This window comes from Lycium ferocissimum, chromosome 4 (genome assembly GCF_029784015.1).
Source record: "Lycium ferocissimum isolate CSIRO_LF1 chromosome 4, AGI_CSIRO_Lferr_CH_V1, whole genome shotgun sequence".
NCBI classification, from domain to species: Eukaryota; Viridiplantae; Streptophyta; class Magnoliopsida; order Solanales; family Solanaceae; genus Lycium; species Lycium ferocissimum.
This window is the reverse complement of record NC_081345.1, coordinates 21,712,680-21,784,768: the sequence shown is the minus strand read 5'-3', so window position 1 is coordinate 21,784,768 and position 72,089 is coordinate 21,712,680. Positions and strand designations below refer to the sequence as shown.

At 35.1% G+C, this 72,089-nt stretch overlaps 3 protein-coding genes across 4 annotated transcripts; 1 reads left to right on the top strand and 2 right to left on the bottom strand.

Annotated features, from left to right (window-relative positions):
- Window positions 1–37,362: 37,362 nt before the first annotated feature.
- Window positions 37,363–45,415, bottom strand: LOC132051821 (DUF21 domain-containing protein At4g14240-like). 2 transcript variants are annotated; one of them, XM_059443051.1, is made up of 12 exons: window positions 45,084–45,415; window positions 42,907–43,067; window positions 42,706–42,819; window positions 42,045–42,128; window positions 41,900–41,971; window positions 41,041–41,108; window positions 39,991–40,078; window positions 39,839–39,912; window positions 39,383–39,749; window positions 38,691–38,737; window positions 38,518–38,599; window positions 37,363–37,760 (listed from the first exon to the last, which is right to left on the bottom strand). In XM_059443051.1, the coding sequence occupies exons 1-12, from the start codon at window positions 45,328–45,330 to the stop codon at window positions 37,638–37,640; spliced, it is 1,527 nt and encodes a 508-aa protein (XP_059299034.1). In that variant the 5' UTR covers window positions 45,331–45,415; the 3' UTR covers window positions 37,363–37,637. The 2 variants fall into 2 exon arrangements, with proteins under 2 accessions (XP_059299034.1, XP_059299035.1); XM_059443052.1 differs by lacking the exon at window positions 42,045–42,128.
- Window positions 45,416–46,413: 998 nt separating this feature from the next.
- Window positions 46,414–48,603, bottom strand: LOC132051820 (organelle RRM domain-containing protein 6, chloroplastic-like). Its single transcript, XM_059443050.1, has 4 exons — window positions 48,297–48,603; window positions 47,264–47,332; window positions 46,881–46,987; window positions 46,414–46,804 (listed from the first exon to the last, which is right to left on the bottom strand). The coding sequence occupies exons 1-4, from the start codon at window positions 48,553–48,555 to the stop codon at window positions 46,718–46,720; spliced, it is 522 nt and encodes a 173-aa protein (XP_059299033.1). The 5' UTR covers window positions 48,556–48,603; the 3' UTR covers window positions 46,414–46,717.
- Window positions 48,604–53,111: 4,508 nt separating this feature from the next.
- Window positions 53,112–69,938, top strand: LOC132051819 (stem-specific protein TSJT1). Its single transcript, XM_059443049.1, has 5 exons — window positions 53,112–53,364; window positions 55,057–55,297; window positions 55,992–56,112; window positions 57,585–57,694; window positions 69,675–69,938. Exons 1-5 carry the CDS (start codon window positions 53,162–53,164, stop codon window positions 69,708–69,710), a joined length of 711 nt encoding a protein of 236 aa, XP_059299032.1. The 5' UTR covers window positions 53,112–53,161; the 3' UTR covers window positions 69,711–69,938.
- The last annotated feature ends 2,151 nt before the right edge of the window (window positions 69,939–72,089 follow it).

The following is a 72,089-nucleotide window of genomic DNA, read 5'->3' as shown; positions in this document are numbered from 1 at the left end:
TTTTGATTTGATGATTCAAATCAATCCTAAAATATGTTTAGGATATAAATCAGTGATTTAATTGAAGAAAAATTGCCGAACAACTTGGTTTTGGCCGGAAATTTAATCCGACTCATCGGAGAAGGAAAAAAAAGAATCATGATTTTCAAATTTTGGCACCATTCTTGATGATTTTTTGAGCAATTGATGCTTGGAATTAATCCCAAAACACATTTGGGACAAAACTTAGTGTTTTGATTTGATTAAAGTTGCCAAAAAGTGAAGAAAATCAAGCAAAAACCCGTTTTGTTGCACCTGACCCATGAATTGGGGAAGAAGGTTGGTTGCCTAGCCTAGACAAAGCCCACTCTCAGCTGAAACACCTTTCTAGAGAGTGTGGTTCACCCCCATATTGGAATTCAATGATTCTTTTTTGGTTTTGCTCGAAATTAAATTTCTCATTTTTAAATAATTTTTAGACACTGAAAATATTTTTCCCTTTATCTAATACCTTTATGAAATTTTTAATTTCATATTAATTAATTTATGTGATATTTTTCAAATATAAAAATATGGAAAATCTATATATGATGCATAGAACATGTCTATGTTACTCACTCTCCCTAAAGGTTTATGGAAAATAAAAACCTATTTTCTAAGTGAAATTAGGTATAAATATTGGTTTTCTCCTCGATTTGTTCTTGGAAAAGTATGAAAGTTAATTTTTCAGATCTAATTAAATTATTCTATTGACATACAAGTGTATTAGAATAAGATCTGATATATTTTTTTTTCTATTTAGAGTATATATTTATGAGTATATACCAATTGTTTAATCAAGAAATAAAAATATTTGTTGAAATATTTGGTGACTTAGCTTGAGTTGATATGGTTATTTTACATTTGACATTTATCCTTAGACGATGATTGGGATCGTAGTGAACTTTCGACGATGGAAGGCTATGGAAAAATTGAACCGCAAATATGGAAATGGAGAAACACAAATTTATAGTGGTTATGCTCATTCATAGGGCGATTTATGAGATATCTCAAAATATCTACTTACTAGCACATCATGGCTTAGATAATAGATTATTTTGAGGCTACAAACGTGAAGTCTAAAGAAAATTCAAGAGATTTGGCTAAAGTTGCAACATTTAATGGTCCTTGTTTAGTGGCATTTTGCATTAGGAATGATAATGAATGCAACATATGGAAAAAAATAAACAATCCACCATTTTGTATGGATTATCTTTTATGCTAGTTGTGAAACTTTGTGTGTTTTCAAATATGTAGAACTTGTTTTCCATAAATACCATGTCTACTGCTTTAAAGAATATTGTTGTAGAGCTTATCAAAAGTGAAAAGTTCAATGGTAATAATTATAAAATATTAAACTGTAATATGTGCTAGAAGAACTTTTTTTTTTTAATTGTAAATAATGTCATGGATAAAGCCTATAATGCTTGAAAAAAAATTCCTGGCTCGCATTGTGTTGCTGAGCTGTGAAGATGTCACAAGGAATTTTACTCATGAGATTACCAAAACTCTGTAGGATGCTCTCGAATATAAGTGTGGTAGCACTGCAGTTACCAAACTTAAGGTCATAAGTTGACTAATGAGCACCAAGTTCAAGCGATTATCCGTTTCTTGCCTCAAATTTAGGAGCATATGAAGATGCAATAAAAATCGACTCATTTAATAAATGTAATAGTACATTTTATGGTATGAGCAACACCTAGAGTTAGAAGAGGAGCGGCATGAGGCTGCCAAATAAGGTGCAAAAGTGCAGAAAATAATTTCTATCTCAATAAATGGATTTAGATAGAAAATCAGAGGAAACTGAAAAATTAAGGCTCAACCATATAAGAATCCACTATAGTTAGATAACATGAGGTTGCCAAACAAGACCAAAGTTTTTTTTAATCAACCAAAAAAATAAAGAAAGTGAAAAAAAATTGTGACTAAAGTGAAATGCTTCAATTATGTTCAAAAGGGTCACCATGCTAATGATTGCACTAATCCTAATAAAGCACTTCATAATGAGTGTAAAAAGGTACTTTGTGTTCCTTACGCTAGTAATATATGTGTTGCTAGTTGTGTTTTCTTCCTAAGGGTAATCTTTCATCGTAATTGACGTAGGAGTTGTGTACCACATTATGAGGCAAATTAAACCTTTGTGGACTTTCAATGGGTCCCACATATATAAAGTGGGTATATGTAGGAAACGACATTAAGGTTGTTAAAAGGATCGTATCATGTGAATTAGTTTTACGTGAAAATCGAGACTTTATCCTACATAATGCTTTAATTACTCCTTAAACTTTCAAGGATATTGCATTCTGTTGGTTTATTATATTTAGGTTTCAATTGTAATTTTCATGACATTAAGGCATAGAAAAACTTATTTTGGTTCTGATTTTATCAAAAATGATTTTATCTTTAATATATTTTGGATATTAGTTCCTTAATCCAATTGTAAGCTTCCCTAATTGCCTTATCATATAATCACAAGGATGATGTGAAATTTAGCGTGCTAGACTTGGTCATATGGGCCTATGACTTGTGGATAAGTCCACTTGTAAATATTAGCTAGTTCGAAAAGCTAATAGAAAATCATTTAATAACACCACCAAGACTAATTTTTCATTGCATAGATTCATTCTGAAGTTGTATTTCCATGAATGTGAAAATGTGGCAAAGAGCTTCTGATTTCATCATATTAATTGATAAAATTACTCTTTGCTGATGTTCATTTGATGTCATATACTCTAAGGCAACAAGCTGTTTTAAGAAGCATGTGAAAAAAGATGGGAAATATATTGGACAAATCAATAAAAGTATTGAGAACCAGTTGATCAAGGCCATGAATACGTCTTGGACCCATTAAGCGAGTTTTTGATGATGAAAGTGGAACATTTAATAAGTTGACTATTCCAATATTTCACAATAAAAGGTATTGTGGAAAACATAAATAGAATGCTCCTTGAAACGATTAGATCAATAATTGCGCAAGTAAGTTACATGTTTCCTATTGGATATGTTTTGCACTAATTTGTTGCCTACGTTCTTAATCGTGTGCTAGCGTAATCAGGTACATCTACACCATATGAGTTATGGAGTAAGTGTTTTGTGAGACCTCTGTGATGCATAACTTATGTTTATAATTTTTTCTCATGGCATATTGGGCCAAGAGGAAGCAAAAGTGTCTATATGAGATACTGTAAATTACATATTTATGGAGCTACATCACAGTGGGAGCGTAACTGAATTCGACTAAAGAAATTTCACATCTTTAGAGAATGAATAACCCAGAAGGGCGAGATAAGTTAAAGACTTGTCTCCTTATGAACCTAAGGACCAAGATCAAATAGGATGCCTTCATTCGAGTGGGAGATTTTTAAGTGATGAAGGATTAATTTCTCATCAAGATCAACTTTCATCATCGAATGCGAATGACATTGATCCTTCTCCGAGTGGGAGCGACAATAATCTTCTTATTCCAAATGGGAGTGAGATGAATCTTGTTCCAAGTGGGAGTGAGATGAATAGTTCTAGTCCAGGTAGGAGCAAAATTGATCCAAATGGGATCAATATGAGATTATATGAATCTCAGCGAATATATAGTGCTCCTACGAGATGGAAATGAGCCAAGAATTAACTCTTCTATGCCCTTCAAAGAATAAAATGAATAAATGCAATGGAAGAATAAATGGAATCTAGTAGAATCAACTTAGTTTAAGAACTAGAAAAGAACACAAAACTATAGAAACCAAATGGGTTTCCAAAGTTAAGCATAAGGTTTGTAACACAGTTGAGATATATTGCCCGACTTGTTGCTAAGGTGTATACGTAACAGGAGTGATTGACTATGAAGAGACTGTGTATATGTAAAAGGAGTGATTGACTATGAAGAGACTTTCTCACCTGTTATGCGGAATCACCTCTACTTGTCTAATTTTTGCTATAGTTGCTAGCTTGGATTTATAATTGCATCAAAAAGATGTAAAGATTGTCTTTCTCGATGGAGAACTAAGTGAAGAACTGATATGAAAATACTTGAAAATTTCATCCAAAGGGCCACAAACATGTGGTTTGTAGACTTTTGTAGTCTTTTTATGGCCATGGACAATCTTCAAGGCAATGGTACATACATTTTTTTTAGTGTGGTCAACTCTACTGACTTCATAATGATGCACAAGGGATCATTGCATTTATACTGAAAGATCTAAGAGCAACTTTAACTTATGTCATTATATGTTCATGACATATTGATAGCCAAAAAAAAAAAATTGAAGTATATAAACAAGGTAAAGGCCTTGTTACGTCTCACTTGGAAATGAAAGATACGGGCAAAGATGCATATATTATCGAAATAAATTTTGAGAAAATATTTAAAGAAATTGTTCTTCAAATGATTAACCTTGCTAAATTGTGATCCTATCAAAACTCCAATGAACAAACACAGTGCCCTGTATGCTAGACTGTGTTCTAAGAAGTCCAAAATAAGATGAACAAATAAGTAAAGTTCCTTATGCTATGTACAGTTGAGATTCTTATGCAAGATACGTTTGCTAGACGATATCTATTTCACAATTGGCTTGTAAACAAATATAAAAAACCAACTTAAATACAACACATTAAAAATATAGTTAAAACGAATCATGAGGTACCATATGGGAACTTCTGATTATGCGCTATGCCATAAAGGCATGACATGGAACTGAGGAAACACACTGATGCTGATTGTCGAAGAGATATGGACATGAGTATGTCCACCTCAGAATATGTTCTATGCTCTATAATAATGACATATCATAGACAATGAAAAACAATCGCGTGTAGCTTTATTCATGATGAGAGTTGAGCTTGTTGCTCTCACCTCAGTAGCGCAATAGGTTGTTTGGTTAAAAAGGTTCTTGGATCATGTGTTGATCTTTTTTGCAATTAGTACTGAACTAATGAGTCTTTGTGATTGTGAAGCTGCTATTTTGAGCACCAAGAATCCTAAATACCATCGTAAAACCAAACACATTGACATTAAATTTAATTTTGTGATGACATGATTGCACGCAAAGAACTGAAAGTAAAAGTATATCTGTACAAATGGTAGCAAATTCATTGACTCAGCCGGATCCTAGAGATGTGTGTTTTTGTTCATACAAGATCTCAAGGACTGCGTGGGCTTTAAAATAGAGTCATTGTTTCTTGATTTATTTTTCCTGACGTCATGTTTATTGTTTTCTTAAAAATCAAAATAAGTTTGATTTGTATACATTTATTATTTGAATGTTTGTGTACATTCTTATTGTGAATGTTTGTGTACATTCTTATTATGAATGTTTACTGTACATTCATATTATGGAATGCTTTTGGTGCATTCTTTGATATTATTGAAAAGTATGTTGGGTAGACAGAGGTCAACCTTCTCAGGCAGGTGACCGCCTCCATCAATTTAGTGTTGATGGGAGATGAGATGAGATCTTAAGCAAATCATCATATGGATAATTTGAGAGCATATGGCTTAAAGATCTTTAGCGTCACACAAGTAATGACAAAAGATTATTATAGTGTTTTGATGGTGGAAATGAGTTTCACCCAGTCTATTTCGGGAGGCCAGATGTGAGTTCGTGTTTTGTTGAGTAGATCAAGGAACTCAGTTCAGATGCATATGGTGTCTGAATATCATCTGTACAACATTATCTTATGAGATAGAGACATACGCTCCATGGGAAAGGAGAAAATGCTGTAGCACATGTTTCATACCATGTGTGTAAATGTCGACCAAAAAGGGTTAACATAAGTTTTATCTCGACTTATTGTTGTGTGAGACTCTAAATTGAGTACCCGTATTACTCCCATCAGTGGCTCAAAGCTTGGTTCGATGTTCGTTATCTTAGCATGCTACCAAATGACCATGAGAGATTCAATTTGGCGGAGCATGACTAAATGAGCGGGTTGGATACAAGTTGAGAGACTCGTGAGAAGAGGAAGATCATTAACAAAATCTCATTTAGTTTGTGTTTGCTGGTGCCAGTCATGACTTATGGGTCATAATTGTGAACATAAGAAACTGTGATACATGAGATCAAATTATGATGTATCAATGTGATTCAGATAATCTAGGGCACTGACCATATTTCTTATGATCTACTTGATGATTTTATGACGACGACAAGAGGCTATATATTCCTAACAGATGTATAGCAAAGCGCTCTCATAGTATGCCGGTCGCACGGCCTATTTATCTAGTATGAATGATGCAAGAGAGATAACAAGGAAGAATATGTTTTTCCTTAACTCGAAGGAGCTTGAGCACTCCCTTATGTGTGAGTGGGAGATGTTGGAAATTATTATTGGGTCGGGTCCACCCATATGGGGTGCTAGATGATCCATGAGCCCATTAAATATTCCTCCACATTAAACCCTAGAGCTAGCCCATATAAACACTATTATGATTGAAGCTAATCCATCTTATAGATACGGCTAGGGTTTACACATAATATCTATCCCTGCATTAGAAAGGATATCTAGGCTGTGGAAACATGGGGATTCATCCGCTTTATGAGGATTCCCGACGACCGGTGACACAAGTCGTGGTTGCTCAAGATCCGCTTCCGCTATGGAGAAACCCGTAAGTCTCCTAACTAGTATTTACGCATTAAAAATCATCAAAGCCAACGCTTGACAATTTGAATTCAAACAATCTCCAGACAACTTTATAGAGTTCACACAAGATCACAACTAAATCATTAGACACGATATAAATCTAGAAGATTAGTAAGGGGACTTACCTTGAACCATTGTAAGAATCGATTGAACGAAGTCATGATCTTATAAGTCTTGTTATTTTCTTTATGATACTTCTCTTAATGGGACATAGAGCAAAATAATTGATAACAGACTTAGGGATCACAACCAATACATATAAAAATGAGATAACTCTTCAGAGGTAGCCTTTCAGAAGAGGCATTACCCCTTGTTATTTTCTTTATGATACTTCTCTTAATGGGACAGAGAGGAAAATAATCGGTAACAAACTTAGGGATTACAACCAATATATATAAAAGTAAGATAACTCTTCAGAGGTAACCAATTCAGAAGAGGTGTAACTTCTCAGTTATGAACCCATAAATTATAATTGAAAAGCTAATTAGGTTTCTGCGCATATAAAATCGATACCTTATAAAACAAGATTTATATATAGCCCATAAAAACAACAATTTATTAGATCAGAAAAAATGGACTTCTTTAATTGATAGCAAATCTATATACAATTATATTAAATATGTGCGTCCACTATATAAAAAAAATTCCATATGTGTTCTTAATCCTTTTTTAGTTGAATAACATGCCTGCTTTTGTGGAGTATGATGTGTTTTTGGCCATTTTTATATTGAATTTTGAAAGTATTGTTGTTTCCGGCATAACTAGTGAAATATTATGATACGAAAATACAAATTTTATAACACGCGAAATATAAACTTATGTAGCACGAAAAGTGCCGAAGAATAAAAACTAAAAATTAGAAATTTGATGGACAAAAAGTAAAGACCGCCCAAAATAGGGACAGTTGTGCGAATGACCCGCCAAAACATAAACCCAACTCATAGTGTATCCATACAAAGAAGTAGCCGGCATCATGTGGCAATTCGGCCCTTCACCGTGGTGTCTTTAAATTTTGCCCCTCATATTCAAAATCTTTAAATTTTGCCCTTCGGCTAAACCCCATAGGTTCCGGTTCGAACCCTCGCTCCACCAAATTTGCAAAGTGAAGTTTAAATTTCGCTATGTTCTCCTGAAAACATAGACTACATATATACATATATTTTTTTAATTTTTCAAGATAAACTTTTCGTAATGCCTTAACTAAAAGTGTGCCCCTATAAACATAACTAAAAGTATGCCCCATAAGGCATAAGTTTTCCTTAAGCGTATAACTAAAAGTTTGCCTTATAAGACAAAGTTTAAATTTTGTTTGTCCTCCGTTGCATTTTTAATTGTGTTAACTAAAAAAACGGGAGTAATGGATTTTTATTGTGTTTAATAAAAGACCGCATATATATATATATATATATATATATATATATATATATATATATATATATATATATATATATATATATATATATTTATTTTTTACTTTTCAAGGTAAACTTTTAGTTATGCCTTAACTAAAAAGTATACCCCAAAGACATAATTAAAAGTATGTCCATAACGCGAAACTTTTCCTTAAGTGCATAACTTAAACTTTGTCTTATAAGGCAAAGTCTATGCCTTAAGGAAAGTTCTTGTTTGGGGCATAATTTTGTTATGCCTAACTAAAATTTCCGCCCCATAAGGCATAACTAAATTATATCTTAGGAAAATTTCGCCTATGGAGCGCACTTTTTAGTTATGCCGGGATCCGCATTACTTTAGCTTTTCCTTAAAGCTTGTATGCCGTGGATCCGCAGACACACTCTGTCACCCCGCTCGCGAAATTATTTTTTTATTTTATGCTTCGAGCGGTTCGAACCCAAAATCTTCATGTATTCGCCCACCTTTTCAAGCGAAGGGGGCACAACTTAAAGACCACCAATATGAGGGGCAAAATTTAAAGACCACAAATTTGAGGGGCAAAATTTAAAGACTACCCCAAAAGAAGGGCAATCCGCGCAAAAAAATGGGTAATTGCACGGTTTTCCCTTCAAATAGACTGGTCTTTAATTTTTGCCCTTTAAATGGGTTGGTCTTTAATTTTTGCTCTTCGATTTTTTCTTTTTTAATTATTTTTATTTTAATCTAGATTCACCTTATATATACATGAAGGTGCTTGGGGTGGGGGGGGGGGGGGGGCGGTGGGGTTGGCATAGACCCCTACCTTATATATAGGCTCTATATTAAGATCCAAAAGGTAAAAATATGGAGGGGAACATGACACCTTACCTCCTTGGGACCTAAGTTAGGATTTGCCAAGCAAACTCCTTTACAAAGGATTGGCTTATAAAATTCTAAGGGGTCGTTTGGTAGGTGGATAAGTTATCCCATGTAGATGGGATTGAGTGGGATAAGATGGGATTACTAATCCCACCCTTTATGTGGGATTACTAATCCCACCTTATCCCACCTTTTATCCCATCTACATGGGATTGGATGGGATATCAAAAAAGTTATCCCACCAACCAAACATAGGATTAATTCCAATCCCATTGGATTAATAATCCAGCACATCCTATCCCTCCTACCAAACGACCCCTTAAACTGTTTCATACTTACAGTTTTGAAGGTTAGGTCCTAAAGTTAAGTTAAATTTAAGACTACCTTATATACCAGAACATCATAGTAGGACTGATTATCCCAAAACCTCTGTTGAGTATTCATGATCAACCATTGGAAATGAAATTGTTGTTGCTTTTGACTTGCATGATTCTGAAACTTGGCATGCCATATAAGTATAAAATCGAATTTATGCTTAGTGGGGCATAATTTTTTTTAAGGGAGCAGGCATAATTTGTGAATATTATAATGCGTAACTTATGTCTCTAGGTATAAGTTCGATTTTGAAGGGAAAAAATTAAAGACCAACAAAATAAGGGCAAAAATACAAATGACCCTACAAATGACCCAAAGAAGTGCGAATTAGATGGCTAGTATTTCAAGCCATTGTCAGCACCCCTCCCGGAGAAAGTATCCATGTTTCACTAATCATAACTAGCAATTTAAGTTATATGTAAGGAAATTTACATTATCAGTATAATTTATCATGTAAGTTACTTATTATAAATCAGTAGTATCAGTAGTATAAGTTATCAATGAATATTTATAAATGAAATTACTTGTAATTACATTTTAAATAGTCTAGTCGTGCAAATATTTCTCACCATAGTACATAATCTTAATCGCTATAGTAGTGTATATTAAAACGCGCTACATTCCCTGCAGAGATGAGGTGTGGAGCTCCTTGATTGCTTTGACTTTAATCTGCCTATGCCTTTATTCATGGGTCTCTTTCTCTGGGAAGACGGTGGTTGTGATTGTAGATCTCAGTCAGTCGTCACATCAAGCATTACCACTTGACTTCTTCCATGCATTATTTAAAGTCGGCCTTATTTAAATGTTCACATCACCATATACATGCCAATTGCACACAATTCCCTACATTCTTGATTTTTTCTTTAAGTAACGAAGTATTCGAGTACAACATGACTAGAGTATTGAATTAGAACACGCAAGTTCTCCCTTATGACCTATCATCCTCCAGATGATTAGGAGTATATACTACGTACTACTCCCCCATTTCAATTTACTTTCCAAAATTTGACTGGATATGAAATTTTAAAAAGAAAATATGATTTTTAAAGTTTTGATTTTTTAACCATATATATATATATATATATATATATATATATATATACACACACAGAGAGACACATATTTGTGTGTACGTATGGTTACAAAAGCTTGTCTTTAATTAATTAGGTAAAATGAGGAGTTTAAGTTAAATTATTTTTAAAAATTAAAAAGTTGTTATGATTTTACAGTTTTTGGAACGGATTAAAAAAGAAATGCATAATATAAAGAGTAATGTTTACTACTCCTACTGTTTAATGTTTATCATCATATATATGCTCTTTGTGACTTTATCGCGTATATTGATCAAAACTCTAAACAACAGGGCGAGAATTTTGTCCCGCCACTCATCAGCTTTGAGCATGCAGCTGTAAATATTTAATTATAGATCCACATATATACGTCCCTCTTGGCCCCTTTTAGTGTTTAAAGATCTTATGATTGATTTCTCAGAGCCTGTTTGGATTGGCTTATTTTAGATGCTTTTCAGCTGAAATAACTTTTAAGTAATTTTTATAGTGTTTGTGTAAAATAATAAAATGCTTTTAAATATTTTTTTAAGCCTAAATAATAAAAACAAATCAAAAGTCATAAGTCCATCTAAAAGGCTCTTAGCCTGATCAGATAAGCAATGAATCCTCCCTAGCCATTCTTTAGCATGCAAGTTGGACGTCTATCTTTTCAATAATCAAGGATTTTGGGAGGCAATGAATGGAGAAGCTTATAGAGGGTATAAATTGCATATGGTATTGATTCCACCAGGAAACTTGATAAAGTAAAGGGCACGGAAAATAATGGGAATATGGAATAAAATGTGAAAGCGGAATACATCGAGACGATAGATAAATTTGGTCGGTAAATTTCATTTAAACACTTGAATTATGGTTGTACCAATTGAACAGTTCAATACATGATACAGTGTTCCTATATATTCGTCACTTTAAGCTCAAAATTTGAAAAGTTTTTGCGCGTGTTTTCAGATGCTCATCACGTTGATAAGTTAATCACATGAAATATATCACATTCTTTAGTTATACACATTAAACGCAATTGGAATAAGGCTAAGGTTATATGGCTTATTGAGGCTAATACATATAATCAAAGGAAGTAACATATTTTAAGTAACTAGCTTATTTAGGTAACGAGTGTTCGAGAGTACGTATTTTTTTTCCCACAATTTGAGTCGAAAAATCTAACAAAAATACTTTAATTCTTAACCGGAACGAGTTGTAATTTGAATATTTAAGTGAAATTTAAGGGGCGTCAACATAATCTGCCAAATGAGAATACGACCGGAGCACATGCAGTGGTGCAGGGACAAAGCTAAAAGGCATGCATGGAAATAATAATGGGAAAAACACGACACGCGTGAAGAGGTGCAGTCGTGTGGGGCTGTGGGGCTAGGATCCTATCTAGCTACCTCTCTTTCAAAGGAGGAGACATTGAAAAGATCCAAAAATAGTGTGCTTAAGCTTCCATTGAAGATAACCCGAAGGGTGGCTCAGTTGATTGAGCATGAGACTTTTATAATAGAGGTTTCAGGTTTGAAATTTTCTATCTATAATAGTAGGGGATTTGTTTTCGGGTCGGCTGAAATACTGCGCACAGACGACCTTGTCTTTGCATGCATTATCTCTCCGTCCGGCTTGGACTATTGCACAAAAGTGGAGTTTATCCTGTGTGCACCGGAAAGGTAGCAACTGCGGGTTTCCTTGTCATAAAAAAAAAAAAAGAGCTTCCATTGAAGATATATAAGGTTTCACAATACCGAACTTCACAATCTTTTAACATAAGGGCGGTGACTCAATAAAATTAGTGGCATGAAGTCAAACTTAAATAATGTTAACGTAATTGATTTCTTCTAATAAATTTTTTCAATTATAATAATTAATGAGGTAAATTCAATATATACTGGAGTATATAATTTCTTTGAGGAGGAGCACCGCTTGTGTGAAGTTTTGACAGATTAATTGAATAATTTTTAAAAAATTGAATATAACTTGAATTGCATGGTGGAAAGTACTGATGACTATTAAATTTAACGGCAAAGGGCCAGATCTGCCCTTCAACTATACGATATTGCGCACATATGCCCGTTATTTATACGTTGTCCCATGTATGCTATTAACGTTACTTTTTGGGTTACACGTGCCCTTGATTTAACGAAAACCCGAAAAAATATTGGAGGGCATATTTGTTCAGTTTCGCACAGTATAAGGGCACATTTGATCCATGAAAATTCCTGAACTACATATTGTACCAATAGTTCTTAGAATTATTTTTTTTTTGTGGTGCACTTTATGCCAGCCAATGATTTTTTGGTATTGCATTTTGAAACTTTACACTTATCGTGCAACCTCGCACTTTGCTCGCTTTTTCTTTCACTTGTTTATGAAATGTCAGAAGCTTCGAGTTCTTCGATAAATAGTCAGTAGGCGGTTTGTGGATGTAGAGTTGCTGCACTCCATCTCACTTCATGGACTCCAAATAATTCCACTAAATTTCTGTTATGCGTGGAATTCGCGAAAGGGCCAGACCACATTGAATTTTTTGTAAGAAACCATATAACTGCTTAAAATGTAATATTATCACTATTATTGTCATCAAAATTTCAACACTACGGTCTGCGGGAGATGTTTTTTCAGGTGTCATGAGTCTAAATGTAAGTTATCTCTTTTTCCTAGTGATTTTTTTTTTTTTGTGGAAGATCTGTAATGAATTTTTTTATGTTTATGTTTCATTGTGGTAGTTGTTGCATGCATTATCGTGTAGATATTGGGATTAGGAAGACGAAATATATCCAGAAGGAACTATCCAGGTCATCAACAAATTGAAAAATAAAAATGATATTATCACTAGTAAAAAAAATCTTTTGAAAAGAGAAAATGGTGCTGTTGTTTGTGAAAATAATCTTTAAAAGATGGTTGTAATTGCATTTGATCTTTTAGTTGTATAATTTAGATGTAATGTAATGGCGGATGGATTGTAATTGCAAATGTTTTTTATGTTTTGGAATGTAATAATATTTTGTTCCATGTTGTTGTTTTTGTGCCATAATATTCAGGAATTTCAATGGATCAAATATGCTCCTATACTATGCGAAACTGAACAAATATGTCCAATTTTTTTTCCCAATTTTCATTAAATCAAGGATATGAGTAACTCAAAAGTAATTTTAAAGGCATACATGGGATAATGTTTAGACAACGAGCATATGCGTGCAATATCGTATAGTTGACGGTAGATCCAGCCCTTTGTAAATTTAATGCAAAACTAACTACGTATAGCTTTCGGAGCCTGTCGCAAGATTTTATTGGGGCCCAAAGACGTTATTGGCTTGAGCCTTGAGCTACCACAGATACTCCTCCATGTTTAAAACGCCACATAATACAGAAAGAGCACGTGAGATATATGGATGTTGTCATGTCGTTTAAGTATGCATTATGGAGGCCCTACGTGACGTCCTTCAATTTCTTGCATAGTGGAACCTTCCATGTATTTAAAAGTCTTAAGAGCTAATTACTTCAGTATATATATGCATAAGGAACCTTTGAGTTCAGATAACTTAGCAGCAAATTAATACTCCATATACTTAGTGCAAGTGATCAATGAGGAAGGTGAGATTTGGAAAGTTGAAAAGAATGATGAAACAGCAGAAAGGAAAGCTCTACATTATGAGGATTTGCATAACTATGCTTTTGCGTTGGGACAACTACGCTTAGAATCTCTCTTTTCTCATCCAAAATAAAAATAGCTTTTTGTTACCTTTTTTTTTCTTTTTTCTTTTCCTTTTAAATCCTTGAAGAGGTAGAAGTCTCCTATTTGTTTTTCTTTTGTATATATTATGTTAATTGGTAATTCTATTTGGTCAGGAAAAGTTATGTATGTGTTGTTGGGTTTTTGGGCTTTTCCTCTTTCTTTTTATGTGGATAAATAATGTGAAACTTACATAAACAACTATCTTTTAATAGCTTCAAACAATTTATAGCTACTTTTTCTATATTTACAAACCGTAGTTAGTTTTAGTTGCATTCGGGTGTATTTAGTATTTTTTTTAAATACACGTAAATACAGCAGTAATCGGCTGCACTAAAATAGGGGCGAGAGATATTAGGCAAATATTTAGGAACTAAATATCCTATTAATGGCAACGGGAATTTTGTGATTCAACCAAATTATTTGCTAGGAGCTTCAGGAAAATATAGTTGAATATAAAAGAATACATGAATCTACTAAATACAGGTGAGTATGCATGTAAAATACAATAGAAATATAGTATATAGGAATTAGCTAAGGAAAATACATTGAAATACAATGAAATATATGAAAATACAAATGATCCAAATAAAAAACATATGAAAACTACAACTAAATACATCAAAAAATACACAACATACAGTCCAAAAACATGAACTTAGCAAAATAAAGTACATTTGAAAACAAAAAAAATACTTTATATAAAAAATATAGTTGAATATAAAAGAATACATGAACCTACTAAATACAGGTAAGTATGCATGTTAAATACAATAGAAATATAGTATATAGGAATTAACTAAGGAAAATACATTGAAATACAATGAAATATGTGAAAAATACAAATGAATCAAATAAAAAATATATGAATATACAACTAAATACATCAAAAAATCAAATGACCCAGATAATGAAATTGACGAGAATACATATAAAATATACACGAATACATCACGAAAAATAAAATATTACCTATTTTGCGGCTGAAGGATTATTATTGATGGGAATCGTTGAGATCCTGGAGAGAGATGGAATGGAGAGATTTTTGGTAGTGATTAAGAAGATGAGAGTGATTTTCAATAATGATTAAGAATATGAGAGTGATTTTCAATAGTGATTAAGGAGATGGGAGTGAATTTAGGGATGATGGGAGAGAGAATCATGTATTTAATAAAAGTAACTGAATGTTACTGCTATAGCTACTAGGTGTAATTAGCAACAAAAATATAGCTACGAATTATAAATTAAAAAAATAATAGTTGTTACATATAATTAGCTCTTAGACATAGCTATAGCATGTAAAAATTCCATAAATAAAACACATTTTGAACCTATCCCACTTTTCCCTAAAGCCCACTATATATATGACCAACTTAGGTCTTATTTTCATAACATAAGAGTGAATTCATAGCAGCCATATAGAGAGAAAAAGTGACAGAAAAGTACAGATTTTCATCCAAAAATTTTCTGCTACAACAGTTCGCTTCAAACAACGTTTTCTTATTCGTTAACCGTTGGATCGTTAATTCTCAAATTTGAACTGGGGGTTCTTAATAGCTGGTTCTTCGATTTCAACTGTGGAGATTGAATTTTGTGGTCTTAGCTCCAGTTTTCGAGCACGAACAATAGCTCGTTTTTGGAGGTGATTTCTCTCCTTTCTTCAATAGTTTTGGTGCTATCTTTTATGTATTGGTGCTCCGTGTTTGGCGTTGATGTTGTAGCCATTTGGAGAACATTGTTGTAACTCTTGTTGATTATAGTGGAGCTTTTTGCGCCGAAGGTCCTGTGGATGTTTCCTCTTCACCTTGAAAGGGTTTTACTATGTAAATTTGGTGTCTCTTGCATTCGATTTATTTTTGCTTGCTTTGTTATTTTATTGTTGGTATAGTTGCTGCCCGGATTTCCGTTTCTGCTAGTGTTTATTGCCTTCTCTTGGTTCAAATAGTGTGGGAAGTTTTGACTTGAGTATTTCTTCCGTTGTTACCTTGTCGTGCAATTTCGTTATTGCTTGTTTCTTCCCAACAAAGCGTTATCAAAGTTTGTGGTTATATTTGATTGTGTTGATTGTTTATTTGAATGATGGAGGCAAATATGAGCAAGATGGTTTGTTCAAATGGCAGCTTTTATCATATTTGTAAAAGCAAGATAAAAGATCTTCTATTTTTCAAGAAAATGCATTTACTTGCGTTTGCTTCTAAGAAACCCGAGTCTATGAATGATAAGGATTGGGAATTTAAGGACATACAAGTTTGGATATATTAGGAAATGGGTTGAAGATAATGTTCGAAATCATGTTGTGAAAGTTACGCCCTATTTTGAACGGGTCCAAGATAGTTTGCAACTTTCCGGTTCTTCTAACTGGTATAAAAGGGTTAGAGTCGCCACCTTATTTTTAAGGAAAAACAGGAAACCTATATGTATTTATGTGTCTACTCCATTTTTAGTCCACGAAACCACGAGATTCTAGATAAGGGTTTTATTTACCTCGAGGGGAAGGTATTAAGCATCCTCGTAGCCTCGTCACATACCCCCTTAAACTTAGTTTAATCGAACACTAGAGGGGTTATCTATCCATTTATCATTATTATTACATGTTTTCAAAATGTTATGACTTCATGAAAAGCTACACTAGGTGATAATATACTAAGTATATACAGTGTATAAAAATATATTTATATCAAGTATCAAGTGTTTATAAAGTATGAATATTAAAAAAGAATATATAAAAGAGAATGTACCTCGTAAGTATAAAAGTGTATAAAGATTCGATGAAGTCTTCGGGTTCCTTCCGAGTGTCGTCTTCGGGATGTGTCTCGTATTCGTATAAACACTTAGTAAAAGTGTTAGTAAGAGAATAAATAACTATCGAATGAATTAAAGAATAATGAATAAACTTAACATAAAAACCCGTCTTTTGTACACGGGAGGCCTTGGAAATCGATGGAAATTTCTTCATCGGCCAAGAGCGTAATATTTGTAATAAATTGTAAATGAAAGAAAAATATGTTAATTAAAGAAGTTTGAAAAAGTCAAAAAATAAGGGATGTGACATAAAACTTTTAAAAGGTGATTTGACATAAAGCCTTTGAAAAGTGATATGACATAAAGTCTTTGAAAAGTGATTTGACATAAAGCCTTTAAAAAAGCAATTTGACATAAAGTTTATTAAACTTGACAAAAGGGAGATAAAATTTGTTTTGACCCTAGAACTGGTGTAGTATACACGGTGTTAGAATGTATATGTAAAAAATATAAGAATAAAAAAAATGAAAATATATGTAAATGTAAAAATAATGTATAGACAATGTAGAGAAAATATAAAGAACAAAATGTGTAAAAAATAATAAAATAAAAATGGGCATGTAATGTGATGATATTGTCAAAAAGGTAAAAGAAAATGCTTGCAAGTGTATGAAAAATATTTATAGGGGAGTAAAAAAAATGTATGCAAATTTAAAGAAAAAGTAGAGAAAATGTATGAAGAAAATGTAGAGACAATGTATGAATAAATATAAACAAAATGCATGAACAAATATAAAGACAAATACATGAATAAATATAAAGACAATGCATGAATAAATGTAAAGATAAATGCATGAATAAATATAAAGACAATATATGTAATGCATATAAAAATATAAAGGCTATGCATATAATGAATGTAAAGACAAGGTATATAAAAGCGTAAAGACAATGTATGAAAAAAGAAGAGAAAAAAAATAAAATAAAAGAGAGGAGGAAGATGCTAGTCTTCCTATGAAAAGAAAATATGGAGAGTGTAGAGAGAAGAAAAATATATGTGAGGTAGTGTGAAGTGGTGGGTGGAGCCCGGCGGTGGATCGTCGGGGGTAGTTGGCGGCTCTTTTGGTGAGTAAGAAGAAGGAAGAAGATGTTTAGGGGGTTTTCTTGGGAGGAAGAGGGCAAAAATTTGAAATTAGAGTGTGTTGTGTGTGTGTAGAAGATGATGATAATAAAATTGAACCCTTCAACTTATTTTATAAAACGAAATGACCCATCTTATGGTCCAAAGAATAATGGTCTTCCCCCTCTTGTCCCCTTTACCCCTTTTAACTCATGTGTAAGAATTTATTAACCAATGGATGAAGAATCCAACCCATCACTTTAAATGTCATCTTTTAAAAAGTGACAAGACCTTGACTTGATCGAACTGTTGCTCTGCGTTGAAGAATTAATTGCTCCGATTTTCTCTACATCGATGGACTGTACTAAAATATAGTTAACTAATACATGTATAAATAATAATGTAAGTATAAAATATAAATATTAATGTATAAGATACAAAAATGTACTGCTATAAAATAAAGAAATAATTATTAATTGCACAAAATGATTGTATTACGCTATACATGGGCAAAAATAATGATTCTTGAAAAATGTCAATAAATTGATAAAACTCCTAAAATGAGGATAATTATCAATAAATCATCAAAAAATGTAAAAATGTGTAAAAAGCTATTTCGTGCTCTTTAACGAATCAGGACCACCCGAAACGTTAATTTCAAACATGGCGAGCCAAAATTGGGTGTCAACAGCTTGTCCCTCTTCGATCGGAGACGATGAAAGAATTTTCGGACGAAGACGTTGACGTGTAGCCTATTTTGGCTCGGCAAAGAATTACTAAAAGGATATGTACGGAGAAAGAAGCCAGACGTTGATAGAGCTTTGATAATACTCTCCGTCCGTCGGCAGGGTTGTGATAAAAAGAAAAATGATAAAAACGGAAGGATTGTTCAGGGCCAAAAAACATTCGATACTTAGGGAGTTATGAGAATTATGTTGTATTACATTTTGATGAATAATTATTTCTAACTAAAAATTACTTAAGAAATTAATTTCTTAACTAAAAATTTATATTAAACAGCTAATTTATTTAACGAAAAATTATGTTAACTAAGTAATCATTTATGGGGACACTATATTAACTAACTAATTACTAATTAACAATTGATAACTAATTATTCTTCTAACTACAATTAAAGTAATAACGAACTAATTCATGTAACGGGAAATTATATTAACTAACTAATTAAATAATCAACATATAAAATTAAACTAATTAGCACATTAACAATTAACATAAGATAAAAAAATTCACCAATAAATAAATTAAGAATTAGATAATTCACAAATAATAGGAGATTGCTATATATTTTTCAAATTAAATAATTAGTAAACAATCGGAAAGGGTCTATTGGAAACAAATTTCTCTGCCACAAGTAGAGGTAAGGTCATAGACACTCTACCTTCCCCAGACTCCACTTGACTGGGATTGCACTGGGTATGTCGTTGTTATTGTTGTTTTTTAACAAATAAATAAATTAACAAAAAAAATTAAACAAAACACTGGCAGTAGCGAACTGCCAGTGTCAAGTCCGGAAAAAATATAAATTAAGCAAAAACAAATGCGGAAAATGATTTTTTTCGAAATTCAAGACTATGAAATATTAATCATGCTTAAGATTATAATGTATTTAACAAAATAATTAGAAAGTTCATAGTAAAATACCTTGATTGAAACTTGTTGTAGGTTGTTTCAATTGAGTTGTATGTCGCTTTGTTCAGAAATTCAAGCTTCGTTTCTTGACTTGAATATACCGAAAATCTTTACTTTCGGGATGAAATTTGAATCCAAAACGGTGTTATTTTGAGGTGGGACTGGAGTTTTTTGGCATTTAATGGCGGTTTGAATTTTTTTTATGCAAAGTGGGGGATTAGTGGTAGGGAACCGAATGGTCATTTTAGTTCCACCTTTAACGTAACAATGTGTCGTGTTAAATGAGTTAACCGTGCCGTTACGCTTAGCTCCTTTAACACGACAATTTGTTGCGTAAAATGTACTTTTATACTTTTTTTTTTGTTGGGGCATTTTGTTTCCTTTGGTTTTTTCTTGGGTCATTTAGGTTCCAGACTTTCAATTTGGAACTTCTCAACTGGGTCATTTGCACTTTTTCTCTATTTTGTGTTGATCTTAATTTTTGGGGAAACTTACATAAGCAACTACCTTTTATAAGCTAACAATATATCACTATAAGTTTGCAATTTACAAACAATAGCTACATTTTATGTTATTTCGGCTGTATTTTCATATTTTTAAATACAGCGAAATACGTGTATCATAAAAACGGAGTGGAGTAAATTCTTTAAATACACGAAGGAGTTTCGGCTGTATTTTCGTGTTTTAAATACAACAAAATACATGTATTATAAAAATAAAGTGGAGTAAATCCTTTAAATAACGAAGGAGTTGTGTATTTCATTGTATTTATATACTGATAATCCTTTTGGTTTGACTGTATTTAAATATATTCGAGTTCAGATCAGTAACGTCGCCACTTGACGTCGCATCAGTGGAATGTATTCGACTGTATTTGAATGTATTTATACTCACAAAATGACGAAAATGAAGAATACAGTCAAATCTGATCATAACTCCGGCGAAAATGTAAAATACGCTGTATTTAAAAAGGAAGAATACAATAACACCGGTCGGATCTCTGATGAAATACAGAAATACAAGCGAATACGAAAAAGTACACTCTATTCAAAAAAATACAAGCGAAATACAAAATACCACTGTATTTACACCAAAAACAAAAAAAGATGAATACATTCAAATTCTTTTAAAAAATTCTCACTGTATTCGGGTGTATTTGACTATTCAAATACAGATATTCTCCTTCGAAATACAAGCGAATATAAGAAAATCACTCTATACAAAAAAAAAAAAAAAAAATACAAGCGAAATACATAAATACCAGTGTATTTACACAGAAAAAAGATGAATACATTCAAATGCTTTTAAAAGCTACGGATCTGACAATGAATGTAAAGGGGTAGCCTCATTATAGATCATATATACACTCGAGAAGCCATCGGAAAACTCAGATCTAAGATGAGGAGCCATCAGAAAACTCAGATCTGAGATGAGGGAGCCATCAGAAAACTCCATCTCCATCGGAACGATGCTCGGGATACGAAGGAGAAAGAGATGAAGTGAATACTTGATTTTGACAAGGAAAGGAAGGATGAGAAGCATCGAGGAGATGGCTGAAGAGGCAGATGCATATAGAAAACTTTTCTAGTGAAGAGGAGGCATACATGATCTAACATTTGGATTTCTTAAAAACTATGTGATAACATTCTGCTTTCCCAGGAAGGAATTCCCATATGAGAAGGGAAGTTTATTAATTAAAAAAAATGAAAAAAGAATCTCATCGAACACTCGTACGAGGAGCCACGAGCTCGTGGTGTTGGTGGTGGAAATGGAGGAGGGAGGGAGGGTTAGGGGAAACGAGATATGGGGTAAGAGAGGGAAACACAGAGAGAGAAGAGAGGGGTGAGGGAGAAGATAGATTTGGTAGGTGAGAGAACAAGTCATTTTGTGTGGTTTAACCGTCACCTTATAGACACTACTAAAAATCCCGATTTTACCGAGGGACGCCATCAAGACTAGGCTTGTGGGTAATTTGACCCTTGGTAAATAATACCGAGGGACACTCTCGGCAAATACCGATGGAGACCCTCACACATCCCCGGTACTTCCCTTCCCTCACATTCATGCAAAATTAAATATACTGAGGGACGACCCTCGGTACTTATGAAATATATATAATATTGATATATTATTTACTGAGGGACATACATCGGTATATTAATGTTAATTAAATTAAAATTTTAAATACACCGAGGGACAACCCTCGATAAATAAAATATTTAACAATTATATTTTTCATTTTACTGAGGAATGTCCATCGGTAAGCTAAATGAAAAGTACTTTGATATTTGAAAATAATGAGGACGTCCCTCGGCAACCCGAAAATCGATATTTGCAATTACACTTGTTACCGAGGGACTCTATCGGTAAGTCCCTCATTATTTCTAGTATTATTTTGGCAAGCAATGCCTATTTTTTCTACAACACCTGCTATATTCTTATTCAATAGAAACTGAAACACAACCAATAATAGCCATCAAAACAATAATAAAAATACTCCGAAATAATTCATACATTAAAATTAAGCCAACAAACATCGTACGAATCTAACCAACTTCGACGTTATGCAAAAATATATCACAAGCATCCCACTAAACTTCAAACAAGCCAAAGTAACATAAGTTGGAACAAAAATAATAATTTTTTTTTTTGGTGAACTAAGTTGTTATATTCATATTCAAAAGCATCAAGCAGATGCAAACTTTACAAAGAAAAGGCTAAAAACTCCAGACACTACAAAAGAAAACTAGTAAGAGCTGGGAGTTTAAAACCATGAGCAAAAGACTCAAGGCTACTAAGCCACTGAGTGGGAGCCAATGAAATCTAAAAGGGGGATAATATCATTCACAGGGGATAGATTGCTCCAACTAAAAAGGTTAACTAAACACTTTGATTTTAGAGAACAATTAGGAGTTGAAGTCCCATCAAAGATCTGTTGTTCCTTCTCTGTCCATAAACACCAAAAAACACATGCAGGTATCATTTACCAGATCTTGTTGATGGTTTTGTTCACTTTCCATAAGCTCCAACTTTCAACTGCTCCTTTTAAGCTATATGGGATTGTCCAACCGATTCCAAAAATTGTTGTAAACATGTGCTAGAGATCCGTCGCAACGGTGGCAATGCAAAAAAAATATGTCAACTGACTCTTGACTCTTTTTGGCACACATAGCATCTGTTCACCAAATGGACAAACAAAAATAAGAACTGACCTCTAATACTCCATTTCAGTCTCTCCATACTCTCTATTCTCCTGATCCTCATCATCTCCATGCTCCTGATCCTCCTCATCCTCTCCATCATCATGATCAGGGCTCGGGGGTGGAGAACGGGGCAACTTGATGAGGTTACACACTTGGGCCTTGAGTTCTTTGACGTCTGACTCAAGCACTATCCTACGTCGCTCCTCCTTCAATCTTTTAGCTCATATTTCCTAGCAAGTTATGTCTCGCATCTCCTCGAGCCGCTCATTTGACACTAAAAAACTCCCTATACCTTGCAATCCAACCGGATGCGGTGAAAGTTCTTCTCGGAGCAAGACATAGCTTTATTTACACCACCAACCACGTCTATGGGAGAGAGCTTGTTAAGGCGATGGCGTGATTGGATTGCCTTGATAAGGCAATTCCTAATGAGATCCTCCAATGCATAGACTTTGATTATACCGATTCTACATTAAAAGTAAAATTTAGTATATAAACAAACGATATAAAATAAATTCGAAAAGTTATGTCTTTGGGGCATACTTTTTAGTTAAGGTGTGCATAACTAAAAGTTTACCTTGCACTGTGGAGGGGAACACAAAAAAAAAATATATATATATATATATATATATATATATATATATGTTTATGGGGAATTCCCTTCTTTCAAAATTGAGTTACTTGATAAACCAACTAAATGTTTCCCGGCGGACATTTACTTAAAAACAACTAAAAGTACCGATCAAGTACACTAGAGTCGCTATTTCCGGTGTACTTTGAAAAACACGGGGCAATCCGGTACCGGTGTGTTTAGTGATAGTACACCATCATGCTCAACTCTTTAAATCACCGATCCAAGCATGGGAAATGAGATGGTTCAAATATACACATGAAGGAACATGAAAAAGACTATGGATAATTCTTTAAAAAATAAGTTGTTGAAAAAGAATTTCAAAGTGATGATCTTATTCTTTGGGAGAGCACAAATTGGGAAAACAAGAGGAAGAAGAGAAGAACAATTCTCATGCCTATGAAAAGCTTCTAATATACCATCATGAGACAAACATCGTTGCTTTTTGGGGTTTAAAAAGAAGGTTGGGGGTGTTTGAGCAAGGAATAAACACCACAAAAAATTGAATTTGTTCCTTTCAAATCTAAATTTGGACCTAGAGGACAAGAAAATAAACAACATTGCACAAATTTAAAGCATTTACCACGAGGCACAATTTGTGCTTATGCAGCACCGGAAAAACAATACATTGTTTGAAAAAGGGGTGAATGTGTTTGATCGGTTTTTATTTAAAAAATAACCAAACCAATTGAGTCGGTTATTCAAATTGTCAAACCAAACCAAACCAAACTATATCGGTTTTTACTATTCGGTTTTTGTCGGTTTTTATCGGTTTTTTCGGTTTTTGTCGGTTTTTTAAAATACATCGTAGTCACTATCTAAATTTAAACTCGTGTGAAATAGTATTGCCAAGAACACTCATGTTTCCGAAACTAAACTTGGCATACTTATTCTTAGCAATGGGTAGTATTGCCAAAAAAAGGGAGCAAGCACAAAACAAATTGGTAGTATTGCCAAGAACAAGAGAGCAATTAGTTTAATTCGTTTTTTTTGCGAAAAATCTTCTTTTGGGGTGGTCTTTAAATTTTGCCCTCAAATTTGTGGTGTTTAATTTTGTACCCTCATATTTGTGGTCTTTAAGTTGTGCCCTTCGCTTGAAAAGTGGGCAAATACATGAAGTTCGGGTTCGAACATCAAGCATAAAATAAAAAAATAATTTCGCAAGGCAGATCGGGGAATGTATGCCGGAATGAGAATATACAATCTTTAAGGAAAAGCTAAAGTTATGCCGGATGCATAACTGAAAAAGTCCGCCCCATAAGGGAATTTTTCCTAAGACATAGTTTAGTTATGCCTTATGGGGCAGAATTTTAGTTAAGGCATAACAAAATTATGCCCTATAAGGCAAGAACTTTTCTTTAATGCATAGACTTTGCCTTATAAGGCAAAGTTTAAGTTATGCCTTAAGGAAAACTTTCGCATTATGGGCATACTTTTAGTTATGTCTTTGGGGCATACTTTTTAGTTAAGGCATAACTAAAAGTTTACCTTGAAAAGTAAAAAAAAATAAAAAAATGATATATATATATATATATATATATATATATATATATATATATATATATATATATATAATAAATTGTTTGGTTACTTAAACACAACTAAAAGGCCCCCCCCCGTACTTTTACTTAAACACAACTAAAAGTCCGCCCTGTAGAGGACAACAAAAGGTTTTTTAACACACACAAAAGTACGCCCCTGAAGACTTTTAGTTGAACATAAAAAAGAGCACTTTCCCTTGAAGCATATATATATATTTTTTTAACTTTTTAAGGAAACTTTTAGTAATGCCTTAGCTAAAAGTGTGTCCCATAAAACATAACTAAAAGTATATAATAAGTTTTCCTTAAGGTATATAAAAGTTTGCCTTATAAGGCAAAATTTAATAGTCAAACTTTTATAGGGGTGCTCCGGCATAACTTTCGGTTTGGAATTATCAAAGTTTTTATCCCATACTTAAAAATAACCAAACCAATTGATAAGTATGCCGGTCCGACATAATTCAAATTGTCAAACCAAACCAAAGTATATCGGTCGGCATAAAAGTTTGCCTATTAAAAACAATCGAGAATTCGGTTTCTTTGTAAAATTGCTTCTAATAACATTATCCTTGGTTCCATGTACACTTTTAAAAAAAAATGTAAAAGACATCTAAATAGACGTCCGAAGTGTGAAAGAAGACATCTTCCAAGGAATTTGAAGTGCCAAAATCAATATCGAATAACTTCTTGTCATTCTATATTTAAGGTATCTTGAAGAAGCTAACAACTATTCTTATTATGCCCTTCTTTGTCAAAACGATCCATACAAGTCCAAAACAAATTGGTAGTATTGCCAATGGAGTACAAGTTCCAAAAGAAAAGCACCGATAATTTAAAGCCTCTATATCAAAAGGCCAATATTTATGATTTATTTGATAGGAAAATAAATTAACATGTAGTAATGGTCTAATAGCTAGTTAGCAAGACAAAAACAACCAACATATAAGAACCGTAGGCACTAACATATAAGATTTGTAGGCATATTTTTTCATTTAAGTTGTGACATTAGACAATAGACATAAAAGTGAAAACAAATAGAAAGGAGGATTAATAAACTTCAAGAAAAGAAGATAACTAGGCCTAGAACAAGAAGCATAAAATAGTAAAAAGAAGATAGCTAGAACAAAAAGATGGAAATAGTAATTAGTAAAAGAAGAAAGGTATTGAGACATGGAGAAAGAGATAACAGAGAGTTCCCACTATAGTACTTTAAGATATTTTAGAATTAGAGGAAAACGCATTTAATCCATTTTGTGATCCAAAGTATACATACCATAAACTCATTAAGGATTGCTTGTTGCGTATGACATGGAACTTCACCCCACGTCGCGAAGGCACCGCTATTTCCCGGAAGACATAGTTTAGATTAAGACAACAATTTTAAAACATTTAAAATTGTTAATTCAAGAATTAGAAATAATAAGGAATTAGAATGCAATAAAAGAATAAACATACCCTTCTCCATTAGCGATGATGTACACCCTCCGTAGATTTGCCTTATAAGGCAAAACCGAAGACGGCGTCGAAGTTATGGCTTAAGGAAAACTTTCGCATTCCAATGGGCATACTAGAAAGTTATGTCTTTGGTTGTTACTTTTTACATTAAGAGCATAATAACTAAAAGATTTGACTACTTTCACCAAAAAAAAAAAATGAAATATATATATATATATATATATATATATATATATATATATAGTCCCGTCCATAAAACCCTTACTACAAAGATCCCCCTAACATCCTCGGGTTTTAACCACTTTATACAACAACTGCACAAGGACACCTAATTGTCCCATCCTTTTGACAAAATAAATTTGCTCGATTAATAAACCCCTCAACGCCTTGCTTAAATTCATCCCTCAACCCCCGTCGATTAGGTAACACCCTATCATACATCCATCTACGATGTTCATTGTCCATCTACATGTACAAATAACAATCCACATGAATAGTTTAAGATGCACGAGTAATTCTACATCTAGTACACGTGACTTTAGTGATCTAGTAAATAAACCAAATTCGATGTACAATTTCATGCATAGTTAATATTTAAAAGATTACACGATGAAGAGTTGACATACTTGTTTTCAAAATAGATGATCCTTCCGTTTCAAAATAAATAGTGTTTTAGGCTTTTCATTTTGTTTAAAAATAAGTTGTTCTTTAGAATTTCAAAGAGGAAATTGATCTTATTCTTTCAAATTAAAAACAAGGGGCTTGGGGGAAGATCTCATAGAAAAGCTTCTAAATACCACATTACACAAACAACAACTGTGCTTCAATCAAAACTAGTCCGATAAATAATATGAATCCTTGCTATCCTTTTCCCTCTATTTGGACCTTCTAGAAAGAAAACTAAACCCTATGGCAATTTAAAGCTGAGCAAAAAAAAAAAAAAAAAAAAAAGATCCAGCAAACCTGAAAATACTCTCACAAAAAAACCCCAAATCAGAATTCATTTAGCATAAGCCTAAAATGTTTAAAAATTATATCTTTGCACATAAAAAAGAGGAAATTTAAGCAACAGATGCAATCAAGATTCTTCCTATTAAAATCTAGAAAGATGACAAATTTTGAGCTAAGAATACTTCAAATTCCTTCAAAATAATTGCGAGTTATTAATGACTTCAAATAATAAACCTTACCTCTTCAAGAATATAGAAAAAACCCTAACTTTGTCTCCACTTTGAAATTGCAAAGTCAATTTTTTTGCTTTGTGTTCATTGTTGCTTCCAATTCCACGAATTGGGTGTCTTCTCGCCCGTGCTCTCAAACTAATTCATGTCTCTTAGCTTTCCTCCGTTGGTGATTGAAGTGGCGCCATTTATTCTTATTCTCTCGTTCGTATATAGTCCTTATTCTCTGTCCTCCGAATGAATGACCATTCCATTTGGCTAGATTAAAGTGCTCCATTTTTCTTTTGGCTAAAATAAATGGCGCCTAAGTTTCCCGTTGTTTTTTTTCCCCAACTTTTTTCAGCTCTACTTATGTTCTAGCGCCTAAGTTTCTTTTATTCTAGCCTTAGTTTTTTAATTTTTTTTTTTAACACAAATGGGGATGGATAATGGGATGTATATACTCTCTCCGTTTCAATTTATGTGAACCCATTTGACTTTGTATGAAATTTTAAAAACTAGAGAAAGCTTTTAAACTTGTGATGTTAAATGAGTCACATATATTTTGTGTGGCTATAAATCATTGCATAAAGGTAAATTGTTTCCAATTATACAAAGAGATCATTCTTTTTGGCACGGACTAATAAAAAAATAAGTTCACATAAATTGAAACGGAGGGGGTATTAAACTATTTATAATCTTTGAGATAATAAGTAAATAAAAATATTAAATTTAGATAATAACCATCAAATTTTGTAGAAAACTTGGAAAACAATTTACTTTAAAAAAATTGATAACTCAAATTAGCCTATTTTAGATCGAATCACCAGTTGAATAAAATTTTAACTTAACAAAAGATATATTATATATTTGTGAAGACAAAATTGAGATTGTTTTAATAAAAGATGAATTTATTATAAAAGAGTGAAAATAAAATTTTGTTTGGGAATGCCAAACCAAATTATCTCCAAACAAATCTAAACGCATCTCTTAATATTTAAGATATGCATTAAGAATTACATGTCTGAATCTAAATACACATATGAATACTAAGATATTGTGTTAAGGTCTGAATACTACATTATTAAGAGTTAAGACGGTTTGCTTTACAATATCTGAATGTGTAAAATATGTCTTTATTTTAAAAAAATTAGTATGAAATTTAATACAATACAAAATGAATTCAATATGTTATCAATAAAATATTTTTTAAAATATTATATGAAGGCGGTGTGGTGGCAATACTAGAGGTGGTCTTGTAGGTGTCAATCGAAGATGGTGTCGGCTAATCTTGGTATTGTGGGTAGTAGCTAGTGGTAATGAATCTTGGTAGTAGTTGGTGGTGGTGATTGATAGTGATAGCTAATAATGTTGGTAAATGACGACGGTGATTGACGATACATAGTGGTGAAGGATGACGGTGATAGACGATATATAGTGGTGACCGATTGTGGTGATTGCGGTAGTCATGAACGATGGTGTGTTGTAAAAATGGTGGTTGGTGGTGATGATTGTAAATAGTGACTAGTGGCATTGTACGTTGATTATAGTAATTGATAATGGCAGTGGTTGTGAGTAGTGACAGTTAATAATGGTAGGCAGTGACAATAATTGATAATGATGGGAGATGTCGTAATGGTAGCGATAATTAAATGGAGGAAACGATGAGCTGCCATCTTTGTAGAATTTTTTTAATCGACATTTTAATGATATAAAGACTTTGTTACAGATCTTTAATAATCATTCGGACTCATTAAGTAGTTGTAACATAATAGATTAATATCACAAATACAATTTCACGTACTGTAATTATTGACGTATACGCTAATCAATCAATAATATTTCTTAAAGATACCACTCATGCACTATACATATACTACTTAGTGTAATTATCGATTTATAAGTTAATCAATCAGTATTACTTAAGAATACCACTAATATACTTCTACTTACTAGAATTATTATATAATAGACTTATCAATCACTAACATTACTAAACAATACTTCTAATACAACGCACTTTAACCATTGTCAATTTATAAGCTAAACAATCATTAACTTTTATTAAGGATGCCAATAAGAACACTTCTATTTATACTATCACTTTTTAAACTTATCACTTATAACATTCTTTAGAGTGCTATCACTATACACTTTTACTCGGTACAATAAATAAGTGGTACTACTTAATTTTCTTATGATAAGTCTAGAAATGTAATATAACTGAAAAAAGAAAAAAAAACTTTAAACAATTACCGAGGGACTTACCAATTGACACCATCGCTATTTTTTATTTAAAAAATATAAAATAATTATTTATTAAATACTCAATTTTACATATTTAATTTACCAAGAGACGTCCCTCGGTAATTTCAAAAAGAAAACTCAAAATAATTATATCTACTCTATTGAGAGACTCCCTCGGTATATTTTATTTAATTTTCATTTATTTTTTATTAACATACTGATGGTGTCCCTCGGTACAGAAAAAAAGAAATGCAAAATATTTATATTTATATTACCGAGGGTCTCTCTCGGAAATTTTAATTTGTTTTTTATTATGTACCGATAGAGTCCCTCGGTATAGTCAATTAAATGTTGACTTTAAAAAAGTCAAATAATTTACCGAGGGATGTCCCTCGGGATCTTTAAAAAATAATTAAAAATTAAAATATTTGACTTTTCCGAGGGCAAAGCCGAATAGTGACATTTAAAAGTACCCGCGTCGGAATAGTGTTTTTAATTTGTCATTCAAGATTTTCACATATATATTAGTATTAATTATCATGCCTCACCGATTTATGACGCAATTATTAGATTTTGTTTTTCAATTACAACACATTTAACTTTTTTTTTTTTTTTTTTTTTTTTTTTTGCATGTATACGCCACTTCGGACAACTTCAGACATATGGTGTCTAAAGTTTTTAGTCATTTTTGCATGACTTCAGCAATTTCTGTCCGAAGCTCATGCACCCATGCCCGAAGCAGAAATGCATGAACTCCACTTACATGTAACTTCACACATAGGGGCGGAGCTACCCTTGCCCGAGGAGTGTCAAGCGACACCCCTTCGCCGGAAAATTATACTGTATAGATAGGTGAAAGTTTGATTTTATCAATATGTATACCAGTGTTGACACCCTTTGACACAAGCTGAAGCTTCAGCACAACGGTTAAGGGGTTGCAAAAATTCCCTAAGGTCACGTGTTCAAACCTAGGTTGCAACATACCTATAATTTTTGACACCCCTTTATATCGACACCGCATATCCGAAATAGGTATATGTGCAAAGATTTTATAAAAAGGTGAATACAAATTAAATGATTGTGCCAAAGCAGACTATCCCATAAATTTTTACGAGTTTGAACTACCAAATATAACTTCATGCTTCAATTCATATAACTCTTTAATAAGTTCCGTTGCATTTTTCCTTTGAATAGCACGTAGCTAACCAGTTCAAAGACTTAAGGATTTTATCGTTCACACTTCCTTGGTTGGATGGATGAAATCATGAAATATGACGGATATCTTATAACTTCAACTGGAATTCCTTTTATTCCTAATCGGCCCAAGTCAAATAATTTGTGTAGTTTAGAGTTTAGACCAATATCAAAGCAGGTCACCTAGTAGAGGTACCAAAACATAAAGCCAAACTCCTAATAGATCCACACAAAGAAGTGCGTGATGGCTAGTATTTCATGCCATGGGCAATTGGCACTACTCCGGCGGAGAAAGTATCCATGTTTTGCAAATCATAACTAGCACTTTAAGACTTTAAGTTATATATACATTAAATTTATGCACTATAATTTAATTTACTTATATTTTAGTAATAGTATAAGTTATCAATGAATGTTTATTAAATAAACAAAATTACTTGTAATTACTTTTTAAATAATCTTATGGTGCAGATATTTCTCACCATAGCACTATATATTAAAACGTTCTACATTCCCTGCAGATGAGGCGGTGAACTACTTGATTGCTTTGTCTTTAATCTGCCTATGCCTTTCTTCTTGTATCTCTTTCTCTAAAAAGAGGATGTTGTGAATTGTGTGTTGTGATTGTAGAGTCTCAGTCAGTCACATCAAGCATTACCATTTCCACGCATCATTAAAAGGGAAAAGGGTAATTACCCCTCTACTTTGAAAAAAAGGTAAAAATATCCTCCATTATAAATTTGGGTAAAAAATATCTCTCCCGTCATTAAAGTTTTCATATATACCCCTATCTTAACCGAAATCCTCAAAGATCAATTTCATTTTAACCATTTCCATTTCCGACCCAACTAAATAAAAAACCATATGGGTTACTCGCTCATGTGCCTAGTGGCTCCAGATGTAGGACTCAGGAACAAGTTGGTCGCATATGAATTTTTTATGTAGTTGGATCGGGTTTAAATGGAGCGGGTTTAAAAATGAAATCAGATTATTTTACGGGATTTGGGGATTTCCGTTAAGATAGGGGTATATTTGAAAACTTTAATGACGGGAGGGATATTCTTGACCCAAAATTTATAATGGAAGATATTTTTTAGCTCTTTTCCCAAAATACAGGATATTTTTGACCTTTTTCCTGTATTAAAACATTCACACCACCGTACCTGACACTTTTCCCGTATTAAAACGTTCACACCGTACCTCTATTATTAGTCATGCCAATTTCACACTTGCCTGCATCATTCTTGATTTTTTCTCTAAGTCCAAAGAAGTAGTACAATTATGGAACATGCAAGTTGTCCCTGTGATCTATCCCCCTCCACAGGATTAGGTAGTATATATTAATACATTCTCCTGTTTTAATTCATATATATGACAAAGTTTGTTCTGTCTGGCATGCATGGAATTTTAATTGGAAATAAAAATCTTAATATTTTTATTTTATGATCTCAAACATATATATCATAATATGTGTGACTATAAAGTGTTTTCTTCAAGGTACGGTGAAAAGTTTGAGTTAAATTGTTTCTAAAATTAGAAAATTATCATTCTTTTTTTATTGGAGTAAAACGATGCACCACTTAAATTAAGACGGACTAACTTTTACTAGTACTAATTAGACTGTATATCGTATGCATATCTTTTATGGGGTATTGATCAAACTCTTAATAACATGGCTAAAATTTTGTTCCACTCATCAGCTTTGAGCGTGCATCTGTAAATATTTATAGGTTCACATACTATACGTCCAGCCTCTTGTGTGTGTAAAGATGTTATGATTGATTCCTTCGCCTGATGATCAACATAAGGAATTAATGAATCCTTCCTTGCCATTCTTTATCATGCTAGTTGGACGTCTATCTATTCAGCCAAGGAATTTTGGAAGGCAATGATAGAGGGAGGGTATATAAATTGCATATGTTATATATTGATTGCACCAGGAAACTTGACAAAGTGCAAGGCACGGAAATAATGGGAATATGGAATATTTGTGAAGGCGGAATACATCATGAATGTAACCCCGAAATTTGTCAGTAAATTTTACTTAGACATTCGAATTATAACTTGTTCCAATTAAGCAGTTGAACACATGATAAAGTGTTTAATTCTACTTGACCCTTTCGCCTCATTTTGAAGAAGTTTTTGATGATTTTCACTTCTCATGCGTTTATTAAGTAGATAAGTTCACCACATAAAATATTTTACCATCTTTTAATTATATATATGTGATATTTTCTAAGTGATTAACTTATTTACATAATGAGCGCCAACACTTGAGAACCCGCGCATAAAATTTTCCAAAATTTGATTCGAAAGGGTAAAATAGAAATACTTTATCATGTGTTCAAAGTGCTTAATCAAAACAAGTATACTTCATATGTTTAAGTAAACGTTACTACCAAACTTGAGATTCACACAACGGACTCGATCTGCCAAACGCGAATAAACCGAAGCACATGCAGGGACAAAAGGCATGCATGGAAATAATGGGAAAAATACATGTATGAATAGAAGTCGTCGTGTGGGGCTGTGAACCTGTCCGTGAGGTTGACGTAAGTTGCAGCAGAGGTGAACATTAATTCCTGGGATCCTATCTGTCGATCTTTCAAAGGAGGAAGCACTGAAAAGATACAAAATAGTGAGGTCAAGCTTCCATGGAAGATAAGGTTTCACCATATACATTGAACTTAACGCTCATTTTAACCCAAGGGCATGCAAAATTCAGGGGCGATTTTAGGCCTTATTTTTTGAGCGCGTGAACACATGGTCTCGCCGTAAAACTAGATATTTTATGTATATATTTTCTACAATTAGTATAATACTACCTATTGGAACACATACTGCAAAGACCAAATGGTGCACTTGGTTGAAAGTTGAGTTATTTACCTAGGGGACTAGGAATCATTTCCCGCTTAATACATTTTTTTTTAGTGGTGAATCCATGCTCCAGAAATCCTAAATTGGCCTCTGCATGCAATGGATCAGTAAAATTCGTACTAGCATAAAGGCAAACTTAAATACGTCCAAGTCATAGATATTTGTATAGTTATAAATAGTTGGGCTTTAAAGATGAGTGTAGTGTGAATTGAGAAATGGTGGGAAATAAAATGGATGAAAATGAAATTCAAACAAATTTTATCTGTGCAAAGACACTTTGCTCCACATTGGTGAGAGAAAACACTTCGTATGTGCTTATTTATAGAATCACTTCTTCTAACTATTAAAGAGTTGAGAAGAGAGTCTCCCCTCGCGCTATCGTGATCGCTTGGCTTAGCTTGGGATTATTTGGATTTGCATTTGGTAAGATGATCTAATTGATTGATAATCCTTTTGGACCAAATTTATTTTCTAATTCCGTTATTTTTTCTTCAAATTTTGATATTTTCCGCGTATAATTTTAGTTTAAAATTCGCAGACTTTATTTTCCAAACAGTATTATTACTGAACATACAGTGGCTGAAACAAACATTCACTAATATCAATCACATGAAATTTACTGAAAAGTTTTCAAAAGCAAAAATGTAAGTGTCCAGTGTGATTTGCTGCCGCCATTTGAGTTCGCTGAAGTTCTGCAATTTGCATTGCCACTATTACAGAATAGTTTTCCGTTCTATCCAGGGAGGAATTAATCCATTAACCTTGACAATTATGAGGAGATTAAATTCCTTAAGGACAGACAAGAAACTTGTGGGCTCGATTTTTTTTTTTGATTCTTCTACATTGCTGTTCTCAATTTTTTTCTTCTGTTTTTTGTGTTCATAAAACAGAAACTTGTTTTCTTAAATTACTGATTTAAATATAGGGACAACATAAATTACTCCTTCCGTCTCAATTTATGTGGCATCGCTTGATTTGGCACAAAGTTTAACAAAGAAAGAAATGCTTTTGAAATTTGTGATCTAAAACAAACCTTAGATATTTGTGTGGCTATAAATCATTTTATTGAGAGTAAAGGAATTTTAAAGTTAAGTTGTTTCTAATTATAAAAGGTGACTTTTTTTTTTTTGGGACAGACTAAAAAGTAAAGGGCGCCACATAAATTGGGACAGAGGGACTATCTTATTGAAATTAAAATGAGAAATTTAAAATTAAATTGTTACTAAATATAGAAATGTGTTACTCCTTCGTTCCAATATATATATATATATATATATATGACAATCTTTCTTTTTAGTCAGTCCAAAAAAGAATGACATCTTTCTATATTTAGCAACAATAATGACACCTTTCTATATTTAGCAACAATTTAACTCTAAAATTTTCATTTTACCCTTAATGAAATGATTTCTAGCCACAGAAGTTTCTTTGGCTTGTTTTAGACCACAAGATTCAAAAGTCTTTCTTTCTTTCTTAAACTTTATGTCCAGTCAAACACCCTCATATAAATTGGTACGGAGGGAGTATATTTTTTTCCGCACTGACTAAAAAAAAACGCCCTATAAATCAGGAAAGCGCTTGTTTGAAGTTTGTCAATGCTGACTACAGGTTAAATAATTTTTTTTAAAAATGAATATAACTTGTATAGTTGGGTGGAAAGTGGTGAGTTTATTAAATTTATACAAAACTAACTACATATGACTTTTGGAGCTGCGCAAGATTTTGGGGCTAAATCAAAGACTTTATTGACTTGATCACCCTTAAAATGTTCAAAACACCATTTATACAGAAAGGGCATGTGAGATATATGGATGCTGTCATGTTGTTTAAGTATGCATTATGGCGGCCCTACGTGACGTCCTACATGTCTTCTTGCATGGTGGTTTAACCCTCCATGTGTTTCAAAGTCTAAGAGCTAATTAATTTCTCGTTTATATATAAACATAAGGAACCTTTGAGTTCAGATAACTTATCCAGTAAATAGTAATCCACTATATAGTTAGTGCAATTGCGAGGAAGAATATAATGATGAGGAAGATGAGATTTGCAAAGTTGAGGAGAATGGTGAAACAGCAGAAAGGGAAGCTCTGCATTATGAGGATTTGCATAACTATGCTTTTATGTTGGGACAAAGAAGCTACAATATTCTAATGGCCGCTGAGTTATTTAGCTATTTGCCTTAAGATCCTTCTCTCTAATCTCTCTCTCTCTCGATCTCTCCCGTGCAAATGAAATTAGCATTTTGTTAGTATTAACTAGTGATTTTTAAGTCTTTATTTTTTGTTTTTGTACATATTAGTGTATATTAATCAATAATTCGATTTGATCAGGAAAAAGTCTTGCATATATATATATATATATATATATATATATATATATATATATATATATATACACGTGTACACTAATCATCTTTATACATTTAGAATAAAAATTCTTATGTCATAGCAGCAAGCAATGAGCAACACCAGATTCACTGTTCTGATATCTCTCAGCTTCTTTGAAATATATCTGTCCATTGGTGTTGATATAACCAAATATTACTCACACGTTAACTCATTAAACAAAAACTCCACTCTCATTGTTTTATTCTACCAATACAATATGGCAGTATGTATGTTAATACGTGATGGAGAATGATGAAAAACAATATCATGTCAATATTTTACATCTTCAAGTCCAGCAGCTCATTGTATGATTGCGTCCATCCGCTAACCATCCAGATTAAAATATGTGATAAAGATAGCCTTCCGCAGGAATTAGTTGAAATAACTACGTATGGTTGAGTCCTCCTACTCATAGAGTCATAGGGGAATTCAAGATCTAAAGTCAGTAGGATCAAAATTAATGAGTGTATTGGTCTATCATCAAATTATATGTATGCATAGTTCATAGCTGAAGCAAAAAGCAATCGGTTCAATTATCCACAGAACTTATCCTAAATTTGCTCTGCCTCCTATGTACTATATATGGAAGGGAAATAGCTTATGACTCAGCTTATTCATCTACTAAGATACCAGTCAATATTGAACGTTATATTAAATAAAGTTACCTGCAATTACCTTTTAACTGACCTAGTTGGGTATCTTTTCCCCAATGCGTAGAACTTAAACTCATATAGAATATAGATTATAGCAGATGTGCTCTAGGTACATCCAGGAGTAGAGAACGTGCCCTTACATTATCTGGAGGTCTTCGGTGATTCTTCTTGGGAATGAAGAAATGAATGAGCATTGGGGAGGAAAGTTGAGATGGTCAAACATTTTCTTCGTGGATTTAACTTAGATATACACTGAGAGTATAAATACTTTTAACACTATCAATGAAGTTTATCATAGTGTAGGATATTATTGGGACATATACAGAATATTCCGTCTTGTACAATGTTTAACCAACCTCGAACTGGGAAGAAAAACAGAAAAAAGAGGGCTTGCTTATGGTTCTAAATCGACATTATTGCACCAATTCATGATTTATACAGTATTCATGTCTTGGGCTCTTTCTACAAATCGATTAAAATTCTCTAGATATTTTCATGTTAACTACCAACGTACAACTCTCAAACAAAAACGAGCTATAGCCTATAAATATAGTTCTCCTGTTCGAACTGCAAAACACTCTGGCATTTATCAACAAGAGGCGAAAGTTTTATATTAAAAGAATATGCACTCACAAAACTATACATGAGGTTGCGGTAAGACTTGTTCCTTTTCCTCTCAACATAACTGACCCTCTGAGGTTACCGAACTACGGCTCTTTATCTCTTGTTACCACAAGAAGAGGCTCTCCGAGATTCCCTTGTGTCCTTCTTGACATGGAAATGTCCTCGCTCGACTTTTTTGGGTTTTGTCCTTGCTTGCTTTGCACCCCCTGCGGAATCCAATTAGAAACATCAGTAATTTATTCCGCAACAGCTTTTTGTGAACAATAAAACAGAAAATTCCGTTCACAAATGAAGCATCATAGGACTCCCCTCTCTCATTAGTACACTCTAACTATCTGGAGTATTAGGAAAAGCAATAATCAAGGGCAGCAAATACTTATGGATATATCATCAAAATGAATTTTTAAGGAATTATTTAAAAGATATTCAGACAGAGTGTGCCACAGCTTTTAGTAGGTACTAATCTGCAATGCAAGACTCTATTGCATGTTGATGATTTCAAGCTTCCACTCTACTCCAATCTTCATTTGTTTCCCTTTCTGGGCGAGAAGCTGTCCTTGTAAAAAGCAAGGGATGGCGTGAATGGTGGGAGGTCACAGCATTGACCTATTCATAGAGTGATTCCATGATCGGTACTGTTGTTTGTGTTAGTTCTTTAATTTCAGGAAACCTTTTTCATTGACAATAGCAAAACAGATCTATAATGTTTTTCAAAAGAAGGATATACCTGTTATAAAACTATTAGACTAGCTTTAGTAATAATTTTGTGATGAATCAGGTACATATGAAAAGCTCTGACCATGCACTTGAAATCACTGTGTACAGTTTACCATCTGATGATGCCACACAATGGATCTATTTTCTTGCAACTAGGTGTATCTAGAAATAATTATGTTGAGTTCCAAAAAATTTCAGCATATATCAATGTATATCGAATAAAATGTGTACACAATGTGCACTTACGCTTCCCTTTTGGGCTGTTAACCTCCGGGTTGATGGAGCACGTGCCACTGATGAAGCTGCTGCTGCTGCCGCCACACGTATCCTGTAAGAATTTGGAGAAAGTTACAAACTGCTCTTTCAACAACTGTTATTATATTGAGTGCGAGAAATTAAGATGTCCAGCTCTCATACACCTCTTATGTACGTCAACATATTCATCAGTCTCGTCTACTATTTCCTCCTGCAACAATGACGACAAATTTTTTGAATTGTAATTTCCATCTGTTACATTCAGATGTGTAAAAGAGGTAGTAACAAGAAGCTAGAAGAGAAAATGACAAAAAAAGGTACCTTATATTTGAAAGTAGGTTCAAAATAGTCCCTTAAGTATGCACTTAATAGTTTTGGTCCTTAAAGTTTGCTAAAAGTTAACACTTCTAGTCTTCGTAAAATATTTACGGAACTCTGTCAGTTAGATTTTGACAGAAACAATAGAAAAATGGATTTAACTATAAACATCAAGAGAGTCGCATCAAATCCTAAAATATGTAACACAAAAAACTACATTAGACACTAAAAAGATATAAAAAATATTAGAAATTATACCTCAAAAGGCAGGACCAGACTCTAGAAATAAATTAAAAATAGTGGAAACTACAAAAATTTGTACTTCTAATGTGAGTTCCCGCTAATTTCCTCTTCTTTTTTTTTTTTTTTTTTGTAGTTCCCATTAATTTCGTTTCTTGAACGAGACAAAAGGTGTTCGCTTTTGGCAAACTTAAAGGACTAGAAGTAATACATACTTACGGAATTATTTTGAACCAACCCTCAAACATGAGGGAACATTTTTGTCAGTTTCTCAAGCCAGAAGAACCCAAAACCTCACCTGTAAAAGTTCTTCAAAAACATCTTCCAAAGTGATAATACCTATTACTTCAGCATCCTCTATATCATCTGATGACTCAGGCAATCCATTTGTCACTACATCACCTGATGTCGGAGTTGTTGCTGCCGGTACTGTAGCCTTGTCGATATCAATGGCGACACAATCTGGCTTGTCACCCTTTGCCGTCTTTTGATGGGCAGTTACATTTGGATTTCCACTGGTGACTGTACTGTCATCAGATTTCTCTCCCTCAAGTACAGAGGGAGTTTTTTTGCTTTTCCCTTTAAGCTTCACTACTGCAGCCATATGACTGCTACCCTTTTGAAACTCGTTTAGTATGTCATATAGTGGCATATCAGCCGGAACTCTGAAAAGATTTATAGAAAACAAGATTTAAAGCTTACTGGCTCGATACATGCATAGAGGGCAGGAAGTAGAGTAGTAAAACTTTAATACCGTGGAATTCTGCGGATGGAAACAGCACTAACTGGTGTCTCAGTTTCTGCACGTACGGTAAGAAGACTTTTTACCTAACATAAAGTTAAACTATCAGAACTTCACTGGAGTAGCAAGATTACAAGTGCTCAAAATGTGAGATCCAAACTCACTAGTAGAAGTCCAATTATATTCTTTGGACTGCCTGAGTAGACTGGAACTCGGCTATGACCCCGAGCAATAATTTTACCCATTGCCTCCCTATAATAGGGACACAGAAGATCTGTTAGTCAACTGCTAAAATTCATCTAGAGAATATTTCTAGGGTTAACATCCAAGAAATAGAGCTTCTTTCAGTTTACATGTCCATAGAGTATTTGAGAAGCAAAAACAAAATTAGAACTTATTGTACCAAGAAATTGTTCATGTCTAGTGAGGTAAGCCCTTCCAGGAATCGCACAAATAATAAATGACGGCACAAATATTTGTAGATATAAGTTCTGTAAGCAGATAGCAAGAAGGCAGTACACTATACAGCTCATCTGAAGAAGTTTTTTCTTTTTTGTTGGAAAGAAAATGAAAAATGGCGGTCATAGGTCACATCTAAGGTTCAATTGGCAAGAGCTAGCTTTTAATTCAAATTCCTTGCAGCCCCGTCCACAGGAACAATAAAATTAGGGAAAACATGAAGAGGAAAAATTAGCCTTATTAATTATGGTGCAATACATATTAACCATAATATCACATGCCTGTGACCATTCAATTTGAACCATATCAACAATATGATTCAAACGTCACATGTTACTGTTCAAAAGTTTCATTGCGAGTCTCCATAGCGTGATGGAATAGTTGTCAGCTGAATTATTATTTACCTCCAGCCACAGAACTAATAGAATTCTTTTAAAGGAAATTAGCCGTCAGCTGAACTTTGACAGCCTAGCATAAAAGATAACATAACTTTTTCATTTATAGGTCAAAGTTAGTACTTATCAATCGCTAGATTATCATAAGTTGTAGTCACGTTGGAAAAGAAAAAAAAATTAAGCACTTGTTAGTCCAACGCAGTAAGTGAAGTAAAAATAGTGTGCAGATATTTGATAACAGAATCTCATGCCTTGGAACTAATGACTACATAACCAAAGAAACATTGCAGGACTCAAGAGTAGATGTATAGTGTTGAGTAATACCAAAGCTTGGAAGAATAATGGTTTAGTCATACTCACCAGTCCAGCTTTGAATTGACATCCAATGAAAATGTCGATTCAATGGGTGTCATGGCCTCCTCAGCAGTCTATCAACAACCCAAAATCCAAACAAAAGAGAGCACAGTCATCACACTCATGTATCAAAGTTATCAGATTCACAATAGAAAAGAAGAGAAAAAAAAAAAAATAGTTAGTTAATTCTAATTGAATCAACTTATCCTGGAAAAGAAAGGGCCAAGAGTAAGTATCATAAATAGTAAGCGTCTGTCTTGAACCATGAATCTCAGGATACTGATAACTTAGGAAAAAGTTTCTAATTGAATTTGTTTTTCTCATGATATGGTCCATTTTCACATCTAAAAAGAATTCAATAAGGAACTAAGAATGTTAAAAGCCAAGCATTAATTATAAACCTTGGGTCTGGAGAAGCATGGGAACTATGGGTGTGTTCAGTACGAAGGAAAATTTTTCTTGGAAAACAAGTTGGTTTCTTACTTATTTTCTAGTGTTCGGTAAGCAAGCAAGAAAATATTATCCCAAGAACATTTATATGTAATCTAGCAAAACACTATAGGGGTGGGGAGTGGGGTTCAGGGGTGGTGGGGGTAGGATGGTCAAGAGTTTTGGTGTGGGGGGGGGGGGGGGGGGTTGGGTGGGTGGGGAGGACATAATGAACTTGGAATGTCAGTTATGGAACTTGTTTTCCCTACTTCCATTAGGGAAGTCATTTTCCTCATTTTAAAGGAACTTGTTTTCCTAGAGAAAATGTTTTCCAAAACATTTTGACCAACCGAACATGGAAAATGGGAAAATATTTTCTGGAAAATGTTTTGCTCCATTCCGAACACCCCCTGTAAGAAAGCTTCAGTGTTTGTACCTTCTCAGTCAAATCTAATGCTCCACTAATGATTGTTGTTTCATCATGTGTAAGTTCACCTCCCTTGCCAGCCTGCAGAACTTTCTCAATAAACAACTGGTTCTGCAGTAATATCACTACTGAAAATTAAGGATACAACACTGACCTCTTGACTGTGGATAGAAACAAGAGCTTTTAACTGAGCTCGTCTAAATAGTACTTCATGATGTCCTAACACACAGTCTAGGATCTGAAATACAGACCATCGCAACAGAAGTCAGTGGTAGCAAATTCAAATCATAATTTTGTAAGTGCTTAAAAGAACTTCGAAATTAGTACAGAGATGCAGAAAGCGAGAAGAACAAAGCTTCTTGTGTTATATGTTTCTTGATAAACAGATTTCAATTCTCATCAGCTAAGGGGTCTTTTGGTTACCAGGATGGGATAGACAAGGATATCCCACCTTCTATATGGGATAGCTAATCTCACCATTTTACTACAAAATGGTTCCCCTGACTACTTAATACCCGTAACCAAACGCGGGATAAAATAATCCAGCATTTTATCCAAAGATTGTTATCCTTTATCCCACCAACCAAACGACCCCTAAAAGTATTCTAAGGCTTCAACAAGAATTCAGAATCCAAGATGTTCAAATGATGGCACTCTGTTTAAGTAAAGAATGCATATGTTTTGGCATCATTCATTGACTTAGCTATCTTTACTTTTGGTACTTCTGCCTTGGAGAAATCCAATAATTTCAAGTGAAATAGCATACAATTCTTGATTTATCTTTGAAACGATTACTTCAAAGCTGGAATAATTACCTTCCCTATGGGGTAAGCAATTGGGTAGCATATAACCATCAGAACACGAACAAGCCAAACAAAGTTTGCACCCACCGCAAGTCCGTACCTTGTACATATTGCTTGAGGTATAACCTGCAAAACCAAAATAGGAGGAAGATAAGATCATCGTGCAAGGTCTTAAATGTTGAGATCTTAATTGAAGTCGAGTGGTTCATTTACCTCTCCAAATGCCAAGACAAAAGTTACTGATAATATAATAGCCACATATTGGTTGAACATTTTGTCCAGGTATATTGGTAGGGCCTCCATTGCAGCGGCATTACATAGAAGTAGGGTCACAAGAAGCTGGTGTTGCTTCTGAACAACGGGAAGTATTGCAGCTGAAAAGGTGAACATTCCATTAAAAGTAGAAGTTATGCATTGATAATGATTCTCCCAAAAATGAAACAATATTTCAGAACTGGTAATAAAGTGAAAGGTATTTCTCCATTTATTTTTAATCACAAGATACCTTATAGTAGAATATATTCACATCTCATCCATATATCCAGTTTAAATGCAGAGATAAAGTTGATCCCAGGAAATTATCACCTCACTCGACTTGATGTACCATTCAATGAGCAAATCACAATGAGTAGTTCTTATTAAAAAGTCCAAACTTATAATCAGTTTAAGGACTCAAGTTGAGAACTTTCACTTCATAGTTTGGGTATTAAATAAACACACAAGAGGGGATGAATTGAGTGTTTGTTGTTTTTTTCAAAAACTTATCGGAATAAACTGATTATCAAAAACTTAAGTTTCCAGAACTGATTCTGGAAATCCTTTAAACCACAGATTAAATGAGAACAAGTAAAGAATCAAAGTTAACAACAGTAATTTAAATGCAAAGTGAAAAAAAGATGCAAACTTGGTTTTTATACTAGTTCGGCACACTCCAGGCTCCCTTCAATCAAAGTGTTTCACTATGATCAAACTTGTCTTACTCAAGCTCAAGCAACAAGTGGTTTTATATGTGTACCACGAACGTGTGGTTTTAGTTCTTCAGTCACCATGAACGAATCCTTGCAACTGTGACTTTCACATTTTGTCACCAGCAACTAATTTTGCCTAAATCTTCTCACAGCTGAGAGACTAGAATTTCAAGTAATTTGAATTACAATGAGAGTATATTACCATCCCTTAAACAAGTAGGGCAGTTTTCTAGTTAAGTACAGAGCTCAAAAATGAATTCAACTCTGTTTTGATCAGAAAGCTTAGAGAAGAAACGACTAGTTTTTTGGATCACAGCAGTTTAATGCATAAGTCTGCCTCTCTTCTTTAATTCTGCTTTAGACGGTTGAGTCTTTGTGTCTTGATCATTCTTCTAACTGTTGTAGATTTTCATATAAGTTCAGCATTCGTTTGGTGCTTAAAATCCCTTGATGGTCTTCATCTTTTTAATTGTCTCGTTTAGTCTGCTAGCCGTTGCCTTCAAACTTTGTATGACTTCTTTCCTTGTATATTCAGTTATTTGACCTTTTTACAACTGATTCGTGCTTTGCCTGAGTAATTGATCATAGTGGAATTTGGAGAATTACTGTGTCTCAGTTCATTCTCATTTTCAGAATACCATACACAGCTCGGGTACTTCTTTTTGAGTTTGATTCCTTGACAGCTTGTCCTAGCCTTGACTTGTACTAAATTTTTCCACATAAATCCAATCTTGAGCATCTTCCTTTGGATCTTGATTCTTGATTTGTATTGTTTCTTGCCTTTACGCTCCATTCTTCAATTGTTTTGAGAACCTTTCAGTAACTGCTTCTACTGCTGATTTATTCAAAAATAGCTTTGACTTTGTGTTGTTCAAATCAGTCTAGATTCATCACTTTTACCAGGTTTGATATTTACATACATATAATATCACCAATGTAATTTCATCCTTCTTTCAATAATTGCCTCAGTGATTTTGAAAGTTGAATACGACTTAAACAAATTGAAATCTATTGAAGATCAAACAATAATTGACACAATTTAAAATCTTTTTTAAAAGAAAAACCACCAAGTAGCTTGGTGGGGTTTTATTAAACCTAAAAATAGTCTGTACAAATCAACCAAATCAGATTGATTGATCCCAAAAAAAAAAAAAATGCAGCAACTGGAAGATACAATTTAAAATCTTATTTGTTTGGTAACAAACAGTATCTTTTTAATCGCCAAGTGAATTCGTTACAAAGCCATAGAGAAACAAACACTGTCCTCTTTCTCTCAAAGATTTTCTTAATTATAGTTATCGTCAAAACTATTATGTGAATGTTGAATCCTTGAGACCAACTAACATTTCCAGAAAATCTTAAAGAGACTGATTAAATGTGACAAATTCGTCAAAAAGTGAAGAGTAAAGTGAACTAAAAAACCTGCTTGCTTTTTCTCAGAGGGGGTGCCACTTCGCTGAAGGATTTCGAGCTCAACGAGGCCCAAAGACATGAGTCCCAATGTCAATCCGGACATTATTCCCGCAAACAGCACCAAAAAACATGACAACCCTGCATAGACGAACCATGTTACAGTCCCAAATGCTATTTCCGCCTCAAGGGAATTATTATTATTATTATGGCCTCTCATCGCCATTCGAACTACTGCCATTGCATTGATCGTCTGCATAATTGTGTTTCCACTGCTTCTTCTTGTTCAAACTAGAACCTTCTTCTACTTCTTTTCCTCTTTTTTCCGAGGAGATGAATATAGGGTAACACTTTTTTGTTTTACCCCCTTCATTTCAATTTACTAGTAGGAGTTGTAACTTGTAATCAAGGAGAACACGTGGTGGAAACATGTCCGACCTTTTTTTTTCTTCTGGAAACATGGACGATTTATTTGAAAAGAAAATGTAAACTGGTAGGTCCCTTTTGTCAGACCTTGGTCAGTTGCTTGGATTGAGTTGCTGTGTTGGTACAGTACGGCGGCACTGCGGCCTGCCGAAGGGGCTATGACCATGGTAAAAACTTACTACAAATCAAATCAAATTAATTAATACAAGATAAAAGGGTGTGTTCCGTGTGGAGGAAAATATTTTAAAATGTTTTCGAGAACATTTATGTAGGAAAAAAAGTTACTTCAAATGTGAAAAATAACTTACCTAATGAAAATAAAAAAACAAGTTTGATAAGAGATATTTCAAGTTTGTTGTATCTACCCAATCCACCCAACTCCCTAAGCCCCTAACCCCGACCCCTTGATTATGCCATACCCGAATTCCACTCCCTACCCCAATAGCTTTTTACTAAATATTTTCTTGCTCACTTATCAAACACCAGAAAATAAGTAAGAAACACAACCTTCCAAGAAAACATTTTCATAAAGTGTTACCGCACCTTACCATGACAACCATGATCACCCTAACCTATTAACAGAATTTACTCTACCGTGAATTGGCGAAATCAATCCATTAGCATTCTCCATGGATCCACCACTGAATCTCGATACTAATCTCCTATACAAGGAGCCTCTTGTACGTTGCTCACAACCAATTCAGTACAAGTTCTCTTTTTTTCTCTTTTTGCTACATGCTTATCCTTAAAAGTTACATCGTTAGCTAGTTCAATCTTTAATTAATTGATGTCGCAAATAATAATTCTTTGCTTTCATTGTGTTCTGCTCTTATTTAAGTTCGCATAACACTGTTTAATGATCCACTTGTTTAACTCGTACTGATAGTTAAGACACAGCAATATAGAAGAGTACATCTGAGGTTCTGAACTAGTTTTTCCTCTCTTTCTTTTTTGTGTTCAATGTCTGCGGCCCTTACAAATTGCCAAAAGATACAGCAGTTACAGAGTACACATATGCACAGCACAAACTAAAATCTATATCAACAAAGGAGCAATATTAGCCAAGTTCATATATCAGTAGAATTGAATAGCCCCTTGTCATTGTCATTTGTCAACAAGGTTTGCTTGGGTTCTCCTGAATCGTGGATTCATCCACGCCTGAGTAACCTTTAATGACGTTACACGGGTTGCTAACACTAGCCAGAAGCAGATGGAGTAGCCTAGAACTTGTAAGGTGCTGTCTTGACATTCGGCTTGCAAGATCCAGGCTTTGCCATTTGAACCTGTATAAACCTGCCATCTAAGAACTAGACAGCCAAGAAATTCTCAGATGTGTATTTACTAGTGGATCCAAACCAAGAGATATACTTATAAAAATGCTACCTTTCCATTCATCTCTTGGACAGCAGATTGTGCGGATTCATTATCGGGAAACCAGATATATGCAAACCCCAACGGTTGCTTACTTTTCTTATCAGTTAGGATCTTGACTGCAACACATTTAGGAAAAAACAAGTATGACCTTAGCAGTTAGCTTGAATAATGCAAACCCCAATGGTTGCTTAGTATTCTTATCAATTATAATCTGATTTGCAACACAGGGAGGAAAGAAAAATTAGGAGCTTCTTAACATGAATAACTATCAACACGAGATCTTCTTTTTTTTTTGATAAATATCAAGAAATGATCTTATCACATATGATTTTTGTCAAGAAAAGGGCGAAGACAAAATTGTACATAGCAATTCCTTGATAAAGAATATGCACCTCGACTGACATCTCCAAATTGTGAAAATACCACCTTCAATCTTCCCTCTGAGGTTGACTTTGCTAGTCCTGCATCAATCAAATTCCAGAATGTAATACCCAGACAAGGAGTATAATCATCCAAGGCTTGGAAATACAGAAAGCCTTGACAAAAGTTCCTGATCCATTTGCTGTTGACTGCTCAGACCAAAGCTTCACAGCTAAAAGAGAAGACTAATAAACCACATAATTTGATACATCGGCATAGCATCTCTTTCACATGCTATCAATCAAAGAGATCTTTGGAAGTTCTAGACTATAAAATAATGAGAACAACCATACGAAATATAAAGCTCTCCTCAATATCCTTTATCTGCGTATAGCCTTAGTGCAACTTAACAGAAAGCAATACACAACCCCACCCCCACATTAAGGGTGAGTTTGGTATGACGCAAATATTTTCTGAAAAATGTCTTCTGGAAAATGTTCTCCAGAAAAGACTTTGTCACACAATCCAGCACTCAATAAAATTTGAGAGCTATTTCAAATGGATTATCAGATTAAAAAAAAAGGAACGAAAGTTGTTTTTTCCCTTTTAATGGAAAATATTTTAGGTGTTTGGTTGCCAGGAAATGACATTTTCTTTCATACCAAACACACCCCAAATGTAAATCATCATAGACACGCTAAAGAAACGCCTGACCAAGTTTCCTCTCCTTATATGAGCTGCCATTAATTGTCTCTTAAAACAATTGAAGGGTTTATTTCACATGCCATGTACCATAATTACAGAACTGGAATGGCACTGACTTGACAAAATATTCAAGCATTATTCACTATATCCCCCATTTCATAAAGCTTCTACCCCTTCAATGATTACAAGCAAATCACAATCATGAATACATTAAAAAAAAAAAAAGTAATGGGAAGATAGCATAATTACTGGAAAATGTAAGGTTTAAGGCTTCCTTAAAACATTACTTCTATCTATTCCTTCTTCAATCGACATAATATATCTTTAATCATCACAAGTGTAGGGAATTTGTCAATGTACCTTTGAGGAATATAATAGTAGTATAATTTGCATGATTATGTGGCTCAACTGAAGAACCCAAGCACCTGGCAAAGTGAGGTTTGTTCTGAGACAGGTCAATTAAAATACTCGGCTTAAGGTTTGAAATTTTTTCGAAACTAAAAACGGGTAGAGAAGGAAATAAGGGTTTGAAAGCCGAGGCATGTCCAATTGCAGATGATGTAAACGATTGGGAGGGTGAAATTAAGGAATTATTACAGGGTAAGCAAAACAGAGACATTGCAAAACCCTAAATTAAATTTGGGGGTTCGCGAGGGTGAGCGTCGTCATGTCTGGGCTCCCAACCCGCAATCTTTGATGGGAAAAGCACACAAATAGCCATCTGGCCCAAACTATAAAAACTGTATCATTATTGTATAGCATATGTATTACTAGTGTATACATATAAAAAAATGTATTATACGTATAGAAATTGTATCATTATTTTATAGAATATATATCCCTACAGCATGTATTTAGAAAATGTATCATTTTTGTATAATTTGTGTTTAATAAATGTATAATTAACGTATACTTACTAATTATACACATATTATACATGTTTTGGTATATTTCTTGAAGGCTCAATATGAATTTTTTTGGACACATATTTGTTTCCTTTTTGTGGCAAGCTTAATCGCCACCAAATGTGTAGTTCTTGTGGCGACCTCTGAAATCGTCAGTAAAAAAAAAACTTTAGCAACTGCATTACATGCGGTGACCTCAATGTCTTTAGTGACAACTTTGTGATCTTTTGCAGCAACTTTGATCACCACAAAAAAGGTCCAATATCTTGTAGTGATCGGGCCGCTAGGCTATGTCGCGTCAATAATTTGCATCAAAGGTCTATTTCGCGGCGTTCAGGTAAAACTTGAGCCATTAAATTTCTAATGGCCACAGTGGCCTTTTCCATCTTTGACCGAGTGCGGTCTTTGGGCTCCCTTTCCAAATAAATTAATTAAACAAATTTAAGAAAAATGCCTCAAATTTCATTCATGTTTAATAAACGTATATGGAAAATTATTTAGCACATTAAAACATAATTAAGATAAAATGACATAAATTTTAGGGAAAATAACCCTCTATGACTATTTAGAAAAAATAATTACCCGAAATAACCAATGTTTGTAATATTATCCGAAATGGCCAATTTATATTTGCCTCACTTCAAAAGCGCGTAAATTGATTAATTTTTGGATATAATTTTTTGATAAGTGATAATACAATTGAAAAAAGTAAATTTTACCAAATGCATAGCTTACTATGTTACATATTTATGGAACATAACTATACTTTTTAATAATTAAGTTTAGTAGCTATAATATTATATTTTTACAACTTATAGCTACTCGCTTTTCTACTAATTAACTTACCACTCCCCACACCCCTATTTTTTAGCTGCACACTTTCTCTCTCTTCCCTTTTCCTAAATATACACGTTTCTAACTCCCATCTCCCCTAATTTCGTGCTTTTCAAATCAGTTTCTGATTTCTTTCACTTCTTTTTTTTACTCTATATTAACTGCTCATTAATTTCAACCTTTTACCCCCAAAATTCAACTCTATTTCCTAAAATATGTAAGATTCTCTGTTATTTTTGTGTTCTCCCTCATCATCTTTGTTTCTTTTTGGGCTTTACTAAGCCACATATTTTCATCTTTCCCTGTATTCAGTGGAAGTTTTCAAGGTTTTTTGTTTTTTTTTTTTTTTTTTTTTTTTTTGTTTTGAGGGATTCATGTATCATTCATCCTCATGTCGTTTTAGACCACCGTCTTCTCCCGGCGTGATAAAGGCGTTCGTCTTTCTTTTCCGGTCGGTATTTTGTAGCAATTGCATGGTCGGATACGTAGCAATTACAAAGACTAGCCTATTTGACACGGTCGGATCCGTAGCAATTAAAAAGATTAGCCTATTTGAACGAGAAAATATTAAAGACCAAATCATTTAACCGCCATGATTGTTCCTAGATGCCCTCCACCACCGGCCACCGGAATTTTGAATACGGATATGAAGTTTTTGTTATTGGACAAGAGTAAAAATATTCATGTTCTCCAAGAGGTATTTTTTCTTATTAATGATTCACTTATATATGTATTTTACTTGCATTTTAAGTATATTTTTATCGTATTTTTCGATGAAAAGGTTAATTCCCGTTTTTTCAATTCACCGGATCTATATTTTGCATACATTTTAAGTATATTTTGTCGTATTTTTATTATTTCAATTAGTTTGTGTTTTGAACTTCGGTTAATTCTGTTTTTTCAAGTACGTATTTTGCGTACATTTTAAGTATATTTTTGTTGTATTTTTTATTATATCAATTATTTTGTGTTTTTAATTGTGTGTGATATATTTTTTTCTACCTAATTTGTTACTTGTAAATTTATGTGATTTTGAATTTGTGTTTACTTTTTATCAAAGTATATTTTGTAGTATATATTCGGTGTATTTGAAGTGTATTTTTAGAAGAATACACACTTGTTGTAGTGACAACCAATGCATTTGACATTGATATATTTGCATTATATTTATAGTATATTTTCGGTATATCTTGAATATGTTGTTATTTATTGTGGTTAATTTGTTATTTTGTTATTTTTTCATGTTTTGTTAATGTAAAGTTTCGGTATATCTTGACGCATTCAGTGAAATTGATGCAAAGTTTCTCCGTATGAGATACGACGCAAATCGACAAGGCAACCACTGAATGCATTTATTGATAATGAGCAACCACGATACTGTCAAGGCTACTTGTTGATTATGATGCGGTGATTTTAGTAGATGTTCGGGAGTAGATTTGTAGAAGCAGGTTTATGTTTTAAGTTGTTTTTTTTTTTCCAACTTTTTTTTGATGTATAACATCACAGTTGCGACATTATTTTTATGAAGATTTTAGAAGAAGTTTTATGTATTTTGGTAATGATCCCGCTTGTTGTATAGTCTAATCGTAGATTTGAATTTTTCTATTACATTTATATTTTTCTTGTATAGTCTTTGCTAAAAAATTACAAAGTGCATTTCAATATCAAGTTTGTATTTCCTACATGTTTTCACTATATTTTATTGATGAACCAGGAAGACTTCTATGCATTTTCTCTATATATTCATGGTACACTTGAATTCATTATTGAACCATAAAATCCATTTTTCTATACATTGTTCTTCAAAAATTGAAGAACAATTTTAATACTTCTAAAATACATACAAAATACAAGTGAAATATATTGTAAATATATTCATTACGATTCAAATCTTACGGATCAATTAGAATACACTAAAAAATACAATCATAATACAGATAAAATACTGAATCAAAAGTCACCCTTAATTAGGGATTAAAGTTTTTTTATGGAGTCAAGTTTTCCCATCTTATTAAAGTTACTAAATAATATTCAATATCAGCTTATTGCACTCAATAACTAATATTTTTGATTTTTAATAATGTAATTTCATTGAATATTTTTAATAACGAACACAAAACAGTGGTCATAGCATCTTTGAGACAATCTCAACTTGTCACTATGCAATTCAGTTGATGAACAAATCAAGCTTTGCATGATTTATGGAACATTAAAAAGAGATTTTTTTTTAGTTATATTTTGGGAAAAAATATGAAGAGAGTTTTTGAATTCAAATTTTATGTGAATGATTAGATGTTGAATGAGATATGTGATTAGATATGGAAGAGAATGAGATTTGCGTGATTTATGGAACATTAAAAACAGATTTCTGTTTAGTTTGAAAAAGATTTTTTTTCCTTAAATAGAGGCATTATTTGCTCAACAGTTCCGTGTATTTAGTCTATATTTTGGCTATATTTATGCGACGCGTCCAGGACCTAAATATAGGAAAAAACCACAATTGTAAATAATGAACTTGTAGTTATAGCTTATTAGAAGCGGTAAAAAGGTATATTTATTTGTGAAAATTTTACTTGAAAAAATATTGTATATTGTTGTATACAATTCAATTTTCTTGGATATAAACACCTCTTATACATTATTTTACACTGTTATACAAAGTTGATACATTGTCTACTCCAGGTGTATAAAATTGTATACTGTTGTATATTGTGAAACAGTGTATGCGGGGTGTAATTTAAAAATATGGCTACACAAATGTAATTTTATATGCTAGATTGTACATTATTGAAATTCCTCCAAAATTTTATGAAATGAATTATTTTTGGATGTCCATTTGTCGGTGAGATCCACACTTTTCATCTGTCACCTTTGAGAAAGTTTGCCTGACCTATCTTTGAGCCACAACTTGGTCATGTATCTATTTGCAAACTCAATCGATATTTGTTGTGTATTTATTTATCCGATACAAACATCAAATGTGCATAAGTGTTTTTGTTCGCTGTTGTTACCCTATCTTTTGATCGTGTGATTTTTCTTAAATGTCCCTCTAATTTGTCAATTTGTGCTTTTCTTTGATGAGAGCTACATTTTTCATCTTTCATTTTTTGAGAAAATGTTTTCTTGCAAAGTATGTTCAATTTCAATCGATCTTATGTATCTATTAATGGTGTGTAAATGTAAAATATTTAGAAGCGTTTTTGTTAAGAATCATCACCTCGTGTTTCGATTTGTCCCACTCCAACGTACTACTCTTTACACTGTTATATCCTCTATGGTTTTATCTTTACAAACAAAACCAAATAAATCCAACCCCAACCCCAACCCACACAAAAATACAACTGAATAATTTAAATGACCAAAACGTCCTCGATCATCTCCTATTATAAATTCCTTACTCCTCGTCTTACTCTTTGCCAATCCTCAAAACTTTAGTGAAACTGTAAATTTTGTTGTTTAATTTTTTCTAGTTTGTTAGATTAGGAAATGTTGGGTATTTTTAGCAGCTCCATTGTATCACCGCCTGAGGAGTTGGTGGCAGCCGGAAGCCGGAACCCGTCACCTAAGATGACGGGGGAGGCTCTGATGAACCGGTTCACTAAAACCGAGCCGTTGGCTGTGTCCGTGAAGATCAACGGTCATGTTCAACTAGCTTACACTCACAACAATGAGTCTGCTTTTCTGCCAAGGTACCATTTTACCGACTTATATCATGAGTGTGTGTTTCTTCTTTAGTCACTATTACTTTATTTGCTTTGTTTATCTTACTTTTTGTTATGGTTATTTTTCTTTCTACCAGCCTGTTTGATTACACTTTTTTTGAGTCGAGCATTATCAAAAACAACCTCTCTACCCCATAAAGGTAATGATAAGGTCTTAGACCCCATGTTCCCACGTTGTGACATTCCACTAGGTATGTTGTAGTTGTTGTACATGAGTGTGTGACTAAAAGTAGGAAAACAAAAAAAATGCTGTTTTGTGCATTTACTAGAACTAGAATTGTCATGCATTCGATGGCTTTAGTTGATCACCATAATTACGTACACCAACGACGTTTAATTTACTGATTTAGTATTTATAAGTTGTTGGATAATAATATATTTTTTTTTTGGAAGTTCCACTTCGCCTTCGAATTTGTGCCTTACTTTTTTGTAGTCCCTGTGCTTTGATCAATGCCTCCATATATATAGGACAAGATATATAGGGACTATACTAAATGCAAAATTAGGTGTATGCCTGCAAATGATTTTGTATCTAATCTTCATTCCAGTCGTAATAGGGTGGATTCACAACCATTAGATTTCATGTTGACATTTTAACGAAGAAGGTAAAATTATTACGTAATCTTTTTAATTTTCCAATGTTGGTGAACAAATATATAAACTGATCAAAGATAATAGGTACTCAATAAGTTGAAAGTTGCAATTTGCAGAATACAACGAATAATTAAAAAAGGTTGAAACAGCTGATAGAAGTAAAAATAGTGGTTATTATAAGAGGCAGACCCAAACTCCCTAAATCCAACGAACATATTTCATACCTCCCAGAATGTATATTTTTTTATAGTGGATAGGTAAACTGATCAAAGACAATAAGTACTCAATAAGTTAGTTGAAATATGCTCAAATTGGCCAGAACACGACGAATAATTAAAAAAAGGTTGAAACGGCTGATAGAAGTAAAAATAGTGGTTATTATTATATACAATCATGTGATTGACGGTCCATTCGAAGATGATGAAAGAATTAATTGGCTCTACTATCAACCCTTTCCCTGCATGGCTAACATGTGTTGGACTCCTACTCTTGACCTTGTAGTTTCTTCGGTACCGGATTTTGGATCTTTATGGACATGTGGCAAACTTTTTCGATTATTTAAAAATTAAAAAGATTTAAATAGTAAAAGTTTGTCCACTAATGGCAAGAAAAAACAAAAATGTAGTAACAGTTTGTCCAAAAATGTAGTTGGGATTAGTATTTTAAAGAAAAATTTAAATGAATTTTATCGCTAAAATACAGTCATTTTAAATATTCCTTGAGAAGTTATGTATAATTGACTGACGAGTGACCAATTCTTTTGCTTAGCATTGATTCTTTAATGTTGATGTCACGAAAGTATAGCACAAATTAAAGCAACTTCTCTGCACCTTGGCCTTTGTTTAATTTCCATTTTAGGCGTTTGTCTAGGAAAAGAAAAACAAAACTAACAAAACTATCTGAATCTGTCTCTAAATGTATATATATGGTTGCTTGAATTCACAAAATATGTATAAAAATTTATGCAGAACTCAGTAGATAAAAGAAAGATTATAGTTCAAGACTCATAAACTTATAGGAATTTGTCTCTAAATGTATATATATGGTTGCTTGAAAAAATGGCAGGTCATTTGCCGTTAAGGATGAAATATTTTGCTTGTTTGAGGGATCTCTCGACAACTTAGGAAGTTTGAGACAACAATACGGCCTGGCCAAGTCTGCAAATGAGGTGGTATTGATGATTGAAGCATACAAGGCACTCCGTGACAGGGCACCTTACCCTGCAAACCATGTTGTTGGTCACCTTGAAGGCAATTTTGCATTTATCGTTTTTGACAAGTCCACTTCTACATTGTTTGTGGCTACTGTAAGTATCTTTACCTATCCAATTTTCCCTGCAGTGGGTGTTATTGAATAATGATCCTGACTAAAGGAGGTAAATGGGCAGGTTAGATCAAATTTGGGCAGGTTAAAATCGGTTGATTCAATAAACATGTCATAATTATAACCTAATCATCCAAAGTTTGCTCGGATAAAAATAAGTTGAGTCAAGATGACCAAACACGGTCATTCTAACCTTCCCAACATGACACAACCTTTTTCAATTTTTTTTTTAAAAGAAATATGAACGGTGGTATTTCTCTTAAATTATTAAATTAAGTTCTTCTAATTCACATATTCCCAATCTCCAAATTAATTTTTGTATGTTTGAGTTTGTATTATACTTTGACCCGTTGAGTTACACTATTTTAATCCGTTTTGACTCAATAGTTTGGTGGGTCATTTCAGGTTAAACCCTTTTAACCAAATCAACAAAAAAACCACAACTCAATTATTTTAAACTTGAGCGAAGTGGACGAGCTACTAAAAAATGAGTTAATTTTGTCAATTCTAATTTATGTTGTTCGGACTTTCTAAAAATATTGCCGCATCGTATCGGAATCTCCAAAAATACATTATTTTTAGAATATCTGAAACACATCCATTGACATTTTTAAAGAGTCCAAGTAACATAAATTTTAATCCTCACGATGGATAATATATTGGGACTCCTGTGGCAGGATCAAGTCGGTAAGATACCTCTATATTGGGGAATCACTGCTGATGGGTATGTGGCCTTTGCCGATGATGCTGATTTGCTTAAAGGTGCTTGTGGCAAGTCACTTGCTTCTTTCCCTCAAGGTTGGTTGGCTAATTATATTTTGTGCTTTAGGTGATTTACTGGTCCATCAAGTGGGATTAAATACTGAGCTTGATATTTTTTTTGGGATATAGCACCTTTAGAGTTTAGTCCCTAAGTTATTGGTAAATTTTGACTTTAGTCCTTATGATATATGACTTAGCATATTTATCTTTTAATTGATATTTTTTTTGGGATAACAGCACCTTTAGTTCCTAAGTTATTGGTAAATTTCGATTTTGGTCCTTGTGATATATGACTTAGCATATTTATCTTTTAATTAAACAAAAAATATGTTTTTGGTCCCTTCATGTAGAAAAAATGTTATATTTGACCATTTATAAAACTATTTTAATGCCAAATATGAAGTAACAATATAAACTTAACATAACACATGAGCAATTAACTGGTAGAACAGTTAATAGTTATGGTAAATTTATGAATATACACAAGCAAAGGAATTAAAAGTGCACAGTTTAACTAATTGGAGGTTTAATGTGCTTAGTCAGATATAAAGGGATTAAAACCAGAATTTACCAATAATTGAGGGACCAAAAGTGATATTAACCTTTTTTTTTTTAAGAGTTGCCATGCCCAATTGAACATTTGACTATTAATTTGAGAAAATGACGCTGATAAAGTCCCTCTTAGTGAAAATTTAATCTGGCATCTCCGTTAGCCGTTTGGTTGAGAACAAATTATTCTGGGATTATAGTGACGAGATTATTTAATAGATATACTTTTATTGGAAGAGGTTTATTCAAGCAAAAATTAAACGACTGAACTTTAACCAGAATGACTGAAGTACTCACTACAAGAAAGAAGATATTTGCCAACAAAAGAAGATATTTGCCAACAAAAATATTTTTGTTGCCATAGATAGACTATTTGCAAAAAGTACTTTTGTCAACAATGTTTTTTTGTTGTTGCATAAACTTTTCCCAACGGCTGTTAGTGTAACGACGTGCAACAACTTTTTGTTGTTATCAAAAGTACTTTTTGCAACAATAGTCAATACTATGGCAGCAAAATTAAATTGTTTGGCAACAAAAAAAATTATTTTTAAAAGATTCATCATATATGCCAACAATAAAATCAAGTTGTTACCAAATATTGAATTTTGCCAACTATATTATTTTTGCTGCCAAAAGAGCTATTGTCATTTCTGTACTTTCTTGTAGTGATAATATAATCTATGTGTTATGTTTAAACTAAATATATTGAGATAAACTCTTATCTCCAATTTTAACAATATCTTTCTTAAAAAGCTTAGGAGCAAGCTTTGGAGAAGGATAAATGCGTCATTTTGTGGTCAGTGTGGTATAAAAATAATACCACAATTATGATATAAACCGTTCCAAAATTGCTTATCCCGAAATAAAATAATTTCACAATTATCCCACAAGGACCCCTACCTTATTCTTTGTTTGTACATATGTTTAATTATTCTTGTGATCTACTGGATATTTTCTAGGGTGTTTCTTCTCTACAACAGTTGGAGAACTGAGAAGCTATGAGAATCCTAAAAACAAGATCACTGCCATTCCTGCTACTGAGGAAGAAATATGGGGTGCAAAATTCATGGTAAGTTATGCTTTTAATCGCATATTTGCAAATTATTAACTCACTTATAATTTTTTTTTTAAAAAAAAACTGTTTGAGTAGGTCCTTTAGTTTGCTCCTAAGGTGGAGCAATAATTCTAGATACTAGAAAGATTCAATTACCCTCTGGGCTATGGGGCTCTCAGAAACTAGTGTCGCACATTCCACGGAATGTGATGCTGATTTTCCATATAATCAATTAATGTTACACCTTAGCATCACGCTCACTTTTCGTATTAGATCAGTGTCATGGCAAATTAGAGTGGATGATGTTGCTTTCTGGACCATAACTTGTTTATCAGAAAAAGATACGCACTTTATAACGCATGAGATTTTTTCATGGTATGGCAGCAACAGCTGCACTGCAATTGGCTGTTGAATCACTTGTAACCGACCATTAGTGCTTTACAGGTCAAGTGTCACACATGAACCGATATACATTGCAATCGTATTGTGAATACATGGGCAGAGACGGATCTAGTATTTAAAGTTTATGGAGTCCTATAACGATATTGTTTTACCCCGAAATCGGATAATAAGTTAAATTTGTAAATGAGGTATAGGATATGTGGCACTTTAATCTATTTTTTGGTGAATAAAGATATATATATATATATATTTATCTAATGAAATGGCCTAAATATGAGTTAGTGTGCTAAAGACTAGATAATGATATTGGGAATTATGTGTTTATGTTAAGATCTTATGTATATTCCGTGCAATACTTGAATGAATGATTCAATGAATTGTTCAAGCTGTAAAAATGGGACAAAGTGAGGAAATCAAAGAGAGAGAGAGATTTTTATATGTATATATTCAAAGTACAAAGCTTTCTTGGATCTAAAAAGCCGTAACCCAAAAAGTGAGGGAATGACACCTTATTTATAGCTTTTTCTACATAGGCCTTTTATACATCATGGAGCCTTTTAGGATAAAGAAAACCTAATATGGATAAGATCGGGTCGTACGGTCGACACCGTACGATCGTCGGTCGAACGCAGTGGCAACAAGATTCCCACACGTGGAGGGTGAGTAGCGGATTGTCGGGACAGCCGCCACAATCGGAAAACGGTCATTGCAAAAGCCGGACTAACTACCACGGCGATTCGCTATATTCAAAGGGCAAACGGCCACGATCAACTCGGCCATGTAGGACGGGACCGGGACCAACCACGCGAGGAGTTATCTCCGGATACAACGTATGCGAAGCTAGCCGGATCAAACACTATCGTTCGTTTTCTTCCTTTTTACCTACGGTTAGCATGGGACAAACTTTACCCGATTTTTACCGCATACGGATAGTCCCCACACTTTTCCTGACCGAGATCATATCGGAGTAACGGGAAGTGGATGAATCGTGAAACCGGATCTCATCGGCTCGTTCTTATCTTCTCGTTTTGGCGGGAACGATTGTCACCTTCTTTCCGCCGTCCGCCACGTGTCGTGCCCCGACAGGTCCAAGCTCTGCAACCGCCGCTACGCACGTCTCTTCAAATCACGTCTTCATTAATTACGGGACACGTGGCACTCGTCTACTGGTCGGGATTTATAACCGCCGTGCGATCTAAGCCTATATAAGGCCCTTTACCGCCTTCATTCCTCCATTTTTACTTCTTCATTTTCACCATCTTCACTTCAGTTTCTTTACTCCTTCACATCTGTTCTTCATTTTCATTTTACTAACTTCTTCTTCATCGTTGATTCCGTTATCTAATCACCTACATTCGTCGTTGAAATCAGCTTTACAAGGAACCCGTTCAACTCTCTTTGTCGCTTTCTTTGATCGTCTTTTCATTTGTGCTTTGTTTTCTTTTTACTTCACGTTTCCATCTTCTCACCTTCATCCCTTTATCAAATTTTTCAAACTCTCACCCATCACAAATGTCCGCCATAATCGAAACCACCTCCCAAGATATTCCTCGGTTTCCCCACTGAGCCGAGTGCCTTGGGGTGTCTCTAGCCCGAAAGGAAAGAATGTGGCCGAGCCTACGGCTTTGGATATCGTGCGGATCAAACCCAACTTCAACAAAGAGTTTGAAGGCAGAAAGCTTCTTCAGTTTCGGATAGAGGATACGACGTAAGACGATATCCCTCTTCCATCACCGAGGATAGGCTCGATCAAGTCCGGATCGATCGCGGATGGGACAATCGTCCTATGATAAGTGTTTGCTCTCGGTGATTTGAATCAATCATCGACTACGGGAGGGCTTTATACGTTTACACTTATCCCTTCACGCTCAAGCTCGAGCCCGAAATTGATCCGGTCATATTGGAGATGTGTCGGACTCCATAATGTGACTTGCACAAATTGGTCCGATAATACGGGAGACGGTAGCTTGTCTCCGGTTATTGGCCAACAACGCCAAGAAACCATTCACGATGGCACATTTGATTCGCCTTTATTCTCCAAGGCGATTCCGGGGTGGCGTAATAAAATTAGCCAAGCGAGGCCGGAATCCGATTTTCTCAAAAATGGACGAAGACAGAGACCGGGGCTGCTTAGAGCGCTTCGTTCGGGTAAGAACCTCGGATATTATCCCGGAGGAACACATGCCCTTCCCGGAAAAGTGGAACGACAACCGTAAGTTTCTTGATCCCGACTTCATTAACTTACTCCTATATTCCTTTATTTAACCCTTCGCGCTTACATTCCCCATTTTCTTCTTGTTAGCCGTGGCATGGATACCCCCGGTCATTCCACATATGAACGAGTGGGTCGAGGCGCTCCTTGACCGGCATTCACACGAAGAGTTAACATGGGGAATCCTGGCTCGTGGCCGATGGATTGCCCAAAATCATGGTAACACCGCTTTGAATTCGGGTATTACGTACTGTCTGCCTTTCTTTAATCCGAATGTTATCCATAACCCCTTCAATTTTAGGTTTACCGAAGGGTTCAGTTCATCCCAGACCCGGGATTGCAGCAGAACAAGTTGTGCCGACATCGGCATTCAACTCGGCCGGGTTATCCAGAATTATTGCTGCTGCCCAAAAAATCGAAGGAAACCCTCGGATAGAGGAGACAAACCAAGAAAAAGGGCAAGGCGCGTCGTCCGGTCGGTCGAGAGACGAAGAAGAGTCCGACGTGATCGTTCGTAGGGTCGGTGTGGCCCCCACCTTTGAGTCGGTCCCGAGGAGGAAACTACAGCCCGCCCCTTCAACCGGGAAGGACCCTCCACTTCGGCTCGGTTACCGGTGGGGAAGAAATACTTTACCCAACACCTTTAGGTCATTGAGTTTGTTGATATTATAGGTGAAGAGTCTTCCGAGAGATTCCCCGCAAAGACCACGGAGATGGACCGAGTCGACTCGGAACCGGGACAAGAGTCGAGTCCGCACGGCACTGAGGCACCGGAGGATACCGAAGACTCTGAACGGACAGAATCCGACTTCGAAGACTCTGAACGGACAGAGTCCGAGCATTCTGGTTCCAGTCATACCGGATAGGCTAGGGCTTGTTTTGTCTTTGTAATATTTTGAACTTTCGCAAATTTCTAGTGTAGAAGATTTGTATATATAAAAAGCGTATCCTTTCTGTTGACCATTCTTTTGTTTGAATGTTTGTTATGATTCTTGTCCAAATCGCCGGTCTTTCCCGAGGATAGTGAACATCGGAGTCGCTTTCGGACTTGTTCGATTAGAGTTTTAATCTCATCCGGTATGATTTATCCGGGCGTCGAATAGAGAAGTTTACCCGCGGGACTTATTATGCTTTATGAATTCAGACGTCTTCGAATCACGTTAGGTATTTTTAGGGCCGATATTTTGTGGCTATTCTTTTATTTCGATTAGGTTTGGACACCTGAATCTCTCGCTTACACAAATTTGTAGCAGTCCCCATTCGGGGGGTATTCAAGATTTAGGCTCGGTTTGCTATAACCTTGTTACCTTTGCCGTATTTCGGCCGTAATGTCCGAATCGGATATACGGATAAAATGGTGCCCGATTTTCGGGCAAATTACTTTATTAAGAAGATAAATCCGAAATGTAATAGTTTGATTTTTCAATAAACTTCAAGTACTTGTACATCATATGAGGACTTTATCCGTTTACTTACGTTTTTTGCGTGGCAAATTCTAAGCGGACACGATTCGCTTTTGATCGTTTGGTCCTTACATCAAAACCTAATACGGAAGGTCGGCATTGGATCCGGCCATAGTGAATATTAGGGGGACACGACTCACTTTTGATTGTTTGGTCCTTACATCGGAATGTATTCTCATAGCCCCTTAGTGCTTATTTGAACTGTGAAATCGAGTAAGCACTATCAAGCCCCTGGCCGTAGGGTGTTGCCCCCGACTATCCGGTATTCATACTCCTACTTTAGTAACACGTTGTACTTGTCGCCTCATTAAAAACCTTGTCGAAAAACCCATTTGGGACAAAACCGAGCCAAGTAAAAGAGTGCAACACGTGTTTTCGTACCAAAGCAAGTTAACTACGTCGGGCATTCCGCTCCTAAAAAAAAAAAGAAAAGGTAAGTGAATAAAATAAAAGGGTTCATACCTTAACAATAGTATCTCTTCAAATGAGCGACATTCCAGTTGTTGCGCAACCGTTGCCCGTCCATGGATTCCAGCTGATAGGACCCTTTACCCGTTACCTCGGTCACCTTGTATGGCCCTTCCGATTCGGGCCCGCTTTTCTTCGTTGGGATTCTTGGTGTTCAGGTAACTTTTCGGAGCACCAAGTCCCCAATTTGAAAATGTCGAAGTTAGCTCTCGGTTATAGTACCTTTCCATCCTCTCGTTTCGGGCCGCGATACGGATGAGTGCGTTCTCGCAGCTCATCCGTGAGATTGAGTTTTACGGCCATGGCCTCCTCGTTTGATTCCTCGGTGGTGTAATTGAATCGGAGACTCGGCTCTCCGACCTCTGGCTGTGCATGAGGGCTTCGGTCCCGTAGACCAACGAGAAGGGTGTTTCCCCGTACTTGGCTTTGATGTGGTTGTAAGCCACAAGCGCCTCCGCAATATTTCCCTCCGGTGCTTCGACGTTTCAAGTCTCTTTCGCATTCTCGAATTATCATTTTGTTCGTGGATTCCGCATTGTCCGTTTGTACACGGATGATATGGAGTCGACACAATTTTCTTGATCTTTGATCCTTCAAGGAAATCATTAACTTTGCCACCAACGAATCGGGGGCCACATAATGTGATCTCGGCCGAATGCCGAATCGGCAAATAATGTGGTCCCAAATGAAGTCAATAACTTTTTCTCGTGTTTTCTCGAAGGCTTGTGCTTCAACTCATTTCGAGAAATAGTCGGTCATAAACAAAATAAAAGCGGCCTTACTGGTGCCCATGGCAATGGACCAACAATGTCCATTCCCCATTTCATGAAGGGCCGTGGGGATACCACCGAGTGCAAAGCCTCCGGCCGATGAATCATCGGGAGCATGTCTTTGACATCCGTCACACTTCCGACAAAACTCTTCTCATCTTTCCTCCATCCGGTTCCGTAATAACCGGCTCTAATGATTTTCCGGACTAAGGCTTCCGCACCGGAGTGATTCCCGCACGTCCCCTCGTGTACTTCTCTCATCACGTACTCGGTTTCACCGGGACCTAAACACTTGGCCAAAGGACCGAAGAAAGACCGCCTGTATAACTGGCCGTCCACCAGGCAAAACCGTGCTGCTTTCGTCCTTAGCGATCGTGATTCCTTCGGGTCATTGGGGAGCTTTCCATCTTGCAAATAGTCGATGTATTTGTTGCGCCAATCCCAAGTTAAACCCATTGTGTTTATCTCAGCATGCCCGTTATCTATTGCCGAGTTCATCAAAGGCACTACATCCCGGGTTAATTTCTTCCTTCGACCGAAGATCCCAACCGGCCAACGCATCGGCTCGGCAGCTCTCGCTCCCCGGACATGCCGCGTGGTCCATTCTTTGAACCGGTGAAGTATGACCTGGACCCTTTCAAGATACCTTTGCATTCGTTCATCCTTGACTTCGAAGACGCCATTCACCTGGTTGACAACCATGAGAGAATCACATTTTGCTTCGATTACTTCAGCCCCCATGCTCCGAGCTAATTCCGATCCGCAATCATAGCCTCATACTCGGCTTCATTGTTAGTTAATTTAACTGTCCTAATGGATTGCCGGATTGCATCTCCGGCGGGGGTTTTAAGGACGATTCCAAGCCCGGAACCTCTAAGGTTCGAGGCTCCGTCCGTGTGTAATGACCAAATACCCGAGGCTTTCCCCGGGGCCAGCAGGAGTTCCTTCTCAACCTCAGGGATCATGGCCGGGGTGAAGTCCGGCTACAAAGTCGGCTAAGATTTGTGACTTGATGGCCGTCCGGGCCTATATTCAATGTCGTACCCGCTATTTCTACAGCCCGTTTAGTTAGCCCGCCCGATAATTCCGGTTTATGCAAGATGTTCTTTAAAGGATAAGTGGTCACTACACATATCGGGTGGCATGAAAGTAAGGCTTGAGTTTTCTAGAAGCGCTTACCTGTGCTAATGCCAATTTTTCAAGGTGGGGATAACGGGTCTCCCGCATCCCCCCAAGGTCCTACTCACATAATAAATGAAAAATTGTGTACCGATTCTTCTCGGACCAAAACTCCACTTACCGCTACCTCGGACACGGCAAGGCAGAGAAAAAGCTTCTCGTCTGCTTTCGGCGTATGCAACAAAGGAGGGCTGGATAAGTATTCTTTTAGTTCTTGTAAGGCTTTTCGGCACTCGGCGTCCCGTACGTGAAGTCGTTCTTCTTCCCCGAGTAAGGAGAAAAAACGGTGGCTCTTGTCCGAAGATCTTGATATAAACCGGCTCGGTGCCGCTATCCTCCCGTTAAGCCTCCGTACATTTTTGACATTATTTACCACCTCGATATCCTCGATTGCTTTGATCTTATCCGGGTTAATCTCGATCCCCCGATTTGACACCATGTAACCGAGGAATTTACCCGTCCGGACACCGAAAGCACACTTCTCGGATTGAACTTCATATTATATCTTCGGAGTACGTCAAAGGTTTCCTCGCAAATGTTTTAAATGGTCCTCTCGTTTCCGGTGGACTTAACAACCATGTCATCAATATAAACTTCCATCGTTTTTCCTATTTGTTCTTCGAACATTCCGTTAACTAGGCATTGGATTTTTCAATCCGAAAGGCATTACATTGTAACAATAAGTCTCGTATCGAGTAATGAAAGATGTTTTCTCTTGATCTTCCGGGTGCATCCGAATTTGGTTGTACCTAGAGTAAGCATCGAGAAAACTTAACATCTCATGCTCCGCCGTCGCATCGATCATTCTATCGATGTGGGGCAACAGAAACGAATCCTTCGGCATGCTTTGTTTAGATGCTTATAATCAACGCACATTCGAAATTTATTACCTTTTTTCGGCACCACCACTACGTTAGCCACCAATCCCGGTATTTTACTTCCCGAATGGAGCCTATTTTTAAAAGCTTTGTTACCTCGTCCTTCACGAAGGCATGCTTTGACTCGCCATAGGCCTCCGTTTTTGCTTCACCGGGGAAATTTCTGTCGAGACTAAGCTTATGAGTTGTTACTTCCGTGACACACCGTCATATCTATATGCGACCATGCAAAATAATCGGCATTAGCTTGAAGAAATTTAATTAACTTGTTCCCCGAGCTCCGAGGTTAACCCCGTGCCCAGTATACCTTTTTGTCTGGTAGATATTCGAACAAGATGACTTGCTCCACTCTCCTCTATTGTAGATTTTGTCGCGTCGACTCATCGTAGAAGACGAATGATCTAGGTATGTTGAAGTCGTCTTCTTCGTGCCCCGGGTCCAATCTTTTTTTGCTCCGTTCTTCGGACCCGTTAACCGTAATTGCTATTTGGAATCCTTGTCCCCCGGATGATCCTTCCTTTTGATCCCCTTTGAGTAGGGGTGACGATTCTTTGATCGGCGAACATTTCTCTTGCCTTGGTTGTTCTCCCCGGATGGTTTTCACCCCTTCCGGCGTTGGGAATTTCAAGTGATGTAACGTAGACGGCACAGCCTCTCATGCTATGTATCCATGGTCTACCCAGCAACGCGTTGTATTTCATGTCCCCCTCGATTACATAGAACACGGTCTGCTGGATGGTGCCGTCAATGTTGACCGGCAGGGAAATCTCACCCTTCGTAGTTTCACTCGCCATATTGAATCCACTAAGCACCCGGGCCACCGGTACGATCTGGTCGAGTAGCCTTAACTGTTCAACCACTCTCCACCGGATGATGTTGGCCGAGCTACCTGGGTCAATTAGAATACGTTTAATCTGAGATTTAAAAACAAGAATAGAAATTACCAGTGCATCATTGTGTGGTTGAATGATGCCTTCCGCATCTTCGTCGAAAGTGATGGAGCCTTCTGATGTATGATCGGTTGCGTTTTTCACGAACAAGGAAAATCGCGCGCTTCATTACCGGTCCTCTAGTGGACATCTCGTACTCCCCAATTATCATGTTGATTATGCGCCGTGGCTCTACCGATTCACCCCGCTTGTTCGACTCCCTTTCCTTGTAGTGGGTTTTGGCCCGCTCACTGTGAATTCACGAAGGTGCCCATTTTTCGAAACGAGCCACCCTTCTCGTAACTAGCGACAAGATTCGGTTCGGTGACTACGAGTACCATGGTATTCACAAATCATGTTCGGGTCCCGTTGACCGGATCCGACCTCAATGGCCTCGGCCACCTTGCTTCCGGAATGCGACCTATGGCCGATACAATGTCCGAGGTGTTGACACTAAAGTTATATTCTGTTATTCTCGGCGGATCCCTGTTGGTTGCCGAACTTTCGACTTCACTTCTAAACGATAACCCCCGGCTATTTGACGGACGTTCGGTTCTTCTATCTCTCCTCGTCGGAGATTGACCGGGACCGACCTCGACTTTTCCGGTCTAAAGTTTATTTTCTCCGACTGAGGATACGACCAATACCTTTCCCTCGATGGCTGCATTTTTGGGTCAAAGTTTCTTCTAGACCTCTCAGGTCCCTTACTTAGATTTACAGGACCCGGAGGAAGTTCGAGCTGATCATCCTCCACCCGAATCTTGGACTCGTATCGGTTGTGCACATCCGCCTGTGTCACGGCCTCGTATTCCAAAGCAAGTTTTCCTTGAGTTTGAACGAAGCCGTCGAACTTCGGGATTAAGCCCTGGTGAATGCTTGTGCTGCCCATTCCTCCGGAACCGGAGGGAGTTCCATCCATTCCCTTTGGAAACGATTGACGAACTCCCGTAGTAACTCATCGTCCCTTTGGGCTATCCGGAAAATATCCGCCTTACGGGCCTGGACCTTTCTGGCTCCAGCATGAGCCTTTATGAACGCATCCGCGAGCATTTCAAATGAAGTGATCGAATGCTCCTGGGTATGGTCATACCATGTTAATGCCCCTTCGACAACGTTTCCCCGAACTTTTTTAGCAACATACGGACTCAATTTCGTCTTCTTCGAGATCGTTACCCTTTATAGCACTGTGTGTACGAGGTTACGTGTTCCCGAGGGTCCGTCGTGCCATCATATTTTTGGATGTCCGCATTCAATCTCTTCGGGATCAGCTTAGGTGCCGCGCTCGGAGGAAAAGGCCTCTGAATATATCTCTTCGAATCCGGCCCCTTCAGAATGGGAGGAGCCCCCGGAATCTGGTCCACTCGAGAGTTGTAGGTCTCGACCCTTTTCTCGGTTGAGTCTACCCGCTTTGCCAACGTCTCCAAAGATCCTCAACACCTCGGTAAGAGACGAACCGGCCCGACCCATTAATTTCAACCATTTGAGCTTCTTCTCGGGGTTCTAAGAAGACCTCTTACCCTTTCCCGAGCCGAATCTTCCTTCCCGTTTTCAGAATGGGCTACATCGCAACTCCTTGCTCAAAGAATAGTCGCTCTTTGTTCGCAAACATTTCAAAAAAATAAGACGAAAATTAATATCATCCGGGCATCCGGCACTCTCGGCCTTGTGCCGGGTCAAAGTGACAGAATTAAAAGTATTTAAAGGATCGGTGGCCGGCTAAGCGGCGTTCTCCGGTTCACGGTATTTTGTCGGTTGAGGCCCTCACTCGAATCGACATTCGGAGCAGCGGGATTCACTGGCAACCCCTGCAACCCGATGTTATCATTTTCGGCCACAATTTCGTTGTTGACGTGACCAGATTCTCCGCTGTTAGCCATTTCGTCCGTTTTCGCAGTGACGAACAGTAGAACTGAAATCTTTGTATGAGCGAGTAGAGCGAGATCAAAGACCACAATAATCCTAGCCCCACGGTGGGCGCCAAACTGTTTTACCCCGAAATCGGATAATAAGTTGAATTTGTAAATGAGGTATAGGATATGTGGCACTTTAATCTATTCTTTGTTGAATAAAGATATATATATATATATATATATATATATATATATATATATATATATATATATGAAATGGCCTAAATATGAGTTAGTATGCTAAAGACTAGATAATGATATTGGGAATTATGTGTTTATGTTAAGATCTTATGTATATTCCGTGCAATACTTGAATGAAATGATTCAATGAATTGTTCAAGTGTAAACCGGACCAAAGTCCGAGGAAATCAAAGAGAGAGAGAGATTTTTATATGTATATATTCAAAGAAGTACAAAACTTTGGATCTAAAAAAGCTCAAAAAAGTGAGGGAATAACTCCTTTATAGTTTTCATCTGGGCCATACATCACGTATGGAGCCCTTTTAGGATAGAAAACCTAATATGGATAAGATCGGGTCGTACGGTGCCCGACACCGTACGGCCCCATGTCGAAAAGTGTGATCAAGATTCCGCGCACGTGGAGGGTGAGTATCGATTGTCGGACCCGCCACAATCGAACCGTCACAAAGAAATCGGACTAACGGCCACGGACCGATTAGCTATATTCGAGCCGGCAACGACTCACGATCAACTCGGCCATGTAAGTGGGACCGGACAACCACGCCGAGGAGTTATCTTGATACAACGAATTTATGCGAAGCTTCTTCGGATCAAACACTATCGTTCGTTTTCTTCTTTTACCTGGGTTAGGACAACAAACTTTACCCGATTTTTACCGCATCTGAGATATCAAGTTAATATTACAACAATAATTGGGTTCACACCATCAATATTTATATATATTCATTAGGTTTTTTAAACACACACAAACTTTGAGGTTCATGTGAACCTGTTATCAGACCTCTAGATCCGCACTTGTATATGGGTCCTTTCATGACAAGTGAACTCATGATCCCTCCATTCAATATCTTATAATACGAGTCAATGTATAATCATTGTCATTGTCATATTATATGATACTTGTTCCTTTTTTTAGTCTATTTTTAAAAAAAAATTATCTTTCCCTCCATTCCAAAATAAGTGTCCTTTTAGGCCTTTTATTTTATTCCAAAATAAGTGACACTTTAGGATTTCAAGAAGAAATTAATTATATTCTTCCAAACTTACCCGTATTATTTATTATCAAGAATCATTAAATAACTTTTCTTTTTCTAAGCATTAATTAGGGGTAAGTTGGTAAAAACACTCCTAATTTTTTACAAGGTGAAGCGAATTTCATAAGCCATACATTGTCGTGAAATTTAAAAAAATTAATTTATTTTGGAATGGAGGGAGTATAACGTAAAACTTTTAAATTTTTAACTTTCTTATTTTATCCTTGTTGACACGTCTTTATAGCCACAAAAATGCCAATGAATATCACAAGTTCTAAAGTTACTTTGCTATATGGCAGAAATTTGCCTTTCTATCTTATACTCCATATCCGTTCCAACATCGCTGCATAAAATGGAACATATGGAATCGCATTTTCACTTGCTTCTAGTGGACAACTTTATTAAAGCAAAATAAGATGACGACGAATGCTTTGAAGAGAGAGAAATAAACAACGGCAACTAAATTTAATTTCTTATCACACAGAATCACACAATATTCTTATATTCTAGTGTTGCTAAATTTGAAGAGTCTGTTGATGAATATATCAGGTTGAAGGAGGAGCAGTTGTTGCAGCCACAAAATAGAGACGATTTCTTTTTTCAGAAGAGAAGAGGAGATGCATTAGTGGGATCCATGTAATGCAAATAAATGAATGGGGGTTATTATATATGTCCCAAGCTGTTCTATTTTCCTCTTACTTTTAGTATTGAACCGGATTGAGTTTATGTAAGACTTGCCATTTTAGGCGTTTTAGTGGTTTCAGTAACTTCTTCAGCTAAATGTTATAGTATGTATGTTGGTAATGGCTGGTATGATCTTGGTCTTGTAGCACTTCTTTTTCTAAATTTTATTTTGTCTTTCCCCATAATTTGATTCACAATATATAGTTTCTACTGTCGACTAGGTCACGGGCCCAATATTGTGAAAATTGGATTAATCGTTGTTTTTTTTAATGTAATTTTGTTATGATTTGAAATTGCAGCAAATAAAAGTAATGCATGTAATTAAGTTAGTACAGATCGACAACATTGGATGATAATTCCTGGATATTATTTACATATATTTTGAAACAAAATATTCACTGGTGGATGTTGTATGGTTGGTGATGATACAATTGTGTTTGCATATATGACAACATCATACTATTAGATGCTAAAGTCTTACATTCCTTACATGCATCAAACATGAGAGAACTATTACATATTGCACAAAGGGTAATACATTTTTCGTGCGATATTTAGTCTTTTCTTTAGTTGTTTTTGACAAAATATATCCACACGGTAATGAAGTAATGTTTTATTGAGTCGAGGGTTCTATCAAAAATAACCTCTCTATCCCATAAAAGTAGGAGTAAAATTGACGTACACCTCACCCTTTCCAGACCTCACTTGCGAAATTACACATGTTGTTATTGTTATTGTAGTTATGAAAATTGACTAATTGTTGGTGCTCATATCTCAAACAAAAAATCAAGACAAAGATATCTGGCAAAGTGATGGCGAAGAACAACATAGAGGAGAATTTTTAAGTTTTCAAGGTAGAGGAAAATAAGCCACTTAACTGCCAACTTACAATTTCTCCTAATTAATTAAGTGTGCTGATATATCTTTATTATATTTTAATAATATTAACATGTTCTTTCATGTAAATGTAATGCAATTTCTCACGATATGAAATGTTTCGACAGTTTTATCTCATCCATCCATTTTCAGACTTGTATTCATATTCAGACTTGTGGTATTTGTAGTAGTGACTCTTATACGGCCTTAGACCAAATTCCTTGGAATTGGTGTATTATTTCCGCACCCCTTTACTTATCCTTATTATTATCTACGTTTGAGACTTTTATTTTGGTTATCTTGATTACTTTATTGTGGTTGAATGAATGAATTGAAAAAGAATTTGCCTACCGAAGTGGGAAGTGGTAGGTGCCCGCACGTTGCTCGATTTGGGACGTGACAATGAGTTCAGAAAGAGCAAAAAAAGAAGTACCAAGATACAATAATCAATTTAGAAAAATGAAGAATTAGGAGAAATCAAATTCAACAACTTAAGATTTAAACAAGCAAACTGCGATCTTTTATAAACTCCCCTTGCCTTCTTCCATTTCACACAAAAATCTCACTTTCTCCGTGTCAATAGTAAAAGCATAGAAGAATTTATGGCTTCTGGGGTACTTATTTTAGCGAGAGAAAAGGGTTTAGGGCGGGTTGGGGAGGGATTAATTCCTTAAAATTATCGTTGTTCATAAATTTTTGCCATTACAAACTCCACCAAAAGTACCATCAATTTTATCCTAAGGCATATAGAGGTAGTGGGTTTGAGGGGGAGAGAGTGAATTTGAGGGTGAAAGAGAAATTCAGTTTGAAAGCCAGACACGAATGAATTTTGAAGTTATAGTGATGAGAGAGAAAGGATAAAATTAATTCATTAACTTATGGTGTTAGTTTTGAAGAACTTTAAAAGTTGTTCTAAACTACTATTTAATTAACTTAACAAGTCTTTAACTTTAAAATATTAAATTTTGACCTATGAGATATAATACTACATATTCACATTTCCCTATATAGTAAATAACATTGTTAGGCCCATTTTGGGAAGTCCAAAGCAAATAAAGCCCGAAATAACAAAATAAACAAGATTTGGTGGCAAAACAGGGGATGTGTAGTCGCTCTCTTAAGCGCGAGTCGTACATCTCAAAAATTATCTGAGAAATTCACTTAATTTTGAATTATAGTGGACGCAGTTGACTATCAGGTCGTGCAACCAAACAAATATTCAATATCCTATCTAGAGATTGATGCAAATCTTGTTCTAGTATAACTGTTTATAATTTAAGCTGATTTGAAGTATTAGTATTAGTTTAAGGGCATATACACAAAGATGTAATTTCTGGATCGTAGCTTGCAGAAGACTTTCAGAGGTACAAATATAGCACAGAGCATGGTGTGCGAATTGCGAAG

Coding starts and splice junctions, on each gene's coding strand:
- LOC132051821 (XM_059443051.1), bottom strand. CDS start 45,330: ATGCAGACGATCAATGCAATGGCAGTAGTTCGAATGGCGATGAGAGGC. Junction 41,972..42,044: donor TTTCTATCCACAGTCAAGAG/GTCAGTGTTGTA, acceptor AAAGTTCTGCAG/GCTGGCAAGGGAGGTGAACT. Junction 38,738..39,382: donor TTTTTGAAGAACTTTTACAG/GTGAGGTTTTGG, acceptor TCATTGTTGCAG/GAGGAAATAGTAGACGAGAC.
- LOC132051820 (XM_059443050.1), bottom strand. CDS start 48,555: ATGTCTCTGTTTTGCTTACCCTGTAATAATTCCTTAATTTCACCCTCC. Junction 46,988..47,263: donor ATTTGGAGATGTCAGTCGAG/GTGCATATTCTT, acceptor AATGTGTTGCAG/TCAAGATCCTAACTGATAAG. Junction 46,805..46,880: donor TCCAAGAGATGAATGGAAAG/GTAGCATTTTTA, acceptor TTGGCTGTCTAG/TTCTTAGATGGCAGGTTTAT.
- LOC132051819 (XM_059443049.1), top strand. CDS start 53,162: ATGTTGGGTATTTTTAGCAGCTCCATTGTATCACCGCCTGAGGAGTTG. Junction 55,298..55,991: donor CTACATTGTTTGTGGCTACT/GTAAGTATCTTT, acceptor CTCCTGTGGCAG/GATCAAGTCGGTAAGATACC. Junction 56,113..57,584: donor ACTTGCTTCTTTCCCTCAAG/GTTGGTTGGCTA, acceptor GATATTTTCTAG/GGTGTTTCTTCTCTACAACA.